This window comes from Drosophila teissieri, unplaced genomic scaffold, assembly GCF_016746235.2.
Source record: "Drosophila teissieri strain GT53w unplaced genomic scaffold, Prin_Dtei_1.1 Segkk18_quiver_pilon_scaf, whole genome shotgun sequence".
NCBI lineage: Eukaryota > Metazoa > Arthropoda > Insecta > Diptera > Drosophilidae > Drosophila > Drosophila teissieri.
In genome coordinates this window covers 299320-371408 of record NW_025224996.1, presented here as the reverse complement: position 1 = coordinate 371408, position 72089 = coordinate 299320, and the positions used below count along the sequence as shown (strand labels likewise).

Below are 72089 nucleotides of genomic sequence, written 5' to 3'. Positions count from 1 at the left end.
ACCCATCAGCGGTACATACACATACAAACTACACATTTTGTGCATTTCGGTGGTTCTTCGGCACAGTTAACCCTATTGGGTTATCCCAATAAAATTTATTGTTGAATTTGGAAATCAAGTTTTTTAAATTTGGGCATCGATTAAAAATTGGTTTACGTGTGTGATTTAACCCTTGTTTCGGAAATTTACTAGTATTTGGACTATTTTTATTTATTCCAATTCATTTCAAAAATGGAAAAAGAAAAGAAAGTATCGGCAAAGCTTAATTCTAAATTAATAGTGGCTATGCAAAAAGACGATAGGGTTATGAGCTATATTGGACGTATGGAAACTGCATTTGAGGAAAAAACTATTTCGTTCGATAGTTTTCAACTGGAATACCGAATGCAACTTATCAAATTATATTGTAAAAAATTAATGGATATTCAGTCAGACATTGATGTGCTAAACCCAGGAAATGATTTAAGAGCGTCTGTCGAGGATATGTGCATAATCACAAAGGCTTTATATCGGTCCGCAATGAGTCGAGTCGAGGCTCCGAGACTTAGTCACGGGGATAACAGTGGGTTTCGTCATTCGTCCTATTTACCAAAAATGAATTTGCCAAATTCAGTGGAAAACATTCCGACTTTAAAAATTTTATAAGTCTTTTCGAGAGCTTAGTGCATAATGACCCGTCTCTTACAAAAATCGAAAAATTCAACCATTTGCTGACATGTCTAACAGACGATGCATTAGGAACATTATATACATTAGGAAATTATGAGAAGGCATTGGCTAGTCTGAAAAACGTTTACGACAATAAATGCTTGATTTTTTTTGACACCATTTCTCAATTGTTTGACCTACTTCAAGTATCGAAACCATCTGCATCAGGCTTGAGGTTCGTTATTGATTGGTTCGTTGGGAAGTGAAAAGGACATAAATAACGCAATTTGTATTCACATTGCAATGTCCAAGGTAGATCACACTACAAAATCCCGATTTGAAGAACAGCTTGATTATAACACGCTACCGACATGGTCCGATTGTGCGATTCAATTGAATGGAAGATATCAACATCTAGCTGCTGAGGAGTCAACCAAAAGTAAAGGGAAGCCTAGCCAAGCTTCCAATAAGGGATATTCAAAATCCTCCTTCTCATGCACACAGACAGACCGCAGACCGGATTCAAAGTGTCGAATTGCTCAGCCACAAACACAGTTTAGCCAGTTGTCAACCTTTCATGGCTTTATCGGTGATTCAGCGGTTCGATTTTACAAAACACAATCGGTTGTGCATAAATTGTTTAAATCCAGGTCATCCAGTGAAGAAGTGCAAAGCAACAAAGTGTCGTGTTTGCTCTAAGCCTCACAACACACTTCTTCACAGATACGGGGTAGAGCAGCAACCATTATCGTCGGGATCAGTTCCTCAAGTGCATGTCCAGGCACCTTCAGTAGCAGTTGATCATAATAATCAAGCCCATTCTTGTCATGTTGCTAGTACTGACCAAGTTATTCTTGCTACTGCTGGCGTTAAAGTACGGGATAGATTTGGACAGTTTCAATTCGCACGAGCGCTGTTAGATTCAGGATCTCAAATCAATTTTATGGCAGAGGACTTAGCACAGCGTTTGCGGTTACACAGGCAAGAATCATATCTAAATATCACTACTGTAGGGAAAAACGACTCGGTAGTACGGCGCAAAGTCCACACGTCAATTCATTCTCGCGTCAATGCTCATAATTTCGCTACCAATGTTTGGGTGTTAAGATCAATTTCATCTTATCAACACGATCACGAAGTCAATTGTGCCCAATGGAAAATTCCGGCATTGAACTGGCAGACCCTCGTTTTCACAAGCCCGCAAAAGTGGACTTACTGATTGGCGCAGAATCCTTTTTCGATCTTCTGAGCGTAGGCCGAATGAAATTGGGTTCTAAACATCATTCACTTCAGAAATCTTTACTAGGATGGATTGTTTCGGGAAAGTTCACTCAATGCGCATCGAAGAACGCTCAGGTATGCAGCGTCTTTGGCAATGAAAATGTAAGTTCTCTCGACTCTTTGGTGGACCGATTTTGGGAATTGGAACACGTTCCTGAGAGATCGAAGGCTGTTTATACAGCTGAACAACTTGCTTGCGAGCAGCACTTTGGGCAAAGGCTTTCGTCTGGTCGTTTTGTGGTGAAGTTGCCATTTAAGAAAGATCCGAGTGTCTTAGGCTTATCCTTTGAATCGAAGGAGCGCAGATTTCTTGCATTGGAACGCAAGCTTGCAATAATCGCGAGTTACATGACATGTATCAGGAGTTTATGAGAGAGTATCTTAACCTTGGGCATATGTCACTGCTTCCAACACCTCCTCCAGAGAAACACTATTACATTCCACATCAATGTGTCTTGAGACCTGATAGTAGCACCACAAAGTTGCGAGTTGTTTTTGACGCTTCAATTAATCTCATTAAATGAGACTCTAATGGTGGGTGCAACTATTCAGAGGGAGCTTTACGCCATTCTGGCAAGATTTCGTTTGCACAAATATGCCTTGACGGCAAGTTAACATTGCAAATTAAGATAGAGATTTCCAACTTATCGTGTGGAGGGAAAAATCAACGCAAGCTTTCCAAACCTATCGCCTCAACACTGTCACTTATGGGACAGCCTCTGCTCCGTTTCTGGCCATCCGCTGCCTCTTTGAGCTATCAAAAATGTACGCTGAGTCACATCAAGCGACTTCTATGTCGACGATATGCTCACAGGAGCGAACAGTATTGAAGAGTTGGAGGTAATTCGCAAAGAAGTGACGAAGGTTAGGGGGTTTTCATCTAGCCAAATGGGCAACAAATCACCCAAGTTTGATGGCCAACCAGGGATCAGAAAAATCTCTTATATTTATCACTTCTGAATCTGTTAAAACGCTTGGGATGAGATGGAACCCTCAAAATGATGCGTTTCATTATTGCTTGGAGCATTTGTTTCAGTCCTTACCACCAACTAAACGCAACATTTTGTCCGTCTCAGCTCGTTTGTTTGACCCTTTGGGATTATAATGTCCATTGATTACAGGAGCAAAAATCTTGCTTCAGGAACTGTGGCGACAGAAATTAGATTGGGACGAATCGGTTCCCATGAACTTGCATACCAGTTGGAACGAATTTAAGCAGAATTTACTAGCAATTGACAAGATCTCCATTCCTCGATATATCTGTCTGTCTGGCTATGACACTGTTCAAATCCACGGATTTGCTGATGCATCGAGCCACGCCTACGGCTGTTGCATTTATATTCGTACCGTGGCTGGGACAAATAGGTTATCAAGACTTCTAACCGCAAAGTCTAGAGTGTCCCCACTAAAAACAAAATCAATTACAAGGCTCGAGCTGGGTGCAGCGCATCTGCTGGCCAAATGATGGTCTCAAGTATCTCCTTTGCTTAACAAATTGGAGCTTGAAAGCATTGACTTCTGGTCGGACTCACAAGTCACATTATACTGGTTAAAGAGGGATCCATCCACTCTAGCAACATTTGTCGCAAATAGAGTATCTCAAATTCAAGAACTCACAGAGAATGTAGTTTGGCGTCATGTGCCCACGGAAGAAAATCCGGATGATTTAGTCTCACGTGGAGCAGACTTAGAAGGTTTGAGGTATACTCTATGGGAAAATGGACCGGAGTTCCTACTCCGAAATCCAAGCGAGTGGCCTCGGTCCCATCAGATTGAAGTTTAAACAGAGTTACAGTTTTCTGAGAACAAAAAAAGCGTGGCAGTATGTTCCGTCACAAAAAACAAACCGAATGTCTGTTATGAGCTTGTTGGAAGATGTTCAGCATTTAGTAAACTCTTACGGATCATGGCCTACGTAAATCGATTTATTCAAGGGAAAAAGCGTCAACGCGAGGTCGTCATTTCGGCTAACGAATTGAAGTTGTCGTTTCTTAGGATGGTCCAAATATTTCAAAAGGCGGAGTTTTGTTCAGAATACGTCAAGTTGGAGAAGTCTGAATGTTTAAGCCCACATCTACAACGCTTAAATCCTTTTGTACATACCAGCGATTTAGAGGGTGTGACGTTCAACTTAATCCGAGTTGGGGGGAGATTGCTAAATGCATGATGCCAAGTTTCCACTATTACTGTCCTCAAAGTCAGAATTTGTTTCGCTATTTCTTCGCAACCTGCATCGGACTCATTACCATGTCGGTGTCAAGGTGATGGTTTCACTTTTGAGGCAACAGATATGGCTGATCAATGCGCGAGAAGCATGTACGAAAATTGTCCGCAGCTGCGTTCACTGTTTCCGGTATAAAGCAGTGCTGATGAGCCAGATAATGGGCAATTTGCCAGCCGATAGGGTCCGAATGGAGCACCCCTTTCTAGTTTGCGGAGTAGATTTTTGTGGTCCATTTTATGTGTCCTTAAAGGTACGCGGTAGACCTGCTATCAAAACTTATGTGGCCGTTTTTGTGTACTTTTCGTCAAAGGCTGTTCACCTTGAACTTGTTGTCGACCACTGACAGCTTCTTATCCGTATTTAAAAGGTTCGTCGGGAGGGGAGGGCTGCCGGAGAAGGTGTACAGCAACAACGCCACGAACTTCGTAGGAGCGTGCAACGTGGTGAAGGAGCTGAGCGAAGCGTTTCACCGCAGTCGGGACGAGCTGAGCGGATACGCGGCTCAGAGAGGCGTCGAGCGGTGTTTCATACCGCCGAGGTCACCACACTTCGGAGGACTTTGGGAAGCAGCCGTCAAGTCCGCCAAAACCCGGTTGCTGCGAGGAGTCGGCAACGCCAAGCTCACGAGGACAACGTGCCCCCGCAGCGTTGGCTAACAGGCCGCGTGGTGGCAACAACAGCAGGCGAGGACGGTAGAGTGCGTGTGGCGGAAGTTCGGACGTCAGGAGGCGTCATCAAGTGCGCCATCCACAAGCTGGCATTGCTGCCAGTGCATACTGCTCCTGTTGAGGAGATCAAAGAGCCGGAGGCCTTTAACGGGGCCGGAATGTTGGAGCAGTAGTTTAAGTTTTCATTGTTAAATATAAGTTATACTTTCCTGGTAACACAGCAAAATGCTTATTAAATTCATGCAATAATTCTAATGATCGAAAACATTTTAAAAGCCAATATAAGTCTGACTTACTACAAATTTCAAGAATAGAGGGTAATTTTATAACCTGTGGTGATTTTAATTCTCGTCATAGGGCCTGGAACTGCACTCGAGCTAACTGTTGGGTTAACATTCTTAATGACATTTCAGACCAAGGAAAATTAAATATATTATTCCCAAACCAAGCCACATATCTTCCGTTTTGCCACAAAGCAGAAGCCTCTACGATAGACATTTGTCTCACAAAATCTCCCCAACGGATTACTAACCCAATAGTTTCTATCAATCTCTCCTCCGATCACTTACCAATTGTGTTAAAATATTCCATTAATTTCTTGTTTACTGAGAAATCTACACCAATTATCAGCAAAGCAAATTTGAGAATGTTTAAAGAAACTGTTAGTGACACATTACTGGAAATAGATTTTTTTAGCTATAATTCTGAAGTTTCAACAACTGAAATTGACCTCATGGCCAAATCATTCACTGCAGCAGTGAATAACGCATTCCTCAAATCCGTTTCACATAAAAAAATTAAAAATGAAAATGACAAGATTCCCCAACACATTTCAGAGCTGTTTAAAATTAGAAATTTAATCCTGAGGAAATGGACTAGAACAAGGTTGCCATGACTTAAAGCCAAATGTAATCACCTTAACTATATTATCAGACAGAAGATTTTTCCACATTATAATGATCAATGGAATAATAAACTTCAAAAACTAATCAAATGTAGTAAGCCTTTTTGGAACACAACAAAAACACTAAAAAGGTGAAAGCAATTTTTACCCTGCCTTGACTTTGCAGACAAAAGTTTTGTGACAGGAGAAGAATAAGCTAAAATTCTGGCTGACACCTTTGAAGTGAAGCTTAAGCTAACTTACACTTACTCTAATACAGAAACGATCAACCTTGTTATCTCGGCTTTACAGGCCATTGAAAATAATAACATTCTCATACCACATAGCTCAATTGTTAATAACGCTGAAGTTGTTACCATTATTAAAGGACTAGTGACTAGGAAAACCCCCGGTTATGAAGGCATACGAAATATATGTCTTAAAAATCTCCCAGTTCTTGCAATTAGTTTCCTGACCAAACTATTTAATCTCTGTTTTCGCACTGGCCATTTTCCTGATGAATGGAAAGTCGCCAGAGTAGTACCTATTGCCAAACCAGGAAAACCTGCTAGTAGACCTGATAGTTACAGACCGATTAGCTTGCTATGTGGCTTGTCAAAAATACTCGAAAAACTAATAAAACTACGATTGGTTGACTATTTGGACTCACACAGTGTGTTACCCTCTGTACAATATGGATTTAGATCTGGACTTAACTGCACAATTCCTTGTTCAAAACTCAAGAATTTCATAAAAGATAACTTAGAAAACAAACAATCAGTGGGGTTGGTTACCCTTGACATTGAAGCTGCATTTGACACTGTGTAACGAACTGATTTTGTTGGTCTGCTCGCTACGAAATACGTGCGGCTAGCTCAGTAGAGTTTGTGTGTTCGTCCCACCAAATTTATAGAATAACGTGATCACCCGGTTACCAGTAATAACACTCGCAGTTTCGTTCTCGGGTCTTTATTCGATCTCAGTTTACAATGTATTTCAATTGTCCGGACGCCTCTGCTCTCGCTCGTCGTGGCCTCGGATCTTCGCCTGGTATTGCCGCTGACGAAGAAAGGTCGAGGGCTTAGGGAAGCGTCACCGTTCTCAGACTAGGGTGAACAATTGGTGGGCTCTCAAAGGCATACGCCTAGCTAGCCACAACCTCTTGTCCCTTGCTCTGTCCCGGCCGGTCCCGCCAGACGCTTGTCCAGTTCCTTCCGACGCACCGCGCTATCGCCCGGATACGCCGCAGTCCCTGTAGCAAGACGCCCAGTGAAAGACGAACGTTCCACCCTACCTTTTCTCTTCTGCCGGTGCGGTCGGACCTGGGTGTCCTGCTCGGCGGCCTGGTTCCACTGTCTTACCGCCTTCGTCGTCCTGGGTGGCGCGGACCTTTGTTGTTGGGCGCTCGTCGCGTGGGCTGGGAATTATTGTCGTACGCAGACTCACGGAAGCTCACGGCTGTGATCCCCAAGGCAAACGCCTGTGGAACAGCAACGCGTCAACCCCACGTCTGGTTCGGACTGGTGGCGCCGGTACCACGCCTGCTTGGATTGCACGGACACACCAGGCTATCGCCTGGTTCGAGCACGCGATCTCCTACACAGTCAACCGGGTCTACACCACAATCCCTGCCGCTTTCTCGGGTGCCCGCTTAGGTCTGGCCTCTCCTGTTGTTTGCCTCCTGGCTACTCGTGCTTCGTCGTTGGACCTCAGCTACCTGCGTCTCAGTTCGGAGACCTTCTCGTCCCGAACGTCTTGACGTAGCGATCTTGCTCCTTGGTGACTATCACGATCGTAGCTCCTCTGCTGCTGTCGTTGTAACGCTGTTGACTCGTACACTTGCTTTCCTTGACTGTCGGTCCTGCTTCCAGCGCTCGGCCTGTTTATATAGGCCTCCTCTAACGGTTTATCCCTTTGGTCTCCAGTCTCCGGATCCAAAGTCCATGATTTAACCGTTGGCCCGGTCCAAAGTTCGATTTGTCCCGTTAATTGCCTTTAAACCTGCTGACTCTCCAAACTCTCTTATCAGCAAGTCCGGAGTCTCCATCCTCTCTCTCTCCACTTCCCGAGTCTCCAAACTCTCTTTCTCTAGAGTCTCCAAACTCTCTTTCTCCAGCCCAGAGTCTCCAAACTCTCTTTCTCCGTGCTTCGCACTACCGTTACTACGCTTTGCCTTGTTGCGTAACTGGCAACGGCAGGCCCTTCTTATGCGATCACTATTCGCATTTGTGCGGAGTTTTAACTCCTCACATCTCCCCCTTTCTTCGGGAAAATTTAAAATCCGGCCTCGCGGTTACCTGCGGAACACTCTTGGGATTCCGTCGACGCTCGCAGCTCCATCTCGAGTTCCACAGCGCCGATCTCCTTTGAATATATTCCTCGTTCTTAATTTCAAACTTTGCCGCTCATTTGTTCATTCGTGATGCTTCTTCGTTCTACGCTCTTCTTCCCGCATTCCACTTTTCCGTCTTCTCGTCATCTGGTCACACCATTTGCCGTTGATCGATTGTTACCGATAGATCCCGATAACTCCCGTTGGGGCGGCGTTGCCACTTGGTGACCCTGGAATTTCCATAGTGTGACCCGTCATGTGCTGCTTTTTCCGATGTTTTTGCCCATCGATTGACACTATCGAGTGCCGATCGACCGCCTTGTGATCGAGGCGCCCCCTTCCCCAAGCTTTGATGACTATAAACAAATTTTTGCCGGTAAGTTGGAATATAAACAAAACGTATCATCCTTGTAATCCTCGACTTTTTTTCCCTGCAGAATTATTTGGCATGCCTTGCGGTACTGTTGTACCGCCCCTCCCCTTTCCTCGGGAGTATGTGGGATCCTTGGTCCGGTGGTTGTTGAGGCAGGATTCTGGTTCGTTCGTGGTCCGTTTCCGTTGACTCTCGCCTTGGCCTGACGCTAGAACGGCTGCTAGATACGTAATCTGCACCCGTTGACTCTCGCCCTGGCCTGACGCTAGAACGGTTGCCGAGCCTAGTCCGTTCTCAGGTGCTGTCCCTCTCAACTTCCCGTCGTTTGTGCCTTACTCTTCCCTGATGGTGGTTGTCGCGGCAATACTCGCCTTGGCCTGACGCTGTAATGGTTGTCGGACTCGCAGTCTGCATCCGTTGACTCTCGCCTCGGCCTGACGCTAGAACGGCTGCCGAACCCAGTCCGTTCTCAGGTGCCTAGTCCGTTCTCAGGTGCTGTCCCTCTCAACTTCCCGTCGTTTGTGCCTTACTCTTCCCTGATGGTGGTTGTCGCGGCAATACTCGCCTTGGCCTGACGCTGTAATGGTTGTCGGACTCGCAGTCTGCATCCGTTGACTCTCGCCTCGGCCTGACGCTAGAACGGCTGCCGAACCCAGTCCGTTCTCAGGTGTTGTCGTTCTCCTGCATGCCTTCCGATGGATCCGACTCCACGTTCTTGTCACCATTCTCCTCCTGATCCTGCTGTTTTAGGTCGCTGACATGTACCGTGCGTTCCTTTTTGTTCGTCCGGTGGCGAATCTTACATATCACTGGCGATATGAAATCCACAATTTGGTACGGTCCATCGAACCTCGGAGCTAGTTTGGCCGCAAACCCTTCAGCCGCTTTAGACAAATGGTGCTCCTTGGCCCACACCACTTCACCAACGCTTGGCTTCCACTGCCTTCTCCGCAAGTTGTAATGCCTTGCTTGGTCCTGGGACACCCTCTCTAGGTTCCTGCGCACAATCTCGAAGACCTCTCTCATCTTCTCAGCGTTTCCTTCCGGTGACTCTGGTTGCCTTCCCGTACCTAGAGTTTCTCTGTCATAGAGTGCGTTCGGTAGTCTTGGCTCGCGGCCCTGTGTCAAAAATGCCGGTGAGTAGCCTGTGGAATCTGAAACACTGGAATTCACAGCCAGCATGATTTCGGGCCACCTTTCATCCCAATTCCTCTGGTTCTGCCCGGCAAACTGCGCTATCATTGTCTTTACAGCGCGGTTTGCTCTCTCTGTCGGATTCTCCTGTGGGGTATACGGTGCCGTAAACTGCTGCTTTATCCCCATGTCGTTGAGGAACTTCTTAAAAGCCCGGCTCGTGAACTGCACGCCGTTGTCCGTGATCACCACCTTCGGTACTCCAAATCGTGAGACTATGCGTTCCCTGAACGCTTTCTGCAACGTTTCCGCCGTGGCTGTTCGCAAAGGCACCAACTCCGTCCACTTCGAAAACCTGTCGATCAGTACCAACAACATACTGTTTCCGTGCTTCGATCTTGGTAGTGGTCCGACGAAATCGGCGCACACTGTCGCCCAGGGTTCCTCTGGGATCTGTGTCAACATCTTTCCCGCCGCCTGCCGCTGATTTGGTTTGAACCTGGCGCAGTCCTCGCACTTCCGAACGTAGGCCCTTGCGTCTCTCTGCATTCCTGGCCAGTAGTACCGGGCTGCAAGCCGTGCAATCGTCTTCCGACTGCCTACATGACCGGCTGCTGGGGAATCGTGGTTCTCACGCAAGACAGTTTCTCTCAGCTGCCGCGGAACACATAGCTTCCAGGTCACTACATCTTCGTTCCCTGCTCTATGCGGAATCTGCCTGTAAAGGGTGCTACCCTCCCACACGTAGTCTGGGAACTTTTGAGGCTGTGCTTTTAGTTTTTCTCGCATTTCCTTGATCCAGCTGCACTCTGATTCGGCCCCCTTGTCCTGCGTTCTTCTCAGCATATCGGGTACTGCTGAGTCCGACTCTGGCAGTGGCTGCCTCGACAATGCGTCTGCTACCACGTTCAACTGGCCTTTCCTGTATGCTACCTCGAAGTCGTACTGCTGCAGCTCCAACGCCCATCTGGCAATCCTTCCCGAAGGGCTTTCTATGCTGTTCAGCCACTTCAGCGCCATATGATCCGTCACCACCTTAAAGTGGTATCCCTCAAGGTACGGCCTTAACTTCCGAATCGCCCACACAATTGCCAAGCACTCCTTCTCTGTTGTCGAGTAGTTCTTCTCGGCTCCGTTTAGGGTCCGGCTGGAGTATGAAATGACCCTTTCGCCATCTTCTGTGTCCTGCGTGAGGATAGCCCCAATCCCGTAGTCACTGGCGTCCGTTTGCAGGATGAACGGTCTCCCGAAGTCGGGACACGCCAAGACTGGGTCGGTAACCAATCTGGCTTTTACCTCCTCGAAGGCCTGCTGGTGGTCCTGTGACCATGTCCACTTGGTACCCTTGCGGAGGAGGTCGTTGAGTGGCCTTACAATGCGCGCGAAGTCAGGCACGAAACGTCGGTACCACGATGCGACTCCAAGGTATTGCCTCAGTTCTCGGACCGATGACGGTGGTTCTAGCTGGGCTATCGCTGCTACCTTCTCTGGGTCCGTGCCTATCCCTTGGCTTGTGACGCGGTGCCCTAGGTACAGGAGTTCTTGTTTGAAGAACTGGCATTTCTCCGGGTTTATTTTCAGGTTCGCCTTCTTCAAGCGACTGAATACCTTCCTGAGGTTTCTCTTGTGTTCCTCTAGGGTGCGGCCAATCACGATGATGTCGTCTTGATACGCAAATGCATGCGGCGACATTTCTGGTCCAATCACCTGATCCAGGGCCCGTTGAAATGTGGCCGACGCGGAGTGTAACCCAAATGGCATCACCTTCCATTGGAACAGCCCTTTCCCTGGGACCGTGAAGGCCGTGAAGCCACGGCTTGATTCTTCCAGTGGTATTTGCCAATACCCATCCTTTAGGTCCAGGCTGCTTATAAATCGCGCCTCCCTTAGTTGGTCGAGGATGTAGTTTATCCGTGGCATCGGGTAGGCATCCTTTATGGATTTCGCGTTTATCTGCCTGAAGTCCACGCATAGTCTCCATTTCCCCGTTTTCTTCTTCACCATGACTATGGGTGAGCTGTATGGGCTCCTTGAATGCTCTATCATCCCCATCTCCAGCAGTTCGTCCACCTTCGCGTTGATCTCGCCTTGAATCTTTGGATTCTTGGGGTAGTATCTCTGCTTAATCGGTTTATCGTCCTTCATGGTTATCGTGTGCTCGGCTATACTTGATGTTCCGGTCATGGCTTGAAACTTTGCGAGCTCTGTTTCCAGGAATTTGTTCACGTCGTCCTCTTCGCCGTCCTTTTGGACTAATGCGACCGACAACTTCTCCTCGAGCCACCCGTTGTGTCTGCCTCTGGCCGGTATTCGGATTTCATGACCGGCGCACTTGATCTCGGCCCCGACTTGCGTGAGGAAATTCCACCCCAGCACCAACGCATCCACTATCCCTGGTAATATTAGCAGGTCCATGACGAGTCGCCTGTTGCCGAACTCCACTCCTATTTCGAGCTTCGCGTTGATTTCGCCGCACCTTCCATCTGCCAACCTAACCTGCCGTCGTATCCCTGTAATCGCTCCACGGGCAGCCAGCTTGTCCGCCAGCTCTTCACTTATGAAGCTTGCTGTTGCCCCGGTGTCGATCGTGGCCTTGTACGTGTCCCCACCGATCGTTACCGCTGCGGACAACTGCTGCTCCTCCTCGATTAATTTTCCAGTTAGTTTGGAGAGGCGGCACCCTGCGACCCCTGCTCGCCTCTCTGCGGCTGAGATCGCTGCCCATTTCCCGCTCTCTGGCAGCATTCCGTACTTCGGACTCCTATTCTTCCGCACATCCAGCAGAACAGCAGCCTCTGTTGCCGGCAGCCTCTTGCCCAGTGGTCGTGTCCACCGCACCTGCGACAAGCTTCTTGTGGATTGGCCACATGGGTTGGGTGTTGACCCGAGTTGCCCGTACGAGTCGTTCCAGTGTGGGTCTGGGTGGTGACTGGCGGCCTCCATAAGGTTGTGTTATGACGCCCAGACTGACCCGGGGTATATCGTGCCCACTGTCCCTGGGCCTGCGTGCCTAGCTCTCCTGAGTCCTCACACCTTCTGCACGTGACGTGTGTTGCGGCCGGGGCTTTGTTGCGGCTGTATTTGTGCTCTTCCGCAAATGCCTCCCGTTCCCTGTGCAGTTCCTCGTATTCATCTGCCAGGATCATGAGAGCCTCTAGGTCGTCCACGTGGTAGGATCTCAACGCTATTCGGAGGTCTGGCGTGCAGTTCTCCTTGATGAGCTCCAGCGTTTCTTTCTTCCCATACCCCAAGGGTCTTATCAGGGTCTGCATCTCGACCATGTAGTCTTTGAAAGCCTCCCTGAACCCTTGTTTCCTTTGTCTCGCCTTGTCCGCGAGCTTCGTAAAATATCCCCTGGGCAGGAAATACGTCTGGAAACTGTCAATGAACTCGGCCCAAGTCCTCCAGTGCTTGTTGTTGGCTATGTACCACTTCAGAGCCTTCCCCTGCATTAATTCCGGCATGGCTCGGGGAATCATGTTAAGGTCCAAGCCGTATGTGTTCGCGGACCATTCCACCTGCTCCAGGAATTCGAGGGGTTTTTCTTCCCCGTCGAAGCGAAACGACCACTCTCTAACTTGCTTTGCTACTTTCGCGTAGTCTGGCGGACTGGATCTGGGTCTTTCTGGGCTTGGCCTCCTTTCCCTGCTTGTCTCTCTCCGTTGCCCTTCTCGGAACATCTCCTCCATGTTTTGACTTGCGATTAAGTCTTCGCCCTCGGGGTTCGTAAGCTTTATGCTTGGACCTGGTCTGTCTGGGTATGCTGCCTCCAATTCTGTCCAGACTGCTGCGAGTTTTGGGTCGTTTTCCGTCTCTGCGTAGTACTCCGCTAGAGCCTTTCGCATGTCCTCTGTCCTTCCCGACAGCGATATGCGCAACCTCTGTGCGACATATGCGAAGTCTTCCTTTTTAAGACGGTAGATCCAACTTCTACCCATACTGCTTAATTTGTGTCTACTGCCGGGATAATCACGTTATTTGGGCGCCAGATGTAACGAACTGATTTTGTTGGTCTGCTCGCTACGAAATACGTGCGGCTAGCTCAGTAGAGTTTGTGTGTTCGTCCCACCAAATTTATAGAATAACGTGATCACCCGGTTACCAGTAATAACACTCGCAGTTTCGTTCTCGCGTCTTTATTCGATCTCAGTTTACAATGTATTTCAATTGTCCGGACGCCTCTGCTCTCGCTCGTCGTGGCCTCGGATCTTCGCCTGGTATTGCCGCTGACGAAGAAAGGTCGAGGGCTTAGGGAAGCGTCACCGTTCTCAGACTAGGGTGAACAATTGGTGGGCTCTCAAAGGCATACGCCTAGCTAGCCACAACCTCTTGTCCCTTGCTCTGTCCCGGCCGGTCCCGCCAGACGCTTGTCCAGTTCCTTCCGACGCACCGCGCTATCGCCCGGATACGCCGCAGTCCCTGTAGCAAGACGCCCAGTGAAAGACGAACGTTCCACCCTACCTTTTCTCTTCTGCCGGTGCGGTCGGACCTGGGTGTCCTGCTCGGCGGCCTGGTTCCACTGTCTTACCGCCTTCGTCGTCCTGGGTGGCGCGGACCTTTGTTGTTGGGCGCTCGTCGCGTGGGCTGGGAATTGTTGTCGTACGCAGACTCACGGAAGCTCACGGCTGTGATCCCCAAGGCAAACGCCTGTGGAACAGCAACGCGTCAACCCCACGTCTGGTTCGGACTGGTGGCGCCGGTACCACGCCTGCTTGGATTGCACGGACACACCAGGCTATCGCCTGGTTCGAGCACGCGATCTCCTACACAGTCCACCGGGTCTACACCACAATCCCTGCCGCTTTCTCGGGTGCCCGCTTAGGTCTGGCCTCTCCTGTTGTTTGCCTCCTGGCTACTCGTGCTTCGTCGTTGGACCTCAGCTACCTGCGTCTCAGTTCGGAGACCTTCTCGTCCCGAACGTCTTGACGTAGCGATCTTGCTCCTTGGTGACTATCACGATCGTAGCTCCTCTGCTGCTGTCGTTGTAACGCTGTTGACTCGTACACTTGCTTTCCTTGACTGTCGGTCCTGCTTCCAGCGCTCGGCCTGTTTATATAGGCCTCCTCTAACGGTTTATCCCTTTGGTCTCCAGTCTCCGGATCCAAAGTCCATGATTTAACCGTTGGCCCGGTCCAAAGTTCGTTTTGTCCCGTTAATTGCCTTTAAACCTGCTGACTCTCCAAACTCTCTTATCAGCAAGTCCGGAGTCTCCATCCTCTCTCTCTCCACTTCCCGAGTCTCCAAACTCTCTTTCTCTAGAGTCTCCAAACTCTCTTTCTCCAGCCCAGAGTCTCCAAACTCTCTTTCTCCGGGCTTCGCACTACCGTTACTACGCTTTGCCTTGTTGCGTAACTGGCAACGGCAGGCCCTTCTTATGCGATCACTATGCGCATTTGTGCGGAGTTTTAACTCCTCACAACTGTTTGGCACGAGGGATTAGTGTACAAACTAATAACTATTGATGCGCCTTTATATCTTATACATATAATAAAAAACCTTCTCAAGCAACGTTCATTTTATATTGATATTAATAGTGCCCATTCCACTCAACGACATATTTTGGCTGGAGTTCCGCAGGATTCAGTCTTAGGGCCAATATTATTCAACATATATACGCATGATATACCTCAAGTATCTGATTATAAGCTTTCCTTATTTGCTGACGATGCAGCCATTTACACCACCGGCCTTCTATAAAATAGTATTAATAATTCAATGCAAAATTATTTATATACACTCGAAAAGTATTATCATAAATGGAAAATTAAAATTAACCCTAATAAAACCAGCGCCACCTCTTTCACCAAACGAAGAAAATCCTATTATATAGGTATATAGTTGTTTTCATATACATATGTAATACTCCCATTGAATGGGCAAATAATATTAGATATTTAGGGATACACTTTGATAAAAGGATCACTTTTCAATTTCATGTTGGTCATGCAATTAATAAAATAAATAAAACAATTCGCTTATTGTACCCTATTATAAATCGAAAATCAAAATTATCCAATTCTAATAAACTTATAATTTTTAAGACAATATTTAGGCCGTCTCTCATGTATGGAAGTTCCATCTGGGGTAAATCTGCTCCGGCACACATAAAGAAAATTCAAATATGTCAAAACAAATTACTTAAATTACTATTGAATTTGCCATATTATACAGGCACCTTATATCTACACAGTATAGCTAATGTTCCAACTGTAAAACAATATTTAAATTTATACTCAAATTAGTTTTTAAGTTTTAGTTTTAAGAAAATTCAAATCAAGGTTTTTTTCCCCACTTTTCCTTGAAAAATTAAAATGTAAAAAATTCCAGCACAATAAATTGTTAAAAAAAAAAATTCAGTTGAAAAGCGCATAAATGCTAGACTCTGAAAAATTATAATATTATATCATAAGCTTTAGTGACTAAAATAAATTTTAAGGGAATATAAAGCACAATAAATTGTGACGTGGCCTCGCACAATAATATATAATACATAATACATAAATAATCGTACAACCATCATAAAGAAGTTCAAATTCAAACAAGGCGCGCACGCGCGCCCAAATAACCAGAGGGGCACACTAACCCCGAAACCCGGCCACACTAAGTCGGGCAAATCGGCAACCAACGGGCACACTAAGCCAAGCGCTATATAAAGCGGGCGGCTGGTCTCAGAATGGACAGTCGGTGGTCGGAGTCGACCGAGGTGGAAGTCACCAGCGAGCGGCAAAGCAGCAAGATCAGGACCGGGATCAACAAGTGGTAACTATTGGAGAGTAAGCTCAACACCTACGTATATACCCCGCCCTAGCTGACTTCAGGGTCCTGCTTACGTCTATACGTTGACTTCAGGGTCCTACTTACGTATCTACGCTGACTTCAGGGTCCTGCTTACGTCTCTACGCTGACTTCAGGGTCCCACATAATTCTCTACGCTGACTTCAGGGTCCCGTATAATTCTCTACGCTAACTTCAGGGTCCCGTATAATTCTCTACGCTGACTTCAGGGTCCCGTATAATTCCCTACGCTGACTTCAGGGTCCCGTATAATTCTCTACGCTGACTTCAGGGTCTTGTATAATTCTCTACGCTGACTTCAGGGTCCCGTATAATTCCCTACGCTGACTTCAGGGTCCCGTATAATTCTCTACGCTGACTTCAGGGTCCCATATAATTCTCTACGCTGACTTCAGGGTCCCGTATAATTCTCTACGTTGACTTCAGGGTCCCATATAATTCTCTACGCTGACTTCAGGGTCCCGTATAATTCTTTACGTTGACTTCAGGGTCCCACATAATTCTCTACGCCGACTTCAGGGTCCAACAACATCTGCTTACGCTGATTCCAGGGTACTCGACGAAATTCGGAGCGGCCGCATACGGAAGACCGCGTCCCCGGACGAAGACGCGAGGTACGAAGAGCCCCGCTGTGGAACCCGGAAACTAGGCCGAGGGAGCCCCGTACAGTTATACGTACATAATTGTTGTAACCAAGAAAAGGAATGAATAAACTCTGCGTCTATATTTAAGCCTAGTTAAGGTTAACTCTGCGCGTTATCACTGGGACTCGGGTCGGGGATTCCTCTCTAGCACCACTGTCCTGAAACAAAGAAATTTCCTGGACGACCCTGGCCATCCCTGACTACCCGAGGCACGGCTGAACGTCACAAAATAAATAAATAAAAATATAAGTAATATGTAAGCCTAGTTATTGTTAAATATGAATTCGAAATGAAATGTAAATGTATACAAATGAATTGTAAAAAGCTTATCAGGTTGATCTAAACCACTCGACTATGCGCTAGCTTGAGCGCACTGATAAGCTTTCGCCCTTTGTCGGATCAGAATGTTCGGATGCTGCTCGCGACAAGGGAGTCGAAACTGCTGGCTGCGCCCGCGCAATAAACATATTTGGACCGAACCTCTCGTCTTTTTCTTTCGGTGGAAATTTCCCAGCTAGGCTGCTAGCCGCCAGTCCCAATTTCTTAACAAATTTTCTTCTGGAAAATTCTCCCGATTTTTCAATTATTAAGATTATATACATATAATCTATTTCCTTGTCTAATAAAATCATGAAATCCTAATTCCCTGTGTTTTTACCGACTCGAATGATGAGTTCACGATCGTAAAGATCAAAAAGGATCACCGGAGCTATGTTCTGCGGCGGGTGATCGTAGGTAGGGTGGTCATTATGCGAGCACAACAACAGCTGTATCTCCGCAAAAAATAGTACCTTCTACAAACCTCCGCTTTTCCTTCTATCTTTTCTCCTTCAGTGAATTTTTTTTATCTTATCTTCTAATTTTGTCGCAGCACGCTCAATTTCTTGACTTATTTTTAATAATGTGTAGTCCGTGTCCGTGGTCTGGGTAAGCAAGACCACCAACCCCAACGTCGACAAGCTAGAGCCGGAAACATACAGTGTGCCCCAGCAGCTCAGGTCTTTCCAATGCTGGCGAACGTACGCGTTACACACTACACCACCTGCACTAGAATCAACAACCAACACATCCCCACAATCGATGAGATCGCACCCAGAGTTATTCTACTCAACAAATTCAGCGGCAAAATCTCAGTCAATCATCCTAAACAACTATTTAGTGTTTTTATTTTTTCTATGGGATTTATTTATTTAATCGCATCATTAAAAGAAAAAGGTTTCTATTGCTAAAAGGAGAAAACATGTAGGTGCAAATCATGTCAATATTAATTTCTTTCAGTGTAGTCGTCGATGTTTACGTTACATTATAGTGCTTTAAATAACCATGTTAGAATTTGGATAAGAATCGAAAGAGTAATTGACAAAATAGACAAATCAATCGTCGCAAGCGGTTGATAAGCCTTAACTCAGGAAGCCAGGCTCTACACTGAACTACATAATGGCAATTTAGTAACTTTAAGTTTTAGTTTTGCTTTGGTTATATATATATGTATATTTTTTTTTAATTTCACTCACCCATTGTTGGTTCTCGAAGAAGGCCTTCTTGTCGATGCGGTGTTGGGGGTTATTAGTAAGAAAACTTTAAACTATAAATGCACTATTTAGTTTTTTTCATAAGTGATAATTAAAATATAGGATTATTTATTTAATTTTTTTTTTTTTGCATTTTTTTCATTTAATTTTTTTTTATATTGTCATGATTAATTATTTTTATACCCGTTACTAGTACTCCAATATCTGAGTAACGGGTATCAAAATTTCGGGGAACTCGACTATAGCGTTCTCTCTTGTTATACCCGTAACTCGTAAGGTAAAAGGGTATACTAGATTCGTTGAAAAGTATGTAACAGGCAGAAGGAAGCGTTTCCGACCATATAAAGTATATATATTCTTGATCAGGATCAGTAGCCGAGTCGATCTGGCCATGTCCGTCCGTCCGTCCGTCTGTCCGTATGAACGTCGAGATCTCAGGAACTACGAAAGCTAGAAAGTTGAGATTAAACATACGGACTCCAGGGACATAGACGCAGCGCAAGTTTGTCGATTCATGTTGCCACGCCCACTCTAACGCCCACAAACCGCCCAAAACTGCCACGTCCACACTTTTGAAAATTGTTTTGATATTTTTTCATTTTTTATACCCGTTACTCGTAGAGTAAAAGGGTATACTAGATTCGTTGAAAAGTATGTAACAGGCAGAAGGAAGCGTTTCCGACCATATAAAGTATATATATTCTTGATCAGGATCAGTAGCCGAGTCGATCTGGCCATGTCCGTCTGTCCGTCCGTCTGTCCGTCCGTCTGTCCGTCTGTCCGTCCGTCTGTCCGTCTGTCCGTCTGTCCGTATGAACGTCGAGATCTCAGGAACTACGAAAGCTAGAAAGTTGAGATTAAACATACGGACTCCAGGGACATAGACGCAGCGCAAGTTTGTCGATTCATGTTGCCACGCCCACTCTAACGCCCACAAACCGCCCAAAACTGCCACGTCCACACTTTTGAAAATTGTTTTGATATTTTTTCATTTTTGTATTAGTGTTGCAAATTTCTAACGATTTGCCAAAAAACTTTTTGCCACGCCCACTCTAACGCCCACAAACCGCCCAAAGCTGCCATGCCCACACTTTTGAAAAATGTTTCGATATTTTTTCATTTTTGTATTAGTGTTGTAAATTTCTAACGATTTGCCAAAAAACTTTTTGCCACGCCCACTCTAATGCCCACAAACCGCCCAAAGCTGCCATGCCCACACTTTTGAAAAATGTTTCGATATTTTTTCATTTTTGTATTAGTCTTGTAAATTTCTAACGATTTGCCAAAAAACTTTTTGCCACGCCCACTGTAACGCCCACAAACCGACAAAAACTGTCAGTGTTGAAGATTCTCCTTCGCACTTCCACTAGCTGAGTAACGGGTATCAGATAGTCGGGGAACTCGACTATTGCGTTCTCTCTTGTTTTTGTATTAGTGTTGTAAATTGCTAACGATATGCCAAAAAACTTTTTGCCACGCCCACTCTAACGCCCACAAACCGACCAAAGCTGCCACGCCCACACTTTTGAAAAATGTTTCGATATTTCTTCATTTTTGTATTAGTCTTGTAAATTTCTAACGATTTGCCAAAAAACTTTTTGCCACGCCCACTGTAACGCCCACAAACCGCCCAAAGCTGCCACGCCCACACTTTTGAAAAATGTTTTGATATTTTTTCATTTTTGTATTAGTCTTGTAATATTCTATCGATTTGCCAAAAAACTTTTTGCCACGCCCACTCTAACGCCCTCAAACCGACAAAAACTGTCAGTGTTGAAGATTCTCCTTCGCACTTTCACCATCTGAGTAACGGGTATCAGATAGTCGGGGAACTCGACTATAGCGTTCTCTCTTGTTATTTTTATACCCGTTACTCGTAGAGTAAAAGGGTATACTAGATTCGTTGAAAAGTATGTAACAGGCAGAAGGAAGCGTTTCCGACCATATAAAGTATATATATTCTTGATCAGGATCAATAGCCGAGTCGATCTGGCCATGTCCGTCTGTCCGTCCGTCTGTCCGTCCGTCTGTCCGTCTGTCCGTCTGTCTGTCCGTATGAACGTCGAGATCTCAGGAACTACAAAAGGTAGAAAGTTGAGATTAAGCATACTGACTCCTGAGACATAGACGCAGCGCAAGTTTGTCGATTCATGTTGCCACGCCCACCCTAACGCCCACAAACCGCCCAAAACGGCCACGCCCACACTATTGAATAATGTTTTGATATTTTTTCATTTTTGTATTAGTCTTATAAATTTCTATCGATTTGCCAAAAAACCTTTTTGCCACGCCCACTCTAACGCCCACAAACCGCCGAAAGCTGCTACGCACACACTATTGAAAAATGTTTTGATATTTTTTCATTTTTGTATTAGTCTTATAAATTTCTATCGATTTGCCAAAAAACTTTTTGCCACGCCCACTCTAGCGCCCACAAACCGCCAAAAACTGTCAGTGCTGAAGACTCCTTCGCCCTTTCACTAGCTGAGTAACGGGTATCAGATAGTCGGGGAACTCGACTATAGCGTTTTCTCTTGTTTGATTTGAAGTATTTTATTTTTGCATTGGTAACGAAACTTTTTTTTCTTTGAAATTTTCATTGAAATATTTACCTTGCCGACACGGCAATCCACGGTCATTTATTAATTGCCTTTTCTTTGTGGCCTTTTAATCTTGATGCCGAAATAAAAGCTGGATTAAAGTTGGGAGCACATGTGATTGTACTCTCCAGTTCTTTTTTCTTGATTTGCCTTTTTGCTAGGTCTTATCTCTGCTGGGACTGAAATTATCAGCTTGACGATCGTCGTAAGAAAAGATCGAAGCTAGATGCTGGGGACCCGAAGAACCCTTATCCGAATCAATATTCACCAGCTGGTCAATTGCCATTTAGATAACGTTGCCAGATAAGGTTTCGATAATTATTATCGCTACTAACTAGGGCGCGAATTTCGGTGATTTAAAAAAAAATCTTGATATATGGGGACATTACACCACCAGACATCTAACGAGAGGGTCGGACGAGGCACGATGAGCTGGAATTAGCTTCGTAAGTCCTTAGCGTGGTATGTACCGATTTCTTTGCCTTGTAAATTTTCTAATACATAATAGGCTGTTTCTATTTTTTTCTTCACTCGACACTGAGGCCCTAATTTCTTATTAAAATTCTTCGAGAAATCACTTAGGTAAAAGTTTCTCTTAAACACTTCTTGGCCTTCTTTGTACGAGACCGGCTTGGACCGCAAATTGTATTGCGTCGCTATACGTTCATAAGCCGTACGGCTATTTTGTTGTATATTTTCTCTTAACCAATATAGTTTCTCCTGGCAATTTAACCGCGTAGAGTCTTCTAAGAGGGATAGCTTTCTTAACAATTTATAATCGCTGGCATGATTAATCATATTGAATCCGAAGAATGCCTTATAAGGTGAGCATCCAAGAGCTTGATGCAGAGAGGATCGTAATGATGATTAAATGCTAGTTAAATTGTTATCCCATTCAGTCTGATCCGCTCTCAGGTAGGATCTTATCGCAGCCAATAAAGAGCGATTAACCCGTTCCGCAGCGTTGCTCTGAGGGGAGTTTAACGCTGTGAAAGTGTGCTTGATTCCAAACTTGGTTAGAAAGGCTTAAAACTCATGAGACTTGAACTGAGATCCATTGTCGCTTACGATGGTCTCGGGTGTTCCAAATTCAGCAAAAATTTTATTCCCAAGAAAATCGATAACCGCGGAGGTAGTAAACTTTTTTAGTGGACATAACCAATGGTAACGACTGAAATGATCAAGGACAATAAGTAATCCTATGTGACCTTTCTTGCTTCTTGGGTAGGGACCTAAAATGTCAATGTAAAGTTTCTGAAAGGGTCTGTCCGGAACACTTTGTTGACCCATGGGTGGCCGTAATGTTGTGTTCGCGGCTTTAGTCTCTTTACAAACATCGCAGGCTCGAACGTATTCTCTAACTTGTTTGGACAACCCTGGCCAAAAAAAGTGTCTTCGCAGCCGTTCGATTGTTTTCTGCATTCCACCATGCGCAGATACAAAACAGTCATGTGCTTGGCGGATCGCTGCTATTCGTAACGCCTCCGGCACCCAGAGTTTCCAACAATCCGAGTCCTGGATGGTATTTCCCGAAGGGTGTTCGGTGCGTATGTTCACAAATTGGTCTGCCGTTCGCAGATCGCTATTTTCTTCTATTGTTTTCTTAAGTTGAAGATAATCAGGATCTTTGAAAGATGACGATTCTAAGTCAATTTCTGTACCTATCCCTTCAATACTATCAATTTCAGGGTCACAAATTCGGGACAACACATCTGGAACAATGTGATCTTTCCCTTTTCGGTGCGAAATGGTGAACTTGAAAGCTTGCAATCTAAAAATTCATCGGGCCAGTCTTCCAGATACATTTTGCTGTCGCATAAGCCAGAGAAGGCTTGAAAGATCTGTCACTACTTCAAAATGCTGTAATTCCAAATAACACCGGAATTTTTCGATCGCTAATATCACCGCCAGACATTCGCGTTCGGTTACGCTATAGTTCCTTTGCGACTTTGATAGTTTTTTGGACATAAATGCCAATGGTCTTTCCTCTCCGGTATCAGAGACTTGTACCAGCACAGCACCAATGCCATAATCACTAGCATCACAGTGTACAATAAATTTACGGGAAAAATCCGCATTTTGTAACACCGGCGCAGACGTTAGTAACTGTTTTAATTTCTGCATGGCGTCCTGGGCTTTAGGAGACCATTTAAAACATTTTTTTGTTTTTAAGACTTCTGTAATGGGAAAGGTTATATCTGCAAAGTCTTTTATAAATCGCCTGTACCAATGACATACACCTAGGAAACCTCGGACTTGTTTCATATTTTTGGGTGTGGGCCAGTTCATTACACATGATATTTTTTCTGAATCAGTGGCTATTCCACCACTTCCTATCACAGAACCTAGATAGTTAACCTTAGTAACGCAGAAGTGACTTTTTTTTATGTTCAGGGTAAGGTTTGCTTTCTTGAATTGATCAGCAATGCGAGCTAAGACAGTTAAATGTGACGCAAAATCTTCTGAGACAATGCATAGATCGTCGAGATATCCGAAAACGCAATGACGTAAATCCGGCGGAATTAAGTCATCCATTAGACGAGACATCATCGAGGGAGCATTACAAAAAGCCAAAAGGCATGACAGTAAACTGATATAATGCTCGACCTGGGACTGTAAAAGCGGTCAATGGTTTCGCTTCCTCTGTCAACTCAATTTGCCAGTAAGCATCTTTGAGATCTAATTTCGAAATTATATTTGCCTTTGTCAGACGAGCAAAAATGCCTTCGATGCTTTGCAGAGGATAGGCATCTTTTTTTGTAGCTTCGTTTAGTTTGCGTGCGTCAAGACATAAACGAACTTTGTTTGTCTTTACCACCAGGCGCATTGGAGAACTCCACGCACGTTGCGAAGGTTCGATGACTCCGAGGCTAAGCATTCGGTCAATTTCCGCGTACATTAGTTTTTCCATTGCAGGACTCACCGGATAATAACGCTGTTTGACCGGCTTGCTTTCACCTATCTCAATACTATGCTTGATTATGGCCGTGCGACCTAATCCTTGTTTTTCAAAATTTGGAAATAACTTCTTAACAATCTCAAGTTGCTGGCTTTCATTTTCTGTTAATGGGTATTTTTCCTCACCTTCCCCTACTTCTATGTCCTCATTCAGAATAGAGCTAATGATCCCTGGAGCTAATTCAAAAGCGCGCCAGATTTCTATACCTAATATCAACCTCTGTGCTATAGAAGGAATAATAAATAATTCTAAATCTTTCTCCTTATCTTGATATTTCATTTTTACGCTTAGACTTCCAAGAACTTTGTGAGACTTGGCGTCCGCGGTTGGAACTTTCCACAATATGGGCTTAAAATTTGTATATTTCGAAAGTCCAAAAGCGCTAGTGATGACCCGATACAACTTATGTTTGCAGCAGTGTCGAGTAAACCTAGTTCAGAAAACTCCATAAATTTTACACTAGCATAACTACGACGATCAATGTTGTCTTGAAAAACAGTTGACACAATCCTAGCTCTCTTCTTTTTTAACGAACGATAGTATTCTGCGGGTATTTCGTTTACTTTCTTTTCCGAGCCCGAAAATTCGTTCTCGTACTAAATAATAGTTTCTTACCCTCTCATGATACGGCTTAAAAGGTATGTTAACTTCATTATTCGACTCTTGAGCAAACTTACTTTGTAGAATTGTATCTCTTTCAAAATCTGTTCTAGAGCTATCTTCTACTTTTGGGACGTCCCCCCTTTCCGGTTTTTCGTCTTTCGCTTGCAGTTTTGAAAATTGGGTTTATATATTTGCAGGTCTCCGCAACCATAACAAAAAATACGTTTCTCGGCCAAGCAATTTTTTCCCATATGTGGACAGGAGCCTCACAATTCCAGCACAACAAAGGAGTTGTACGTTGAATTGCTGCAATTTCATTTTCCTCATCACATTCTTGAGTCTCTTGTAGTTGGTCGTCATCCATCGCGTATACGCGATATGCTTAGTTTGGGGTGGCCTGTTTCCTTAAGGAAATTTATCTCGCTTATGAACCAACCTACGCAACTCTGAGATAGATGAAATATTTTCAAATAATAGCCTCTCTTTCATGTCGATTAGTAAATTTCCTTGGATCATTTCTACTAACTCATCTTCTGCAAAACTCACTGATAGTTTATCCATGAGTTTACACACACTCTCATAAAACGTATCGAACGACTCTCCTGGCTTTTGCTTCCGCGAGCGAATTTGTTTACGTAACTCAGTTGCCGTTCTACTCTCACGATAATGTTCTCAAAAAGCTACGCAAAACTCTCTCCAATTAAAAGTTTGAACTCTTTTATGGTATCTCAAGAACCAACTGCTGGCTTTGCCAATTAAAAGATTATGAATATTTCTGCTGATAATTTCAAGATCACCGTCAAAATGTTCAACTGTCAATGTCTTCACGCGATATAGAAATTCTTCTATTGATAAACCTTCAACTGTGCCATCAAACCTTACTCCTTATTTCTGTAAGACGTCGGCTATTTTATGTGGACCAAGAGGATGTATACCGTGGGCTGACCTATAACTACGTTGAGTACCTGGACTCCCATGTCCAGCTATTTGGTCGGGTGGTGGTGCAAGGCTACCACTTCCGGAAATTTATGACAGAACACGAGTTACTGTCTCTTGAACGATGGATTCGATCTCCGCTCTCGGTACGCTATTGGCTACTGGCGGATTATTCTGTCTTCTTCGCCTTGGTGGCCGACCTCGTCTACCTGGTGCATTGGCGGCTTGATTCGCTCGTGGCCTGACTCCTTGATTCGTAGGAGTACTACCGGGTGGATGTTGATTTTCTGTAATTGGTGAATTAGACTGATCATGGACTCTGATCAGGACCTCGGCTTCTGTTGGTGCCGGTTAGGTAAGTGATTCTAGTTGATGTGCTAAAGAACGAGTACACGGACGGGAACCTGTTGCAACGGGTCTCTTTGGAGGATAGGTGACCGTACTCCTTGCCTTCGGCGAATGGTTACCTACAACTACTTTCCAATCCTTGGGCTGTACTGTCTTTAAGCAGCAAGGACACTCCTTATGTACTTGTATATGTGATTCTAAACAACTCTTACGAAAAACGTGATTGCATTGCGTTATAACACAAGGTTGTGTGTTTAACATAATTTCTTCGCAAATAATACAACAATTTGCTGCAGCATCTGCTTGGTGCTGAGGTTGGGTTGACTCAAAGCTATGTTCTAGTGGTATACTAAATAAAAATTTGTTATATTTTACTTCGATGGCATTCTCAGGAAGACATAATACGGATGCATATTTCTAGGCTTTCTACCAATTCTGTGCCTAGCGAATTTACTTAAATTGGGCTATGGCAATTAATAAGTGTTACTTCTTTGTATGAACATCCATTATCTACTGTACTGTGCAGACTTCTACGGACAAATAAACACAAATGCATTTATATTGTATTCCAGTAGCTTACCTCTAGTCAGTTTTCAAACACTGATCACACCAAAGAACACATCGGACTAAGAATTTCTCTTACTTTACTCCAGTCGTTAATAATTCTGAATAACAAGCTACCTATAATTTGGTCGAAAGTTTTCGAATTCTCAAAAACTCGAATTCCAAAGATGTATATCAATATCAAACAGCTTTCTTGACTACTTTCATAATGATAACAAAAATCTCAATCGAAGACAAAGAGCTTTCAGATTAATGTCTGTTGTAACAACCCGGTACTTTTCCCACCAATTACAAAGACTAAAGCGAAGCAAATCGTCATTTCACTCCATAACTCGAAGGATTCCAATTCCAAAGAATTATATTTTCATGGAATTAATTTTTCTACGGACGAAACCTATCAGCACTTACTAATAATGGCTCGCTTTCCAATAGTCAAATTAGATTCTTTTCTAGCTTTACATACAACTTTCAAAAATCAGGGGTTAGTACTAAATACCAAACAAATACTTAAGCACCTGCCTTTCAGCATCGGCGGCTGCACCAAAAATCTGTGTGACTGCCTGCTAAACCAAAATATATGTAAGGAATAAGCACTTGTCCCACGTTGGGCGCCAAAAATCTATGTGGCGTAAGAGCGCCGTTGAAGAAGAGAAACATTTACTGGGTGGTCCTTGTTGGCGATTCGATTCCAAAATGTTCACCCTTTTCAGGCTTGTCGACCATTAACCATCAGCTGAGCGGGACCCATTGATTCCTAGCTCTAGCAGGAGATGTGGGGGGGTTTTTTGCTGTGGACAATGATTGCTACACCCAAAAGTTTTATTATAGAGTCCCTCCTGAATTTACACAATGAGACGATCCTCATATGAACGAAACAGCGGCAAAAAAAACAAACAACTCCACTGTCTCAGTTTCTTCTTCTAGAAAATTAACAGCAAGCGAAACTTAATTAAACTATAATGTGAGAGAAGGAAGCACGAATTTGGATGTAAACCTGGCGGGGTGGTTTTAGATGTTAATATCCACTCCCACTATCATTACCCTCCCAGCCATAGTCTTCAGTGTAACCATTTTCAGAAGACCCCAAATGTAATTAAATATGCATCATTTAATTATGCTCCCCTGCCATGAATAAGAACTTAGAGTTTCATCTTTACAACAATTTTAATTTTCAATAAACAATTTATTCTTTCTTTTTGAGTGCATTTCTTACAGTGTACATATTTCTAACTAATTAGCCTTACTAGCTTTAATTTCATAATTCCATACTCTTAATTCCTTAAGTCTGATTCCGTATTTTTCTAAGTTTTGCTCCTTATTTTAAATTATTTATCTTTATTTATTTTTCGCAAAAATCTCTATTCATTTTTATTTTGTATTGATTTTTTTTTTTGTTTTTTAGTGCCAAGCTTTTCTTTTTCTTGTTTGTTACCAACAAAAGAACATTGAAGTGGTGTGGGTTTTTTTTTATTTTATGTTGTAGTTGTTAAGTAATTATTAATCCTAAACAACTATTTAGTGTTTTTCTTTTTTCTATGGGATTTATTTATTTAATCGCATCATTAAAAGAAAAAGGTTTCTATTGCTAAAAGGAGAAAACATGTAGGTGCAAATCATGTCAATATTAATTTCTTTCAGTGTAGTCGTCGATGTTTACGTTACATTATAGTGCTTTAAATAACCATGTTAGAATTTGGATAAGAATCGAAAGAGTAATTGACAAAATAGAAAAATCAATCGTCGCAAGCGGTTGATAAGCCTTAACTCAGGAAGCCAGGCTCTACACTGAACTACATAATGGCAATTTAGTAACTTTAAGTTTTAGTTTTGCTTTGGTTATATATATATTTTTTTTTAATTTCACTCACCCACTGTTGGTTCTCGAAGAAGGCCTTCTTGTCGATGCGGTGTTGGGGGTTATTAGTAAGAAAACTTCAAACTATAAATGCACTATTTAGTTTTTTTCATAAGTGATAATTAAAATATAGGATTATTTATTTAATTTTTTTTTTTTGCATTTTTTTCATTTAATTTTTTCTTTATTGTCATGATTAATTATTTTTATTTTTTGATTTGATGTATTTTATTTTTTGCATTGGCAACGAAACACTTTCAATGTACGATTTTACATTGGGTTGGCCAGCTTGTATTTTTATACCCGTTGCTCGTAGAGTAAAAGGGTATACTAGATTCGTTGAAAAGTATGTAACAGGCAGAAGGAAGCGTTTCCGACCATATAAAGTATATATATTCTTGATCAGGATCAGTAGCCGAGTCGATCTGGCCATGTCCGTCCGTCTGTCTGTCCGTCTGTCCGTATGAACGTCGAGATCTCAGGAACTACAAAAGGTATAAAGTTGAGACTAAGAATACAGACTCCAGGGACAAAGACGCAGCGCAAGTTTGTCGATTCATGTTGCCACGCCCACTCTAACGCCCACAAACCGCCCAATGCTGCCACGCCCACACTTTTGAAAAATGTTTTGATATTTTTTCATTTTTGTATTAGACTTGTAAATTTCTATCGATTTGCCAAAATACCTTTTGCAACGCCCACTCTAACGCCCACAAACCGCCAAAAATTGTCAGTGTTGAAGACCGTCCTTCGCACTTCCACTAGCTAAGTAACGGGAACTCTGGACGCAGCTGGTGGACTGAGGCGTTGGCTCGAGGGACTTCACGTTGCCCACGGTGTATGTTGGACGAACCTATCCCCGACAAAAAAAAACCCTACCTAAGTTTGACGAAAAACCAATACCGGCGCTACAAGATTCGCTTACCCTGCAGTTCTGTAAATGAATACTTTTTATTTAACTATTCACTTTGCCACTGCCCAAACGGGGTATATAACGTGGACCAATTCAAATACTTTTACGAAGCCAATCGCGCACAACTGCTCTTGACCAAAGTCGGGAGGTGAAAGAAAATCTTAAACGCCACCAATCTGGCGCCAACTTATTGCCCCTAGGAAAAAGAAAGATGTGCCCTAGAGAAAGTTGACATTTGGGCCTGTTGCTCTCCTCTGCCTTTCTTTTGAGCCACTTCTTTGGTTCGAACACCCACATCTAGATGGCGCCTATGAATATGTGGTTTTATCGAGGTTGGTTTCGCCATTTACTTCGTTTGCGTACATATATCTTTTATTACAAAGCTTTATTATAATAAGGCACACACAATGCGCGCGTATCAAGTCGTATCGAGAGAATGACGCTTAAATCTATAGGGTTACCGTATCTCTTAAATCTAGTATTATTGTAGGTGACGCTACCAATATATCAGTGTCGCCACAGTACTCCCCTTCCAGTGAATCCGTCACGATACTTGGCTCGCAAATGTTACCTTACGCCGTTTTTCGTAAGTCCTTTGAGGAGTGGGGTTGGATTCCTTCGAGTCGAACTGCTTGTCGTCCTTGACTAGGAAAACAGGCTTGAGGCGGTCGACTGATGGGTGCATTTTTCAATTCCCTTCAGTAGGAACATTTTCTGCATGTGCTCTCGAAAACTGCTCAGGAATGTCGTAGGATCCACAGTTTCATCCATGTTGGCGAAGAATTCGTTTGGCAGTCGAATTGGTACTCCGTATAACATTTCAGCTGCAGATGATTTATCATTTACCATTTAGATGACGTTGCCAGATAAGGTTCCGATAATTATTATCGCTACTAACTAAGGCGCGAATTTCGGTGATTAAAAAAAAATCTTGATATATGGGGACATTACAAAGTTCAAATATGCGTGAAGGGACAAGCCAAAAAATAGGGGCACGGGATAACACAAGTATTAGTCTAAATACACGGAAAAATGATACACGGAAAGGATTGATAAGAGAAGAAAAATGTTGCACTATATCATCACGAACACCTACTTATCTCAGATGGAATTGAGATACTTTTCGCCCTCCCTACCATGGCAGTTCTATTACCATATTTATATTCTTAGATTGAACGGAACCTTCGGTGTTCAGGGGTCTCAAGGGGTTAAGGTTATGCCGAGTCCACAATTACTGTTTTTCTAAAACATTATAAAAGTTTATTTAAAAGCTAAAAGGAGACGATATATCTGGGTACATGCTAAATTGAATATAAATAATTGGTATAAATATAAATAATAAATAAATAAAGGAGTGACTATAAAGGTGGGTTAAAAGTATACAAAACGATCGATTGTAATTATGATTATTTAGTAAATAAGGCAAAAATTAAGCAATAGTTACATTTGATGGGCTTCTCATCATTGTTTACAATATTTTATATTCGGCTATAACTTCAAAGCACGAAGCCGGTTCAGATAAATAGTATTCAGATCAAAATTGAGTGGGCTTTGATTGCAGCGAACGCTCTGAGCGCATTTGTTAATTTTTATTTTTTTCTCTGCCTACATAACTCTCTCTATAGTTTTTATACCCGTTACTCGTAGAGTGAAAGGGTATACTAGATTCGCTGAAAAGTATGTAACAGGCAGAAGGAAGCGTTTCCGACCATATAAAGTATGTATATTCTTGATCAGGATCAATAGCCGAGTCGATGTGGCCATGTCCGTCTGTCCGTCTGTCCGTCTGTCCGTCCGTCTGTTCGTCCGTATGAACGTCGAGATCTCAGGAACTACAAAAGCTAGAAAGTTGAGATTAAACACACAGACTCCAGAGACATAGACCCAGCGCAAGTTTGTTGATTCATGTTGCCACGCCCATTCAAACGCCCACAAACCGCATAAAACTGCCACGCCCACTTTTTTTGAAAAATGTTGTAATATTTTTTCATTATTGTATTAGTCTTGTAAATTTCTATCGATTTGCCAAAAAACTTTTTGCCACGCCCACTCTAACGCCCACAAACCGCCCAATGCTGCCACGCCCACACTTTTGAGAAATGTTTTGATATTTTTTTATTTTTGTATTAGACTTGTAAATTTCTATCGATTTGCCAAAAAACCTGTTGCAACGCCCACTCTAACGCCCACAAACCGCCCAAAATTGTCAGTGTTGAAGACTCTCCTTCGCACTTCCACTAGCTGACTAACGGGTATCAGATAGTCGGGGAACTCGAATTTAGCGTTCTCTCTTGTTTTGTTTAAAGTTTAATTTACTTTTACTTTTTGGATTTGCCGAGTCATTTTTGATTTGGGGATGAAATGGAGGGAAATAGAATTTTTATATAACTTAACTTTTTAGATATTTTCGCTCACGAATTCTCGCCGACAAGTCCCTCGTTGAAAGCGCTTTCAAGGGCCTGTAAACGCTGCAGAAAATAAATATTCACTTCTTTTTTCCTAAAATTACATCATTGTTTCATATTAAATATTCATATTTCATTTTTTAAACGATTAACATATGGGTTTTTATACCGAGCAGAGGCGAACAGAAAATCACTCAAAAACCAAAATTCACAGAACAAACAAGAACCACTCAATTTTTCTTCGGCCAAGCCTTTTCCGTTCCCTAGGATCTTGCCGTTTTTCTTTCTTGCCGGATGTTTTACAAATTTCGCCGGCTGAACACCAAAAAAAAGAAACAAACTAATTCTACTTATCCTACACTTAACTAAAATCAGGCAATTTTTGGCCTATGACTTTCTTTATAGTTTTATCCTTTCACATTCGGCCACCAATTTTCTCTTCCCTTCTTAGATCTTTTTTTGGCCTTTTCTCGGGCCTTAAATTACATCGCTTAGAAATGATTTTGAACTAGCAAAAAAAATGATTTTCGCCTCTGCTTTTTCGTTTCGCGGCGGCGACACCGGTGCGTTTAAAAGTGCCGGGCGGGACGGCTGCATGATCACTGAAGCGAAATTTGTTTCCGACTCCAGCTCCCGCATGGGGTCTCCAAATCTTAAACGCCACCAATCTGGCGCCAATTATTGCCCCTAGGAAAAAGAAAGATGTGCCCCAGAGAAAGTTGACATTTGGGCCTGTTGCTCTCCTCTGCCTTTCTTTAGAGCCACTTCTTTAGTTCGAACACCCACATCTAGATGGCGCCTATGAATATGCGGTTGTGGCGACACTGATATATTGGTAGCGTCACCTACAAAATACTAGATTTAAGCGATACGGTAACCCTGTACATTTAAGCGTAATTCTCTCGATACGACTTGATACGCGCGCATTGTGTGTGCCTTATTATAATAAAGCATTGTAATAAAAGATATATGTACGCAAACCCAGATTTCTCCGCTCAAATTCGAGAACTCCAACAACAGCTCGAGGCACTTCGGACAAACGTTCCTGCGAACAGAGATGAGACGCCGCGCACGCACACACGTGTTACCGTGCATTTGCCAAAATTCACACACAACGACCCGCACCTGTGGTTTGCTCAAGTGGAGCGATCATTCCGTTTGCACCACATTGTCGACGACACTGACAAGTTCGACTTGGTGACACTGCATTTGGAAGAAGATGTGGTTTTGGCTGTGGAGGATTTGGTCACTCGTCCACCGGCAGACAACAAGTACGCAGCAATCAAAACTCGCTTGCTGCAGAAGTTCGCTGAATCGCCCGAGTCAAAACTGCGACGACTACTTCAAGGAGGAGGTGCCACCGGATTAAAGCCTTCGGAAATCTTGGCAAATATGCGACGCTTGGCCCCGGATCCTGGCAGCGAAAACATCATTCACACCCTATTCCTGGCTGAGATGCCAGCCTCCATTCGTCCGCTGCTCACCGTATGGGATGAGTCGGACTTGGACAAGCTTGCGAAGATTGCAGACAAAATGCTCGAAGCCGTTAGCACGAACGCCTCGTTTGCCATCGGCACATCTTCAACTGCTGTTCCTCCAGCAAATCCGGCTATCTGCGCAGTTGCCCCTGCAGATCCATTGAAAGAACTTTCTGACAATTTACGTTCGCTCATGCAAGATGTCACGGCATTAAAAAAGGATGTCAAGCGCATCCAATCACGCAACCGATCACGCAGTTCATCTCGTGGCGCCAGACCAGCGGACAATTCCGGTCAACAGACTTCAGGAGCACAGGAAAATCTTTGTTTTTACCACAAGCGTTTTGGTGACAACGCAAATAAATGCCGACCACCCTGCGCACGCTCCACGTCGTTAAACTAGAGGAGCTGCCGCCTGACGCGCTGGTCAGGGGCAGCCAGGACAGCAGCAGCGATCCACCAGTTCAGTCAGCTGTTCCACGGGAGCAACGTTTGCACGTCACCGATCGTACCTCCAACATCAGATACCTCATCGATTCTGGATCTGTGGTTTCAGTTGTACCTCGCACGCTGGTTAAACAGAAAACCACCCAAGCCGATCTGACGCTATACGCAGCAAACCAGACCATCATTCACACCTATGGTAGATACAATACTAATCTGGACTTGGATCTCAGGCGCAATTTCACCTGGCCATTCATCATTGCGGACGTACACATACCTATAATTGGAGCAGACTTTTTAGCCGAATTCCAGCTTCTTATTGACCTCAAAAACAGATGCCATATTGACTCGGTCACAGGACTGTCAACAACCGCGTGCCTAGCACAGGCGAATCAAACATCCGTTTCCACTGTGCACAGAATTTCTAAATTTCGAGAGCTTCTGCAAGAGTTTGTGGAAGTCACTAAACCGTCATCGAAGCATACAAAGCAACATGATGTACAACTCCATATCGAAACATATGGGACCACCGTTTCTGACCGACTACGACGCTTATCTGGAGATAAACTTGCAACTGCGAAAAAGGAAATCAACTTTCTGATCGAGCAAGGCATATGTCGTCCCTCCAAAAGTCCTTGGTCCAGCCCACTCCACATGGTCACCAAAAAAGACGGTGGCTGGAGGGCATGCGGCGATTATCGTAAGCTCAACTCGATTACGATACCAGATCGCTATCCGATTGCACACATTCACGACTTCACCGAACAGCTACATGGTGGGAAAGTCTTCTCAACGCTTGTTTGGTAAAGGCGTACTACCAAATTCCCATGGCGGAAGAAGACATCCAGAAGACGGCCGTATGCACACCTTTTGGACTCATAGAATTCCAGTACATGCCTTTCGGGTTAAAAAATGCGACAAAGACGTTCCAGCGTTTTATGGACAATATTTTTCGCGGCATGGACTTCGTATATTGCTACATAGACGATATACTTATAACTTCGAAATCGATCGCCGAACACGAAGAACATCTTCGAGCAGTGTTATCAGTCCTGCAGAAACACGGGCTAAGCATCAATCTTAGCAAATGTCAACTAGCGCAAACGCAAGTTAATTTTCTCAGCTACACAATTAACGAACACGGCATCAAACCACCGTCCAGTCGCATCGATGCCATCCTCAATTATGCTCGTCCTGAAACTATCAGCCAACTAGGCCGTTTCTTAGGCGTTATAAACTACTATCGCAGATGCCTACCTCGATCTTCGCACACTCAGGCACCGCTGTCCGCGCTGCTAAGAAATGTAAAGAAGAACGACCAACGACAAATCATCTGCACTACAGAACTCATGTCAGCCTTCGAGAGTTGCAAGCAGAGCATAGCAGACGCAGCGCTCTTATCATTTCCTGCACCGAAATCTGAACTACAGCTGGTTTGTGACGCATCGGACCTCGCAATCGGAGCAGTTCTGGAACAACGCACTAGTCATGACTGGCAACCTCTAGGATTTTTCTCCAAGAAGCTCACCGACACTGAGAGAAATTATTCCACGTACGACCGAGAGCTACTTGCCATATACGAGGCAATCAAATATTTCAGACACCTCGTCGATGCACGCATTTTTGTGATAAAGACTGATCACAAGCCATTAGTTTACGCATTCAAACAGCGCCCTGAAAAAGCATCACCTCGACAGCTGCGGCATTTAAATTATATTTCGCAATTCTCGACGACCATCCTTCACATAAAAGGAACAGAAAATATAGTCGCAGACGCTTTTTCGAGGCTTTGCACTATCACGATGCCCACAGCGATCACCGCGGCGCAACTCGAGGAGGAGCAAGCCTCGGATTTTGAGTTGACACGCATCTTGCAAGGAACTACTTCCTTAAAGCTCAAGAAAGTTTGTTTCGGTGGAGCGCTGGCATGGGAGACAAAATCTACACCATTTGAGGACATCTTTGTTCATCAAAGGCCAGACAAACTTCTGTCTGATTTGACGGGCAGTTGCTTGTCCGCTGGGATGCGAAAGATTGTGGATATATGAGAAAGCCTGTTTGCGCAGTGATTGCGGTACAAAAGGGCGGAGATTTGGTGTGGATACGTCACAGTATATTGAACTTTCTCCACCGAAACAAACTTTCTTGAGCTTTAAGGAAGTAGTTCCTTGCAAGATGCGTGTCAACTCAAAATCCGAGGCTTGCTCCTCCTCGAGTTGCGCCGCGGTGATCGCTGTGGGCATCGTGATAGTGCAAAGCCTCGAACATGCGTCTGCGACTATATTTTCTGTTCCTTTTATGTGAAGGATGGTCGTCGAGAATTGCGAAATATAATTTAAATGCCGCAGCTGTCGAGGTGATGCTTTTTCAGGGCGCTGTTTGAATGCGTAAACCAATGGCTTGTGATCAGTCTTTATCACAAAAATGCGTGCATCGACGAGGTGTCTGAAATATTTGATTGACTCGTATATGGCAAGTAGCTCTCGGTCGTACGTGGAGTAATTTCTCTCAGTGTTGCTGAGCTTCTTGGAGAAAAATCCTAGAGGTTGCCAGTCATGACTAGTGCGTTGTTCCAGAACTGCTCCGATTGCGAGGTCCGATGCGTCATAAACCAGTTGTAGGTCAGATTTCGGTGCAGGAAATGATAAAAGCGCTGCGTCTGCTATGCTCTGCTTGCAACTCTCGAAGGCTGATATGAGTTCTGTAGTCCAGAGGATCTGTCGTTGGTCGTTCTTCTTTACATTTCTGAGCAGCTCGGACAGCGGTGCCTGAGTGTGCGACGATCGGGGTAGGCATCTGCGATAGTAGTTTATAACGCCCAAAAAACGGCCTAGTTGGCTGATAGTTTCCGGACGAGCATAATTGAGGATGGCATCGATGCGACTGGACGGTGGTTTGATGCCGTGTTCGTTAATCGTGTAGCTGAGAAAATTAACTTGCGTTTGCGCTAGTTGACATTTGCTGAGATTGATGCTTAGCCCGTGTTTCTGCAGGACTGATAACACTGCTCGAAGATGTTCTTCGTGTTCGGCGATCGATTTCGGAGTTATCAGTATATCGTCTATGTAGCAATATACGAAGTCCATGCCGCGAAACATATTGTCGATAAACGCTGAAACGTCTCAGTCGCATTCTTTAATCCGAAAGGCATGTACTGGAATTCTATGAGTCCAAAAGGGGTGCATACGGCCGTCTTCTGGATGTCTTCTTCCGCCATGGGAATTTGGTAGTACGCCTTTACCAAACAAGCGTTGAGAAGACTTTCCCACCATGTAGCTGTTCGGTGAAGTCGTGAATGTGTGCAATCGGATAGCGATCTGGTATCGTAATCGAGTTGAGCTTACGATAATCGCCGCATGCCCTCCAGCCACCGTCTTTTTTGGAGACCATGTGGAGTGGTCTGGACCAAGGACTTTTGGAGGGACTACATATGCCTTGCTCGATCAGAAAGTAGATTTCCTTTTTCGCAGTTGCAAGTTTATCTCCAGATAAGCGTCGTGGTCGGTCAGAAACGGTGGTCCCATATGTTTCGATATGGAGTTGTACATCATGTTGCTTTGTATGCTTCGATGACGGTTTAGTGACTTCCACAAACTCTTGCAGAAGCTCTCGAAATTTAGAAATTCTCTGCACAGTGGAAACGGATGTTTGATTCGCCTGTGCTAGGCACGCGGTTGTTGACAGTCCTGTGACCGATTTAATATGGTTTCATCTGTTTTTGAGGTCAATAAGAAGCTGGAATTCGGCTAAAAAGTCTGCTCCAATTATAGGTGTGTGTACGTCCGCAATGATGAATGGCCAGGTGAAATTGCGTCTGAGATCCAAGTCCAGATTAGTTATGTATCTACCATAGGTGTGAATGATGGTCTGGTTTGCTGCAGATCCAGAATCAATGAGGTATTTGATGTTGGAGGTACGATCGGTGACGTGCAAACGCTGTTCCCGTGGAACAACTGACTGAACTGATGGATCGCTGCTGCTGTCCTGGCTGCCGCTGACCAGCGCGTCAGGCGGCAGCTCCTCTAGTTTAACGACGTGGAGCGTGCGCAGGGTGGTCGGCATTTATTTGCGTTGTCACCAAAGCGCTTGTTGTAAAAACAAAGATTTTCCTGTGCTCCTGAAGTCTGTTGACCGGAATTGTCCGCTGGTCTGGCGCCACGAGATGAACTGCGTGATCGGTTGCTTGATTGGATGCGCTTGATATCCTTTTTCAATGCCGTGACATCTTGCATAAGCGAACGTAAATTGTCAGGAAGTTCTTTCAAAGGATCTGCAGGGGAAACTGCGCAGATAGCCGGATTTACTGGAGGAACAGCAGTTGAAGATGTGCCGATGGCAAACGAGGCGTTCGTGCTTTAAGCATTTTGTCTGCAATCTTTCGCCGTTTTTCGAAAGTCCTTTGAGGAGTGGGGTTGGATTCCTTCGAGTCGAACTGCTTGTCGTCCTTGACTAGGAAAACAGGCTTGAGGCGGTCGACTGAAACTGCTGAGTCCTTCCCGTCGATTCGTATGGTGAAAACTCGGTCGTTGTCGCGTTTGATGAATATGCGGTTATAGCGATGTTGATTTCGCCATTTACTTTGTTTGCGTATATCTTTTATTACAATGCTTTATTATTGTTTGGGAACGAGACACCCTGTATGCGCGAACAAGTCACCCTTTATCTTTGTTTACATTATCATTTGTCTGCAGCTTCAGCGGAGCTTATCAGCGGAATCAATGTAAGCATCGCACCGCTGTAATTGTCCGCGAGCTTGCCCAGTACTTTTCCCAACTTCTAACTCCCTTCTAACTGTAACTTGTTTACGTCTTATGCTAGTTTAATCGTATGGCGTGAGTACAGCCAAAGCTTAAGTCAGTCACATTTTTGATCTGCAAGCAAACGTACGCATCGGTGTCGAACTAATTAATATTAAGTGTCTGAAATTAACCAATAAATCAATCTAAACAGTAACACTGGCGGGTTTATTTATGAACATAATAAATTGGTCCTTCGAGCCGGATTACCGGAACTGCGTTTCTTTCAGGCATTTGATTTTGATTGTTGGCCATTTGGCAAACGGTGATCTATAGATTCCTACATCGTATAGAATCGTTCCCTTCTTTCGACCACCATGCGGAGTGTGATTCAACAACAGGGCTTCTGCAAAAGCCAAATTACTCGTGCGCATAATAATGCCTTAAAATTTGTTGATCATTCAGTGCAAACAATAGTTGTCCGCCTGGCGCAACTACAGGAAAATTATTTGCGGTTCGTACGGCTCTCGGAAGAGCTGTATGCATTTAAATCGGAAGCCGATTGGGAGAACCCTGACGAGGATTTTGACGCATATGAGGACAAACATTATGCTACACACGCTATTCTCAGCAATACTTTGGAGGAGTTGAGACGGGATGTCACCTCAAACAGTATTGATGCCACAGTTCAAGCCGCAGACACATCCCAGAGAAGTCATGTCGATTTTCAGTTCGAGCGAATTAAACTTCCGACTTTTTCTGGAAATTATGAGGACTGGAAACATTTTTCGGACATGTTTATTGGATCGATTGCTTCCAATTCGAGCCTGACGGATTGCCAACGATTTCAGTATTTAAAATCGTACCTTGCCGGAGACGCGCTTGCATTAGTTAAACATATTCCAGTTACTAATGACAACTATCGGGAAGCATGGGATCGGCTGGAACAGCGATATAACAAACAATCGCTAATTATTCGATCGTTCTTAAACAGTTTCATGAGCCTTCCGAGTGCTATAAATTCAAATATCGGCACAGTGCGGAAAATTGCCGATGGTGCAGACGAAGTTATTCGTGGTCTACGAGCTCTTAATTGCGAAGAGAGGGATCCCTGGCAAAATTTTCATTTTACTTTCAAAATTAGATAGAGAAACCTGCCAAGCCTGGGCTCAGTGCGCAGAATCCGAGGAAAAAGGTGTGACCATCAACCGATTCCTGAAATTTCTCACATCACGCTGCGATACGTTGGAGGCTTTTAACTTAACTCGATCAACCCAAGCTCGACGCGCAGCTACAACGCACCACGCAGACACGCATCCAAGACGGGAAGAGCCGAAGTGCACATCGTGCCAGCAGAATCACCAACTGTTTAAGTGTCCTCAATTCATCGCACTCGACATTGCATCTCGCCGAGACTTCCTCAAATCAAGAAAGCTCTGTTTCAATTGCCTCAGCCCGGTTCATATGGTGGGGCATACTTGTCGGATCTGCCGCCGCAAGCATCATACTTTGGTTCATGGCTCGTCGCAGCCAATTCAAAATGGCAACAACATTGACACAGCAAGTGTTGACAGCCGCGATCGACCAGCAGTCTCACATGCGGGATCTACAATTGGCCACAATCAACCGCTAGTTCGAGAAGGTCATCGCTTGGGAAGCGAGACTCCCGCGGAAAACAACTTTACGCATCATACTCTGGAGAATATTCCGGCGGCTGGTTCTCAGACTCTGTTGCCAACCATCCTTGCTGACGTCATCGACGCCTGGGAAAACACTACAACCTGCAGGCTGCTCCTGGACACTGGATCTACAATAACCTTGGCATCAGAATCATTTGTTCAGCGAATAGGCGTGCGTCGAACGCACGCACGGATTTCTATTCTCGGTCTCGCCGCCAACAGCGCGGGCGTTACCCGAGGACGCGCACATATCAAGCTGCGCTCTCGTCATTCGGGCCAAACTGTCGAATTGGTCTCGTTCATTCTCAACTCGCTGACGTCATCACTTCCTGCCCAAGTTATTGACACCTCATCCTCTACGTGGAGGCAAATCTGCGAGCTTCCTTTGGCAGACCCAACGTTCTGCACACCTGGAGCAATCGATGTCATTGTTGGATCGGATCAACTTTGGTCTCTATACACAGGAGTTCGGAAACACTTTGGTAACGACTTTCCTATCGCTCTCAATACTGTATTTGGTTGGATTCTTGCAGGCTCTTACTCTGCATTCGATGATCAACCTACTTCTGTGATTTCTCATCACGCGGACCTAGACACGATGGTTCGTTCATTCATGGAGATGGACAGCATTCAGCCTAACCAGGCTCTCCTGGACGCCAGCGATCCCACAGAGCGTCATTTTGCTGCCACACACAAGCGCTCGACGGACGGGGTGTACGTCGTCGAGTATCCCTTCAAGGAAAAGGCACCGCCTATTGATTCGACCTTGCCACAGGCCATCAATCGCTTCTTCTCGCTGGAACGCAAATTTCGTCGGTATCCAGAATTGAAGCAGCAGTACGAAGCTTTCCTGGACGACTACTTGCAACGTGGACATATGGAACAACTGACCTCGGCTCAGGTTGAGGAGTCCCCAGACACCTGCTATAATTTGCCGCACCACGCTGTCATCAAGCTGGACAGTCTGACTACCAAATGTCGTGTAGTTTTTGATAGATCAGGAAAGGACAGCTCTGGAGTATCGCTCAATGACAGACCACATATTGGTCCACCGATTTAACGCGATCTTCTTGGCGTTTGTCTACGCTTCCGGCAGCACCAATATGTTTTATGCGCAGATGTCGAAAAGATGTTTCGAGGCATTAAAATCTTTAAGCCACACACCAATTTTCAGCGCATTGTTTGGCGCAAGACTGAGAATGAACCTCTGCTTCATTTTCGCCTGCTGATGGTTACCTACGGATTGGCACCGTCACCATTTCTGGCTGTTCGTGTTCTAAAGCAAATTGCCGACGATCATGGCCATGAATACCCTGCAGCAGCTCACGCTCTTCTGCACGATGCCTATGTGGACGATATCCCTACAGGCGCCAACACATTCGAGGAGCTTATGGTTCTCAAGGACGAGCTTATAGCCCTCTTAGATAAGGGAAAATTCAAGCTACGCAAATGGAGTTCTAATAGTTGGCGTCTTCTGAAATCAATACCAGAGGAAGATAGATGTTTTGAACCTATCCAGCTCCTCAACAAATCAGCTGCGGATTCACCTGTCAAAGTTCTTGGTATCCAATGGAACCCTGGGAAGGACGTTCTGTATCTCAACCTAAAGAGATGCGATGCGACCATTTCTCCGACGAAAAGATAACTCTTGTCTCAGCTATCAAGAATCTATGATCCGCTTGGACTGGTAGCGCCGGTCACAGTTCTACTCAAGCTAATCTTCCAAGAAAGCTGGACAAGTGTCCTGCAGTGGGACGACCCCATTCCTGAAAGTCTATCTACGCGCTGGAGAGCCTTAGTAGAGGATTTGCCAGCACTTACGCAATGCCAAGTACCACGGTATATTGCGTCACCATTTCGAGATGTTCAACTACACGGATTCGCCGACGCATCCTCGCACGCCTACGGTGCGGTAGTTTACGCTCGAGTTGCAGTTGGATGCAGCTTTCAAGTAACTCTGGTTGCCGCCAAAACACGGGTGGCCCCGATCAAGCCCGTATCAATTCCATGTTTGGAGCTAAACGCTGCGTTACTTCTATCTCGATTGCTTTCTATTGTCAAAACATCACTAACAATTCCTCTTTTCAGCACGAGCTGCTGGACGGATTCAAAAATTGTGCTACACTGGCTTTCAGCTCCCCCTCGACGGTGGAACACCTACGTCTGCAACCGAACTTCTGAGATATTGAGCGACTTTCCCCGTAGCTGCTGGAACCATGTTCGCACAGAAGACAATCCTGCTGATTGTGCTTCCCGAGGACTTCATCCGTCAAAGCTTCTGGAGCATCGACTGTGGTGGAAAGGTCCGTCCTGGCTGGCCACACCCACCTCTGAGTGGCCACCTTCTACAAGCAAGTTCAGCGTATCTTCAAGTTTCGATGTCAACACCGAAGAACGAGCCATAAAGCCCACGACTCTACATAACTTTCCTGATGAAAGTATACACGAGTTACTCATCCACAAATTCTCAACCTGGACGCGTCTTATAAGGGTATCTAGCTACTGTCATCGCTTTATTCACACTCTTCGATCTCATCATAAGGAATTCCTTACGTCTGAAGAGTTGCTGGAAGAAGAGAATATGCGCAGCTAGAGAATCGACGCCAGCTTAACGCTAAATCGCATCTTATCCGGTTTTCTCCGTTTCTGGATGATTATGGAGTAATGCGAGTCGGTGGGAGAATCAAGCAATCTACACTCAACTACAACGCCAAGCACCCGATTCTGATACCTAAAGATACACCACTAGCTGGACTGCTGGTTCGACATTTTCATGTCTCCTATCTGCACACTGGAGTTGATGCAACGTTCACCAATCTTCGTCAGCCTTACTGGATTCTGGGAGCCCGCAATCTCGTCAGAAAGGCAGTCTTCCAATGCAAATCCTGTTTTCTTCAACGAAAGGGCACAAGCAACCAGATCATGGGAGAGCTGCCAATTCCACGAGTTCAAGCTAGCCGCTGCTTTCAACACACAGGGCTGGACTACGCTGAACCGATCGCAATCAAGGAATCAAAAGGAAGAACTCCACGCATCGGAAAGGCATGGTTTTCTATTTTCGTGTGCCTCACTACAAAGGCACTTCACATCGAGGTTGTTAGTGAGCTAACTACACAGGCTTTCATCGCAGCCTTTCAACGATTCATTGCCCGCCGAGCGAAGCCTACTGACCTGTATTCGGACAACGGAACTACATTTCATGGAGGCAAGCGAACTTTGGATGACATGAGACGTCTGGCCATTCAACAAGCCAAAGATGAGGAACTAGCAGGATTCTTTGCCAATGAAGGGATTTCTTGGCACTTTATACCCCCGTCTGCTCCCCATTTTGGAGGGATGTGGGAAGCTGGAGTTCGCTCAATTAAACTCCATATGAAACGGATACTTGGATCAAAGGCTTTAACGTTTGAGGAGCTCTCTACTGTCCTGACCCAAATTGAAGCTATCCTGAATTCACGCCCGCTGTGCCCAACTGGGGATAATTCTTTGGATCCACTGACGCCTGCTCATTTTTTGACTGGATCTCCGTATACTGCATTGCCTGAACCCTGTCGTCTGGATATGCAAGTCAATCGATTGGAGAGGTGGAATCAGCTGCAAGCCATGGTTCAAGGCTTTTGGAAAAGGTGGCATATGGAATACCTGACATCTCTTCATGAGCGGACAAAGTGGCATCTGGAAACCGAGAATCTGAAGATCGACACACTGGTAGTACTCAAGGAGCCCAATCTACCGCCCTCTAAATGGATTCTTGGCCGCATCACCGCAGTGCACGCAGGAATCGACGACAAGGTCCGAGTCGTTACAGTGAAGACTGCTCACGGATTATACAAACGCCCAATTGCCAAAATCGCTGTACTGCCTCTCTGCTGAACAACCGTTCAGGGGGGCCGGTATGTTTGGGAACGAGACACCCTGTATGTGCGAACAAGTCACCCTTTAGAGCCTTAGTAGAGGATTTGCCAGCACTTACGCAATGCCAAGTACCACGGTATATTGCGTCACCATTTCGAGATGTTCAACTACACGGATTCGCCGACGCATCCTCGCACGCCTACGGTGCGGTAGTTTACGCTCGAGTTGCAGTTGGATGCAGCTTTCAAGTAACTCTGGTTGCCGCCAAAACACGGGTGGCCCCGATCAAGCCCGTATCAATTCCATGTTTGGAGCTAAACGCTGCGTTACTTCTATCTCGATTGCTTTCTATTGTCAAAACATCACTAACAATTCCTCTTTTCAGCACGAGCTGCTGGACGGATTCAAAAATTGTGCTACACTGGCTTTCAGCTCCCCCTCGACGGTGGAACACCTACGTCTGCAACCGAACTTCTGAGATATTGAGCGACTTTCCCCGTAGCTGCTGGAACCATGTTCGCACAGAAGACAATCCTGCTGATTGTGCTTCCCGAGGACTTCATCCGTCAAAGCTTCTGGAGCATCGACTGTGGTGGAAAGGTCCGTCCTGGCTGGCCACACCCACCTCTGAGTGGCCACCTTCTACAAGCAAGTTCAGCGTATCTTCAAGTTTCGATGTCAACACCGAAGATCGAGCCATAAAGCCCACGACTCTACATAACTTTCCTGATGAAAGTATACACGAGTTACTCATCCACAAATTCTCAACCTGGACGCGTCTTATAAGGGTATCTAGCTACTGTCATCGCTTTATTCACACTCTTCGATCTCATCATAAGGAATTCCTTACGTCTGAAGAGTTGCTGGAAGAAGAGAATATGCGCAGCTAGAGAATCGACGCCAGCTTAACGCTAAATCGCATCTTATCCGGTTTTCTCCGTTTCTGGATGATTATGGAGTAATGCGAGTCGGTGGGAGAATCAAGCAATCTACACTCAACTACAACGCCAAGCACCCGATTCTGATACCTAAAGATACACCACTAGCTGGACTGCTGGTTCGACATTTTCATGTCTCCTATCTGCACACTGGAGTTGATGCAACGTTCACCAATCTTCGTCAGCCTTACTGGATTCTGGGAGCCCGCAATCTCGTCAGAAAGGCAGTCTTCCAATGCAAATCCTGTTTTCTTCAACGAAAGGGCACAAGCAACCAGATCATGGGAGAGCTGCCAATTCCACGAGTTCAAGCTAGCCGCTGCTTTCAACACACAGGGCTGGACTACGCTGAACCGATCGCAATCAAGGAATCAAAAGGAAGAACTCCACGCATCGGAAAGGCATGGTTTTCTATTTTCGTGTGCCTCACTACAAAGGCACTTCACATCGAGGTTGTTAGTGAGCTAACTACACAGGCTTTCATCGCAGCCTTTCAACGATTCATTGCCCGCCGAGCGAAGCCTACTGACCTGTATTCGGACAACGGAACTACATTTCATGGAGGCAAGCGAACTTTGGATGACATGAGACGTCTGGCCATTCAACAAGCCAAAGATGAGGAACTAGCAGGATTCTTTGCCAATGAAGGGATTTCTTGGCACTTTATACCCCCGTCTGCTCCCCATTTTGGAGGGATGTGGGAAGCTGGAGTTCGCTCAATTAAACTCCATATGAAACGGATACTTGGATCAAAGGCTTTAACGTTTGAGGAGCTCTCTACTGTCCTGACCCAAATTGAAGCTATCCTGAATTCACGCCCGCTGTGCCCAACTGGGGATAATTCTTTGGATCCACTGACGCCTGCTCATTTTTTGACTGGATCTCCGTATACTGCATTGCCTGAACCCTGTCGTCTGGATATGCAAGTCAATCGATTGGAGAGGTGGAATCAGCTGCAAGCCATGGTTCAAGGCTTTTGGAAAAGGTGGCATATGGAATACCTGACATCTCTTCATGAGCGGACAAAGTGGCATCTGGAAACCGAGAATCTGAAGATCGACACACTGGTAGTACTCAAGGAGCCCAATCTACCGCCCTCTAAATGGATTCTTGGCCGCATCACCGCAGTGCACGCAGGAATCGACGACAAGGTCCGAGTCGTTACAGTGAAGACTGCTCACGGATTATACAAACGCCCAATTGCCAAAATCGCTGTACTGCCTCTCTGCTGAACAACCGTTCAGGGGGGCCGGTATGTTTGGGAACGAGACACCCTGTATGTGCGAACAAGTCACCCTTTATCTTTGTTTACATTATCATTTGTCTGCAGCTTCAGCGGAGCTTATCAGCGGAATCAATGTAAGCATCGCACCGCTGTAATTGTCCGCGAGCTTGCCCAGTACTTTTCCAAACTTCTAACTCCCTTCTAACTGTAACTTGTTTACGTCTTATGCTAGTTTAATCGTATGGCGTGAGTACAGCCAAAGCTTAAGTCAGTCACATTTTTGATCTGCAAGCAAACGTACGCATCGGTGTCGAACTAATTAATATTAAGTGTCTGAAATTAACCAATAAATCAAACTAAACAGTAACACTGGCGGGTTTATTTATGAACAATTATAATAAGGCACACACAATGCGCGCGTGTCAAGTCGTATCGAGAGAATGACGCTTAAATGTATAGGAATACCGTATCTCTTAAATCTAGTATTCTTGTAGGTAACGCTACCAATAAATCAGTGTCGCCACAGTACTCCCCTTCCAGTGAATCCGTCACGATCCTTGGCTCGCAAATGTTACCTTACGCCGTTTTTCGTAAGTCCTTTGAGGAGTGGGGTTGGATTCCTTCGAGTCAAACTGCTTGTCGTCCTTGACTAGGAAAACAGGCTTGAGGCGGTCGACTGATACTGCTGAGTCCTTCCCGTCGATTCGTATGGTGAAAACTCGGTCGTTGTCGCGTTTGATGATTTCGTACAGTCCGGTGTAAGGAGGCTCCAGAGGTTGCTTTACAGCGTCTATGCGGAGAAATACATGGGTGCATTTGTCAATTCCCTTCAGTAGGAACATTTTTTCTTTAATATGGTGCGATGTGGGAGTTGGTCGAATTTTCTTTTTCTATGTTGGCGAAGAATTCGTTTGGCAGTCGAATTTGTACTCCGTATAACATTTCAGCTGCAGATGATTTTATGTCTTCTTTGAAGCAGGTACGAAGGCCAAGTAGCACAGTTGGTAATAGTTGAGGCCACGGCGTGCCACTGCTGCACATCAAGGACGATTTGAAGGATCTGTGCCACCTCTCTATAAGTCCGTTTGATTGCTGATGGTAGGCCGTAGTGTGAATATGCTTGCTTCCGATCAGGTTGGCTAGTTGTTTGAAAACTGCAGATTCAAACTGCGCGCCTTGATCAGTAGTGATTGTTTTGGGAGATCCAAAACGGGATATCCAGTGTGTCCAGAACGCCATGGCTATCGTGTCGGCCGTGATATTAGTGAGTGGTAGTGAGCTTTTGGCCATCGTGAGAAACGGTCAATCATGGTGAGGCAATAGCGGTAATTTTGTTGTAAAGGCATAACAACTATATCCAGGTGGACGTGGTCGAATCTTCCATTTGGCACAGCGATCTCCGGCTGAAGGTGATTGTGCTTGTGAATTTTGGAGCGCTGGCATGGGAGACAAAATCTACACCATTTGAGGACATCTTTGTTCATCGAAGGCCAGACAAACTTCTGTCTGATTTGACGGGCAGTTGCTTGTCCGCTGGGATGCGAAAGATTGTGGATATATGAGAAAGCCTGTTTGCGAAGTGATTGCGGTACAAAAGGACGGAGATTTGGTGTGGATACGTCACAGTATATTGAACTTTCTCCAGCGAAACAAACTTTCTTGAGCTTTAAGGAAGTAGTTCCTTGCAAGATGCGTGTCAACTCAAAATCCGAGGCTTGCTCCTCCCCGAAAAGCGTCAAAGCCTCGAAAAAGCGTCTGCGACTATATTGTCTGTTCCTTTTATGTGAAGGATGGTCGTCGAGAATTGCGAAATATAATTTAAATGCCGCAGCTGTCGAGGTGATGCTTTTTCAGGGCGCTGTTGGAATGCGTAAATCAATGGCTTGTGATCAGTCTTTATCACAAAAATGCGTGCATCGACGAGGTGTCTGAAATATTTGGCAAGTAGCTCTCGGTCGTACGTGGAGTAATTTCTCTCAGTGTTGCTGAGCTTCTTGGAGAAAAATCCTAGAGGTTGCCAGTCATGACTAGTGCGTTGTTCCAGAACTGCTCCGATTGCGAGGTCCGATGCGTCACAAACCAGTAGTAGGTCAGATTTCGGTGCAGGAAATGATAAAAGCGCTGCGTCTGCTATGCTCTGCTTGCAACTCTCGAAGGCTGATATGAGTTCTGTAGTCCAGATGATTTGTCGTTGGTCGTTCTTCTTTACATTTCTGAGCAGCTCGGACAGCGGTGCCTGAGTGTGCGACGATCGGGGTAGGCATCTGCGATAGTAGTTTATAACGCCCAAGAAACGGCCTAGTTGGCTGATAGTTTCAGGACGAGCATAATTGAGGATGGCATCGATGCGACTGGACGGTGGTTTGATGCCGTGTTCGTTAATCGTGTAGCTGAGAAAATTAACTTGCGTTTGCGCTAGTTGACATTTGCTCAGATTGATGCTTAGCCGTGTTTCTGCAGGACTGATAACACTGCTCGAAGATGTTCTTCGTGTTCGGCGATCGATTTCGAAGTTATCAGTATATCGTCTATGTAGCAATATACTGTAGTAGGATAGATACCCTTTAGGCCCCGCTCTTACTTATAAGCTAGCTTTAAGAGATAACAATGTACATACACCTAGCTCTCACGCATACAGACACGCATGAGAGAGCACACGTAAAACGAAGAAGCAAAGCGCGGCATTCAGTCGCTGGTTCTTGGAGAGTAAAGTCGATAATAAAGAAAAACTTAATTAAGCAAAGCGTCGCACCGGAGTTGGTTCAAGCGTTTACAACATCAGAAGTGGTCATTACTCACTATGCCTGACACCATATTAAATCAATTCTCGGTGCAACAACTAAAAAAATGGTTGGGAGCCCTTGGATGCCAAACTTCCGGCACTAAAGCGGAGTTGATAGGGCGTCTCCAAGCCATTTCTCCGGAAATACGTGGTGATCCACCGTCAAACAACGGATCAGCAACGGAAGCAACGGATGGAGCTGCATCGCAGCTAGCACAACGAGAGCTGCAAGAGGGAGACACACCAGCGACCCCGTTAAAAAGTCTGGATTTGGAGCAGTTATCGCTAGTGGATGCCGAAAAAGCCACCCTGCAGAAAATTCGTGACGAAATAAATGCAAACATGGCCGTGTTGCAGAGCATTTACACAGAAATCGACGAGGCGGGCAAGAACAAGTCCGTTCGTGCTGGCCAAGCCCATGACGTCATCGAAAATAACATTGAAAATGATGGCAATGTTAACATGTGCGCTAACAGCACCAAAGTGACCATCACTGCCGATAACATTATCGAGGGAGATACCAGTGTTGGAAAGGAGACCGCTAGCAGTGATAATCAACGCCAGAGTACAAATGTAAACAAACTCTTGGAATCGCCAGCAGCAGCGCTTGCCTTGGCAAAAGAGGTCACCATGGAGTACGACGGCAGCGTGTGTGTGCGTAATTGGGTCACACAGTTCCAGAACATCGGCAAGATCTACAATTTAGACGACGGCTGCTTGCATATGCTTCTAATTGCCAAGCTGAAAGGGAGTGCACAACGTTGGCTGCACGCAAACACCACGCGAATTCTGGAGTCAACCGATCAGCTGTGTAAGCAGTTAATTATGTCATTTGGGGTCAAAATGTCCAAAGGAGAATTGAGGAGCGCATTCCAAAAGCGGGAATGGCGTTCAGAGGAGAAATTTGCGGCTTATTTCGAGGACAAGATGATGCTGGCCAACGGCATCAACATCGATCTGGAGGAACTCCTGGAAAACATTATCGAGGGAATTCCGGCACCAGCGCTACGCAATCAGGCTCGCATACAGTGCTTTTCCGAACCGATGCAGGTTTTGAGAGCCTTCTCGGAAGTACGTCTGCCAAAGCACAAGCCTGATAATAGTTCGCCAAAACGCCTCTTTGAAGGAGGTCCAACTAAGAAGGATGTGCGTTGCGCCAACTGCAACTCAAAAGGACACTTCGCCAAGGAGTGCCTGAAGCCAAAGAGAGAGCCCGGATCCTGCTACGCTTGTGGAGCGTTCGGACACTTCGTCGGACAATGCCCGGAGCGCAAGAGCGCCAATATCAACAATTATGTAAGGCATGTTAAGATTTTTTTTCACATTAGCTATAAAACCCCACTAATTACAGAATGCCTCATAGACACCGGGAGTCCAATATCATTTGCAAAACTAAGCAGTATATCCAGTGAAGTCAATTTAGAGTCTGCTGCTGAAAACTATTTCGGGCTAAATAAAAGCCAACTAATAATACTCGGAAAAACCTTATGTTACATTACAAAAGAAAGAATAAAATGTTATTTTGATTTATACGTAGTTCCAGACGGGTCTATGAGTCATAATGTAATCCTTGGACGAAATTTTATGGAAGCTTGCCAGCTTAAACTGGATCCAGATACTTTGGGAAGGATTACGGTTAACCCATTAAATGAGGAAACAGTTAGTACCTTAGACAATGAGACAGTTAGCGAGACAGTTAGTAATACAGTTAGTGATACAGTTAGTAATACAGTTAGTGATACAGTTAGTAAAACAGTTAGTGAAACAGGTTATGGAACAGTTAGTATAGCAGATATCGAAACGAGTAGTAAAACAGTTAATCCTGTAGTTAGTAAAACACTGAACGAAACAGTTATTCCTTTAGGCAGCGTTACAACGGATTCCGCACTTAGTCAGAAATTTTATAATACAGTTATGCCCAGTTATGAAAAAGCAGTTAGAGAAATCTTTAGCATTGATTACGAAGAGGATGAGCAAATGAATTACATATGCGGCGCAGAAAATGACCGAGCCTTAAACTGTCAATTAAAAGAGATTATCAAAAGCATTAAAAGAGATTATCAAAAGCAACTACTTAGATGTTAGAAAGCCTACCGAACCTCTAGTCAGATGTGAAAAAAACTATGTTTAGAAACGTCAAAACCATTTAGCTGCGCACCAAGAAGACTTGCCTACTCAGAAAAGGAGAAATTACAAAAATTGTTAGATGAATATATGAAAAAAGGGATTATACGACCTAGTGAATCCGAATATGCTTCGCCAATAGTTTTAGTTAAAAAGAAAACGGGAGACATACGACTATGCATAGACTTTAGAAAACTAAACAAGATATTAATCAAGGACAATTATCCGATACCGCTTATCGATGACCTCTTAGACAAACTAGTTAAAAAGAAAATTTTTTCGAAACTTGATTTAAAAAACGGTTATTTTCATGTATTTGTTAATAAGGATTCGGTTAGGTCAATTCGAGTTTCTCAGAATGCCAATGGGGCTAAAAACTGCATCGGCAGTGTTTCAAAGATTTGTAAACAAAATTTTCGAGGATCTCATTGAGGACAACAAAGTAATTGTATACATGGACGACATCATGATCGCCAGCAAGGACACGGAGGAACACTTAAGAACCTTAAAGGAAGTGTTTCTCAGATTAGCTCAAAATAAATTAGAATTAAGAATGGATAAATGTGAGTTTCTTCAAACAAATATTAAGTATTTAGGATTCATTATAAACGGCGAAGGCATTAGGGCAGATGATAAAGGTATAGATGCCATACAACATTTTCCAATTCCAGACAAGATACAATCCGTTCAAAGTTTCCTAGGTTTATGTTCATACTTTCGTAGATTCATACAAGATTTTTCAACATTAACGAAACCGAAACACACCAGCGACCCCGTTAAAAAGTCTGGATTTGGAGCAGTTATCGCTAGTGGATGCCGAAAAAGCCACCCTGCAGAAAATTCGTGACGAAATAAATGCAAACATGGCCGTGTTGCAGAGCATTTACACAGAAATCGACGAGGCGGGCAAGAACAAGTCCGTTCGTGCTGGCCAAGCCCATGACGTCATCGAAAATAACATTGAAAATGATGGCAATGTTAACATGTGCGCTAACAGCACCAAAGTGACCATCACTGCCGATAACATTATCGAGGGAGATACCAGTGTTGGAAAGGAGACCGCTAGCAGTGATAATCAACGCCAGAGTACAAATGTAAACAAACTCTTGGAATCGCCAGCAGCAGCGCTTGCCTTGGCAAAAGAGGTCACCATGGAGTACGACGGCAGCGTGTGTGTGCGTAATTGGGTCACACAGTTCCAGAACATCGGCAAGATCTACAATTTAGACGACGGCTGCTTGCATATGCTTCTAATTGCCAAGCTGAAAGGGAGTGCACAACGTTGGCTGCACGCAAACACCACGCGAATTCTGGAGTCAACCGATCAGCTGTGTAAGCAGTTAATTATGTCATTTGGGGTCAAAATGTCCAAAGGAGAATTGAGGAGCGCATTCCAAAAGCGGGAATGGCGTTCAGAGGAGAAATTTGCGGCTTATTTCGAGGACAAGATGATGCTGGCCAACGGCATCAACATCGATCTGGAGGAACTCCTGGAAAACATTATCGAGGGAATTCCGGCACCAGCGCTACGCAATCAGGCTCGCATACAGTGCTTTTCCGAACCGATGCAGGTTTTGAGAGCCTTCTCGGAAGTACGTCTGCCAAAGCACAAGCCTGATAATAGTTCGCCAAAACGCCTCTTTGAAGGAGGTCCAACTAAGAAGGATGTGCGTTGCGCCAACTGCAACTCAAAAGGACACTTCGCCAAGGAGTGCCTGAAGCCAAAGAGAGAGCCCGGATCCTGCTACGCTTGTGGAGCGTTCGGACACTTCGTCGGACAATGCCCGGAGCGCAAGAGCGCCAATATCAACAATTATGTAAGGCATGTTAAGATTTTTTTTCACATTAGCTATAAAACCCCACTAATTACAGAATGCCTCATAGACACCGGGAGTCCAATATCATTTGCAAAACTAAGCAGTATATCCAGTGAAGTCAATTTAGAGTCTGCTGCTGAAAACTATTTCGGGCTAAATAAAAGCCAACTAATAATACTCGGAAAAACCTTATGTTACATTACAAAAGAAAGAATAAAATGTTATTTTGATTTATACGTAGTTCCAGACGGGTCTATGAGTCATAATGTAATCCTTGGACGAAATTTTATGGAAGCTTGCCAGCTTAAACTGGATCCAGATACTTTGGGAAGGATTACGGTTAACCCATTAAATGAGGAAACAGTTAGTACCTTAGACAATGAGACAGTTAGCGAGACAGTTAGTAATACAGTTAGTGATACAGTTAGTAATACAGTTAGTGATACAGTTAGTAAAACAGTTAGTGAAACAGGTTATGGAACAGTTAGTATAGCAGATATCGAAACGAGTAGTAAAACAGTTAATCCTGTAGTTAGTAAAACACTGAACGAAACAGTTATTCCTTTAGGCAGCGTTACAACGGATTCCGCACTTAGTCAGAAATTTTATAATACAGTTATGCCCAGTTATGAAAAAGCAGTTAGAGAAATCTTTAGCATTGATTACGAAGAGGATGAGCAAATGAATTACATATGCGGCGCAGAAAATGACCGAGCCTTAAACTGTCAATTAAAAGAGATTATCAAAAGCATTAAAAGAGATTATCAAAAGCAACTACTTAGATGTTAGAAAGCCTACCGAACCTCTAGTCAGATGTGAAAAAAACTATGTTTAGAAACGTCAAAACCATTTAGCTGCGCACCAAGAAGACTTGCCTACTCAGAAAAGGAGAAATTACAAAAATTGTTAGATGAATATATGAAAAAAGGGATTATACGACCTAGTGAATCCGAATATGCTTCGCCAATAGTTTTAGTTAAAAAGAAAACGGGAGACATACGACTATGCATAGACTTTAGAAAACTAAACAAGATATTAATCAAGGACAATTATCCGATACCGCTTATCGATGACCTCTTAGACAAACTAGTTAAAAAGAAAATTTTTTCGAAACTTGATTTAAAAAACGGTTATTTTCATGTATTTGTTAATAAGGATTCGGTTAGGTCAATTCGAGTTTCTCAGAATGCCAATGGGGCTAAAAACTGCATCGGCAGTGTTTCAAAGATTTGTAAACAAAATTTTCGAGGATCTCATTGAGGACAACAAAGTAATTGTATACATGGACGACATCATGATCGCCAGCAAGGACACGGAGGAACACTTAAGAACCTTAAAGGAAGTGTTTCTCAGATTAGCTCAAAATAAATTAGAATTAAGAATGGATAAATGTGAGTTTCTTCAAACAAATATTAAGTATTTAGGATTCATTATAAACGGCGAAGGCATTAGGGCAGATGATAAAGGTATAGATGCCATACAACATTTTCCAATTCCAGACAAGATACAATCCGTTCAAAGTTTCCTAGGTTTATGTTCATACTTTCGTAGATTCATACAAGATTTTTCAACATTAACGAAACCGTTATACGACCTCTTGAGAAAAGACGAGAAATTTAAATTTGGAGAAAAAGAAATGAGCTGTTTTTCTACGCTCAAGGAAAAGTTAGTGCAGGCGCCGGTTTTAGCCATTTATAATTTCAAAGACGAGATAGAGCTGCACTGTGATGCAAGCGTTCTTGGCTTCGGTGCCGTATTATGTCAAAAGAAAGAGGATGGAAAATTGCACCCCATATTTTATTTTTCAAAACGTACAACAGTCGCTGAGGCAAAATATCACAGTTTCGAACTGGAGACGATGGCAATTATTCACGCACTGAGACGATTTAGAATATACTTGTATGGAAAACGCTTTAAAATTATTACTGATTGTAATTCACTTACTTTAACACTGAATAAGATTGAACTTAATCCACGAATAGCTAGATGGGCGTTAGAGCTCCAGAACTACGACTATGAACTTATACATAGAGAAGGTAAAAGGATGCAGCATGTAGATGCTCTTAGTAGATGTACGAATATCATGATAGTAGAATCGAATACGTTTGAAGACAATTTAGTAATTTGCCAAGCCAAAGATCAAAAAATTCAAGAAATTAGAAAACTGTTAGAGGAAAATGAACATAAGTTATACGAAATGAGAAACGGAAAATTTTTTAGAGAAAATGTAACGACGGCAGACTATTATTTTATGTTCCCACAGACATGGAAGATCATATTCTATATAAATATCACAATGAGATCGGACACATAGATAGAGACAAAATGTTAGATATAATTTTGAAATCTTATTGGTTTCCCAATGCCAAAGACAAATGTTTAGGCCATATAGAAAATTGTTTAAAATGTGTTGCGTTCTCCCCTAAGACGGGTAAGGAGTGATTTCTGCACTGCATTCCAAAAGGTAGTCAACCGTCTGAACTAATACATATCGATCATTACGGGCCAGTCGACTCGGGTAGATCCAAAAAACATATTTTTGTTGTCATCGACGGTTTTACTAAGTTCGTACGTTTATACACTACAAAGACCACCATTACAAGAGAAGTCATAACAGCTTTAAAAGACTATTTTAGAGCATACAGCAAGCCTAGATGCATTATTTCAGACAGGGGAAGTTGTTTTACATCCAAGCAGTTTGATGATTTTATGTTAGAGTTTGATGTTAAGCATAGAAGATTGCGACTGGATCACCACAGGCGAACGGACAGGTTGAAAGAGTCAACAGAAGTTTAGGTCCAATGATAGGGAAACTGGTAGAACCAGAGAAAGGTATATATTGGGATACAGTAATAGATAAAGTGGAGAAGACTTTCCCACCATGTAGCTGTTCGGTGAAGTCGTGAATGTGTGCAATCGGATAGCGATCTGGTATCGTAATCGAGTTGAGCTTACGATAATCGCCGCATGCCCTCCAGCCACCGTCTCTTTTGGTGTCCATGTGGAGTGGTCTGGACCAAGGACTTTTGGAGGGACGACATATGCCTTGCTCGATCAGAAAGTTGATTTCCTTTTTCGCAGTTGCAAGTTTATCTCCAGATAAGCGTCGTAGTCGGTCAGAAACGGTGGTCCCATATGTTTCGATATGGAGTTGTACATCATGTTGCTTTGTATGCTTCGATGACGGTTTAGTGACTTCCACAAACTCTTGCAGAAGCTCTCGAAATTTAGAAATTCTCTGCACAGTGGAAACGGATGTTTGATTCGCCTGTGCTAGGCACGCGGTTGTTGACAGTCCTGTGACCGATTTAATATGGTTTCATCTGTTTTTGAGGTCAATAAGAAGCTGGAATTCGGCTAAAAAGTCTGCTCCAATTATAGGTGTGTGTACGTCCGCAATGATGAATGGCCAGGTGAAATTGCGTCTGAGATCCAAGTCCAGATTAGTTATGTATCTACCATAGGTGTGAATGATGGTCTGGTTTGCTGCAGATCCAGAATCAATGAGGTATTTGATGTTGGAGGTACGATCGGTGACGTGCAAACGCTGTTCCCGTGGAACAACTGACTGAACTGATGGATCGCTGCTGCTGTCCTGGCTGCCGCTGACCAGCGCGTCAGGCGGCAGCTCCTCTAGTTTAACGACGTGGAGCGTGCGCAGGGTGGTCGGCATTTATTTGCGTTGTCACCAAAGCGCTTGTGGTAAAAACAAAGATTTTCCTGTGCTCCTGAAGTCTGTTGACCGGAATTGTCCGCTGGTCTGGCGCCACGAGATGAACTGCGTGATCGGTTGCTTGATTGGATGCGCTTGATATCCTTTTTCAATGCCGTGACATCTTGCATAAGCGAACGTAAATTGTCAGGAAGTTCTTTCAAAGGATCTGCAGGGGAAACTGTGCAGATAGCCGGATTTACTGGAGGAGCATTTGCTTTAAGCATTTTGTCTGCAATCTTTCGCCGTTTTTCGAAAGTCCTTTGAGGAGTGGGGTTGGATTCCTTCGAGTCGAACTGCTTGTCGTCCTTGACTAGGAAAACAGGCTTGAGGCGGTCGACTGATACTGCTGAGTCCTTCCCGTCGATTCGTATGGTGAAAACTCGGTCGTTGTCGCGTTTGATGAATATGCGGTTATAGCGATGTTGATTTCGCCATTTACTTTGTTTGCGTATATCTTTTATTACAATGCTTTATTATAATAAGGCACACACAATGCGCGCGTGTCAAGTCGTATCGAGAGAATGACGCTTAAATGTATAGGGTTACCGTATCTCTTAAATCTAGTATTATTGTAGGTGACGCTACCAATAAATCAGTGTCGCCACAGAATTCCCCTTCCAGTGAATCCGTCACGATCCTTGGCTCGCAAATGTTACCTTACGCCGTTTTTCGTAAGTCCTTTGAAGAGTGGGGTTGGATTCCTTCGAGTCAAACTGCTTGTCGTCCTTGACTAGGCGGTCGACTGATACTGCTGAGTCCTTCCCGTCGATTCGTATGGTGAAAACTCGGTCGTTGTCGCGTTTGATGATTTCGTACGGTCCGGTGTAAGGAGGCTCCAGAGGTTGCTTTACAGCGTCTATGCGGAGAAATACATGGGTGCATTTGTCAATTCCCTTCAGTAGGAACATTTTTTCTTTAATATGGTGCGATGTGGGAGTTGGTCGAATTTTCTGCATGTGCTCTCGAAAACTGCTCAGGAATGTCGTAGGATCCACAGTTTCGTCCATGTTGGCGAAGAATTCGTTTGGCAGTCGAATTTGTACTCCGTATAACATTTCAGCTGCAGATGATTTTATGTCTTCTTTGAAGCAGGTACGAAGGCCAAGTAGCACAGTTGGTAATAGGTGAGGCCACGGCGTGCCACTGCTACACATCAAGGACGATTTGAAGGATCTGTGCCACCTCTCTATAAGTCCGTTTGATTGCGGATGGTAGGCCGTAGTGTGACTATGCTTGCTTCCGATCAGGTTGGCTAGTTGTTTGAAAACTGCAGATTCAAACTGCGCGCCTTGATCAGTAGTGATTGTTTTGGGTGATCCAAAACGGGATATCCAGTGTGTCCAGAACGCCATGGCTATCGTGTCGGCCGTGATATTAGTGAGTGGTACTGCTTCTGGCCATCGTGAGAAACGGTCAATCATGGTGAGACAAAAGCGGTAATTTTGTTGTAAAGGCATAACAACTATATCTCCGGCTGAAGGTGATTGTGCTTGTGAATTTTGGAGCGCTGGCATGGGAGACAAAATCTACACCATTTGAGGACATCTTTGTTCATCGAAGGCCAGACAAACTTCTGTCTGATTTGACGGGCAGTTGCTTGTCCGCTGGGATGCGAAAGATTGTGGATATATGAGAAAGCCTGTTTGCGAAGTGATTGCGGTACAAAAGGACGGAGATTATTGAACTTTCTCCACCGAAACAAACTTTCTTGAGCTTTAAGGAAGTAGTTCCTTGCAAGATGCGTGTCAACTCAAAATCCGAGGCTTGCTCCTCCTCGAGTTGCGCCGCGGTGATCGCTGTGGGCATCGTGATAGTGCAAAGCCTCGAAAAAGCGTCTGCGACTATATTTTCTGTTCCTTTTATGTGAAGGATGGTCGTCGAGAATTGCGAAATATAATTTAAATGCCGCAGCTGTCGAGGTGATGCTTTTTCAGGGCGCTGTTTGAATGCGTAAACCAATGGCTTGTGATCAGTCTTTATCACAAAAATGCGTGCATCGACGAGGTGTCTGAAATATTTGATTGACTCGTATATGGCAAGTAGCTCTCGGTCGTACGTGGAGTAATTTCTCTCAGTGTTGCTGAGCTTCTTGGAGAAAAATCCTAGAGGTTGCCAGTCATGACTAGTGCGTTGTTCCAGAACAGCTCCGATTGCGAGGTCCGATGCGTCATAAACCAGTTGTAGGTCAGATTTCGGTGTAGGAAATGATAAAAGCGCTGCGTCTGCTATGCTCTGCTTGCAACTCTCGAAGGCTGATATGAGTTCTGTAGTCCAGAGGATTTGTCGTTGGTCGTTCTTCTTTACATTTCTGAGCAGCTCGGACAGCGGTGCCTGAGTGTGCGACGATCGGGGTAGGCATCTGCGATAGTAGTTTATAACGCCCAAGAAACGGCCTAGTTGGCTGATAGTTTCAGGACGAGCATAATTGAGGATGGCATCGATGCGACTGGACGGTGGTTTGATGCCGTGTTCGTTAATCGTGTAGCTGAGAAAATTAACTTGCGTTTGCGCTAGTTGACATTTGCTCAGATTGATGCTTAGCCCGTGTTTCTGCAGGACTGATAACACTGCTCGAAGATGTTCTTCGTGTTCGGCGATCGATTTCGAAGTTATCAGTATATCGTCTATGTAGCAATATACGAAGTCCATGCCGCGAAAAATATTGTCCATAAAACGCTGGAACGTCTGAGTCGCATTCTTTAACCCTGGAATTCTATGAGTCCAAAAGGGGTGCATACGGCCGTCTTTTGGAGGTCTTCTTCCGCCATGGGAATTTGGTAGTACGCCTTTACCAAATCAAGCGTTGAGAAGACTTTCCCACCATGTAGCTGTTCGGTGAAGTCGTGAATGTGTGCAATCGGATAGCGATCTGGTATCGTAATCGAGTTGAGCTTACGATAATCGCCGCATGCCCTCCAGCCACCGTCTTTTTTGGTGACCATGTGGAGTGGGCTGGACCAAGGACTTTTGGAGGGACGACATATGCCTTGCTCGATCAGAAAGTTGATTTCCTTTTTCGCAGTTGCAAGTTTATCTCCAGATAAGCGTCGTAGTCGGTCAGAAACGGTGGTCCCATATGTTTCGATATGGAGTTGTACATCATGTTGCTTTGTATGCTTCGATGACGGTTTAGTGACTATTTAGGTACGATCGGTGACGTGCAAACGCTGCTCCCGTGGAACAGCTGACTGAACTGATGGATCGCTGCTGCTGTCCTGGCTGCCGCTGACCAGCGCGTCAGGCGGCAGCTCCTCTAGTTTAACGACGTGGAGCGTGCGCAGGGTGGTCGGCATTTATTTGCGTTGTCACCAAAGCGCTTGTGGTAAAAACAAAGATTTTCCTGTGCTCCTGAAGTCTGTTGACCGGAATTGTCCGCTGGTCTGGCGCCACGAGATGAACTGCGTGATCGGTTGCTTGATTGGATGCGCTTGATATCCTTTTTCAATGCCGTGACATCTTGCATAAGCGAACGTAAATTGTCAGGAAGTTCTTTCAAAGGATCTGCAGGGGAAACTGCGCTGCCAGGATCCGGGGCCAAGCGTCGCATATTTGCCAAGATTTCCGAAGGCTTTAATCCGGTGGCACCTCCTCCTTGAACGTTTGTCCGAAGTGCCGCGGTGGACAGATTCTCTTGATCGCTTTCGTCGTCGAAATTTAGGCGTCTTGGTTGTAAATTTCGCAAATTATAACGGTTGTTGCGCATTGACTTGGGTCAACGTATGTGTGTGAGTGTGCGTGCACTTGAATTTCACAATAGTACGAAAAATTGTTTTCAGATTCTCGCACAATTTGCGCTAGTCGGGGTCACCACTATAGCGATGTTGATTTCGCCATTTACCAATACCGGCGCTACAAGATTCGCTTACCCTGCAGTTCTGTAAATTAATACTTTTTATTTAACTATTCACTTTGCCACTGCCCAAACGGGGTATATAACGTGGACCAATTCAAATACTTTTACGAAGCCAATCGCGCACAACTGCTCTTGACCAAAGTCGGGAGGTGAAAGAAAATCTTAAACGCCACCAATCTGGCGCCAACTTATTGCCCCTAGGAAAAAGAAAGATGTGCCCTAGAGAAAGTTGACACTTGGGCCTGTTGCTCTCCTCTGCCTTTCTTTTGAGCCACTTCTTTGGTTCGAACACCCACATCTAGATGGCGCCTATGAATATGTGGTTTTATCGAGGTTGGTTTCGCCATTTACTTCGTTTGCGTACATATATCTTTTATTACAATGCTTTATTATAATAAGGCACACACAATGCGCGCGTGTCAAGTCGTATCGAGAGAATGACGCTTAAATGTATAGGGTTACCGTATCTCTTAAATCTAGTATTATTGTAGGTGACGTTACCACTATATCAGTGTCGCCACACGGTCGTCGATCTTATACTACAAGCGCTACAAACGCTCAACGTGTAAACTGGGCAACACAACTTTAAACTTGCGCACGGTCTCGGTGCAACTTTCGCGAGCGTAATAAGTTTTTTGCGATGACAACTGTAGATGGAGTTTGGCTGCACAGATTTGGCCACTTAAATTTCTCCAACATAAAAGAGATGATATCCTAAAGGTATGGTTCGCGGAGTACCGCATATTTCCGAACAAAAAAATATTAACTGCAGGACGTGTATGCGAAATCCATGCTCGGCTTTTCCCAACTGTAACAAATAAAGAGCTAAAGACTTATTAGAAATAATTCTTGCAGACGTGAGCAGACCTTTTCCGACGCGATCTGTGGAAGGTTTCAAGTATTTTCTGACCTTTATCAACGAAAAATGCAGGAGAGTTTTTGTATATTTTCTGCGAGGAAAAAACGAGGTGCTGTTGAAGTTCTTCGAATTTAAGAGGTAGGTTGAAGGGCAAAAAACTCAAATATCTGCGGGTTGATAATGTCGGAACCCAATACTCGCGGTAGCTTGACCTATACGTTCGGAATCCACAACAGTTTTCTTATATCTGGGCTCATGCTTTTTATACCCGTTACTCGTAGAGTTAAAGGGTATACTAGATTCGTTGAAAAGTATGTAACAGGCAGAAGGAAGCTTTTCCGACCATATAAAGTATATATATTCTTGATCAGGATCAGTAGCCGAGTCGATTTGGCCATGTCCGTCTGTCCGTCTGTCCGTCCGTATGAACGTCGAGAACTCAGGAACTACAAAAGCTAGAAAGTTGAGATTAAGCATACAGACTCCAGGGACATAGACGCAGCGCAAGTTTGTCGATTCATGTTGCCACGCCCACTCTAACACCCACAAACCGCCCAAAACTGCCACGTCCACACTTTTGAAAAATGTTTCGATATTTTTTCATTTTTGTATTAGTCTTGTAAATTTCTAACGATTTGCCAAAAAAAAACAACTTTTTGCCACGCCCTCTCTAACGCCCACAAACCGCCCAAAGCTGCCACGCCCACACTTTTGAAAAATGTTTTGATATTTTTTCATTTTTTTATTAGTCTTGTAAATTTCTATCGATTTGCCAAAGAACTTTTTGCCACGCCCACTCTAACGCCCACAAAACAGCCAAAAACTGTATGTGCTGAAGACTCTCCTTCGCACTTCGAATATCTGAGTAACGGGTATCAGATAGTCGGGGAACTCGACTATAGCGTTCTTTCTTGTTTTGGACTTGAACCTCTCAAACGTCCTGGTCTTGGTCAGACAGTGAGTGTCGAAGCGGACACAAAAGGACGATCACTACAAGTGGAGATCCGAGCCGGGCAATCACACAAATCATAAATGTGGTGGGCTGAGCTAGCCGTTGCAATTCGTAGCGAGCGTAAAGAAGAAAAGCAGTTTGCATTGAGTGTCAAAGAGAGCAAGACGACCGTGCTCTCGATGTCAATAGCTCGGTTCTGTTAAATCAGCAATTAATGCAAAAACACGACAAACTGGTTTGGATAGCCAAATCCAATCAAACAGAAAATTGATCCAACAACATTTTGCGGTAGGAAACCAAACAAAGATCAGCGAAAACAATCCAAGAGTATATCAACAGATTTGGAATATTGCCCGATAAGTATAAGTATATATCTTCCAGCACTGACAAAAAGAAGACGAAGCTCCCACATACATATTCGAGAGAAAAGTTCTAATATTCTTGTAAAAAAAAACAGTACCCCAAAAAAATGGCGTCATTCTGTTACGTACGTCCTTGTTATAAGATCGTATGACTTTTAAGTCTCTGGAAACTTCATGCCTAATTTTAACGCTTCAGCTTTTATAGTTCCTGAGATCTTCACTCTCATACGGAGGGACACACGCACAGACAGATGGATGGTCAGACGTACGGACGGCCGGACAGACGGACATGGCCAGATCGACTCCACTATTGATCCTGAGTAGGAATATAACTACTTTATATATATGGAAACGCATCCTCTGCCTGTTACATACTTTTCAACGAGTCTAGTATACCCTTTTACTCTACGAGTAACGTGTATAATAAGAAAATAAATTAAAATATATATGATTCAAGAAAATATAAATAAAATATTCGTATATTAATAATTAATATAATAGAGAAAACCCAATAATATAATTATAACAAATAAAACAAGAGAGAACGCTATAGTCGAGTTCCCCGACTATTAGATACCCGTTACTCAGCAGCTAAATTTAAAAAACAATAAATATGCCTTCATATATGTACGTAATTTTTCGCCGCTCGAATTAGCTTCCGATTAAAATTTTTAAATCGGTACTCAAGGAACACCACGTGGAGGCCGTTGAGTTACAACGGGGTCTTTCAAACCAAAATCAGTTTTGGAGACCTACGAGTCGACTTGAGTTTTAAAACTTTGAAAAATTTATAAAACTCCATGTTCCCCAAAAATTTTGTTTGTCCGTAGCATACGGGGCCATAGATATTGTTATTATTAAATAAAATAATTAAAAAATTAATTATTAAATTAAATTAAATTAATTAAAATTAAACTTATTTAAAAATATGAATTATTTTTTTAAGTTTTTTTTTGTTTATACTTAATTTTTTTTTAAATTAAATTAAATTATCAGACTTATTTAAAAATATTAATTATTCTTTTTAGGATTTTTTTATGTTTTTTTTTAAATTTAATAATAAATACACCTAATAACTAAAAAAAACATTTTGTTTTTTTGGGTTTTTCTTGTTTTTTTTTTAATTAAATTAAATTATCAGACTTATTTAATAATATTAATTTTTTTTTTTTGATTTTTTTTTGTTTTTTTTTTGGGTTTTTTTTTAATTTAATAATGAATAATTATAATGAAAATAAATACTTATTTAGTTTATATTTCATTAAATAACTACAATACCTAATCTGCCTCCCTAACGCTAACTAATATACCACTGTGGTAACTATATGTGGTCTCAAATGTGCGCGCAGTGGCCCAATTATCAAAAATATTTGAAAACGCCCAATCAATATGCGTATTGCAATTGGTTGTAGACGAATCCAAATCTAGCAATGAACTAAAACCCTTTACATCTACTAAAAAATCGAAAATTTGCTTGCAGCAGCCAGAGATGGAGTTGAGGCACAAGTTAAAATCTCCTAACCCAAAACAATTACTATTTAAAAATGTGTGGTGCTGAAATAACTTCTTAAATTCAGTTTCAAACTTTTTTAAGGGATAGGTCGGACTTTTATATAAATCAAGAATCCCTAAAGATCGGTACTTAATTGCTATACTCAAACACTGGAGAGGCTAAATTTGAAGGATTTAAAAAAAATCGCCCACTTGAGCAAAGACTAACATTCTCAAATAGTTCGTTTCGAATAAAAACGAGAATGCCTCTTTTTGGTCGGGCTCCGTTAGCTACTGACTGGCAATCTAATCTAACTGCTGTGGTAAGGCCAGGAATTTCGTATACTTCATGTGAGTATGTTGATGCTTCAACGAAGCACAAAAGAGAAGACCTAAGCATTAGACGATCGGAACAAACATCGCTAATGTGGCAGTGTAAACTTTCCGTATTATGGAAAAAATATGAAAAATCGGACTATTGATTAAACAATCGAAATGGGTATTCAGTAGCTTAGTGGAACGCAATTCTCGGAGCTCTGCTTCTGAAGCTGAATCCTGAGCGGATCTTGGGGGGGACAAAAGGTCCAATAATAAAAAGACCTACCACAGATGTGGCTCTACTACAGGCTACATACAGCGAAGCTCTCTGCAAGCTGGAGTTAGTGTGAACTACCACTTTACTGTACGTAGCGCCTTGACTTTTATGAATAGTTATTGCTTCTGCAGGAACCACTCGAAACTGCTTTCAGTCAATTGTAGTTGACTCAAGTCAATTGTATCCTGATTAGAATTAATTTGAAAACTTTTTATAATTTTCGAAATCGGCGTCCATAAAGCCTCCTCACAATGTCTGCGCTTGGAACGCGCATTTACTCCTATGCTTTCATCTAAAAATTGTATCCAAAGAAGATCTGGAGTGTTGGACGTACTGAAGCCTATCTCTCCAAGAACACCAGTCTCGTTTACGAGACCATCTGATGTATCTACATTGACCGTCATCATATATTTGGCAGTGGTTTTTAAAGTGAGCGAGGTACACAATCCTTGTGTCTCAGATGTTTTTAGGGACCTAGCTTGTTCCAGACATCTGTTCCGATCTGTGTCCTGATTACTTGTAAAAAGGTGAATTGAGTCATTTGGGATTTGACTTTCATCGGAAATTCTAGATCTAAGCAAGCTAACATCATCAGACGTCATTTAGCCGTATGCCATGTTATTAAGTGCAATTGCAAATGGTTGGTCATCTCGCAGTCGCATTATCTCTGTGAGTTCAAAAAACCTAAAAGGACTCCACAGTAAACATCTGCATGATTCCACTCATAACATACGTCACATAGAATACATTCGAATGGAATTGAATTAAATGAGTGAAACGCACGAAATGAAACGATATTGTATGAGTGAGAGGTTCTCATTGCACTCATAACTTACTACCTGCAACGAAATGAGCGTAAATGAATGAAGCGTAAAATGAAATGAAACATTTGGAAATGCCTAGAACATTCGAATGATTCCAGTTGTTGCGTGCGAATTCGGTCCATTCCTTTGCTTATTCTTGACAGCTGTACTTCAAAGACGCAATAATGGACGCATTATTTTCAAAAGAAGCCGACAAATCTGTATGTATTTGTGTAACGTTTTGTTTTAATTTACTATTGTTGTTTTAATGTATATATATTTATAACAATTCGCTTATTTGTTTTGATCGTGCTTAGATTAATACCTGTGTATTTGTGACCTGTCCATAAGTGTTTATTGTGTAATTTTTTTCAGACTTAATTCAGTTTGTTTGCAATATATAGGTTGTAAAAGGCACAGTGGACATTAAAGAGAAGCTGACTAGTGGCATGTACAGCCTTATTGAAAAGAGAGGCCGAAGCGAAGTTTGGCAATTTTTCTCCAAAATTAAAAACGATGATGGAGAAGAACTCGTCAACCTTGTAGCTTGTAAGACGTGCTATACCGTTTTAAAATTTACAGGCAGCACATCAAACCTGGTCAAGCAAAAAATGTTATTTAAATAATGCAAGCAAATTTCGTCAAGGTGCTCCAATAGAAGTTAATCAGGAAACAAGAGGAGGGCATATCTGTGGTAACAGAATGGGTTGTCAAGAATTGCCGTCCCCTTAAAATTATTGATGACTCGGGCATCAAAAAGTTTGCTTCATTTTTAATTAATGTTGGAGCTACATATGGTGGAAATGTCGACGTCAATAAGCTGTTACCACATCCGACAACCTTATCCCGAAATATTTCAACAATATATTCGTCCCACTTTGGCCCCATAAAATCAGAAATACAAACATACAAAGCCTTTGGATATGCCATTACAAGTGACATATGGACAGATGACTATTTGAAGGAATCTTATTTGTCATGTACCGTCCATTACATTAAAGAGGGAGTTCTGGTCGATCGCCTTATGGCCATGAAGTCAATGAAGGGCTTGCCCAGCACAGGTTTGTTAACTCCATCTTTGTGTGTATAAGTATAATTCATTATTTTTCTTATCAAGGTCTCAATATCCGAACAAAAATTGAGGCTATTTTGAAGGATTTTGGATGTGACCTCGAAATTAATAAACCTGTCATTGTGACTGATCGTGGGTCCAATATGATAAAAGCCTTTTCGGACGCTGAGAATATTTATTGCGTCAACCATTTGTTAAATAACGCTGTTGAAAAGGCCATTCATGCTATTCCTGAAATGCAAAGCCTTGTTTCAAATTGCAGCAAGTTGGTAAAATACTTCAAAAAAAGCGGAATGAATTCAACACTTGGAGTATCCTTGAAGAGCTTTTGTCCGGCTCGGTGGAATACCGTGTTTTACCTACTTGAGTCAGTTTTTTCTTGAAGGAAAAAAATCAGACATCTAGAGTGGAAGAAATCAATATAAACCATTTAGGTACTATTGTTCGATTGTTGGAAACGTTTGAAAATGTGTCCAAAAAACTGGAAGCATCTAAGCGCCCAACAATCCATCTTATTTTACCAAATTTAAATAAGCTGATAAAGACCTGCCAATTTGATTGCAACGATACAAATATTATTAGAGACTTAAAATTCCAATTAAATAGCCAGTTATCATCTACAGTTAATCCAAATTTGAAAAAATATCACAAAATAGCCTTGTTCCTTTTTCCCCCAACAAATAAACTAATTCAATTTTCACCTACTGAGAAAGAGACGGTCATTAACGATTGCAAAATTTTAATGAACCACTTCCTTCAAGACAGCTGCATCTCAAACAACGTTGAAACTGAGTTAGCTGAAGATGAATTTGCCGAATATTTAGATGTCCCCAAAGTTGAGACAATTCAAACCAAGGTGGAAGCAGAAATTGCTGGATATTCTAACATAAATGTTGCATACACCCCTGATTTTAATGTTTTAGCTTGGTGGAATTTGAATAAACAATTTTTTCCACTTTTGCATAAAGTAAGTTGCAAAATATTTTGCATTCCAGCAAGCAGTGCGGCTTCGGAACGCGCATTTTCTAGCGCAAAAATTGAATTACAGAAAAGCGTTGTTTAATAGCCACCAATCCAGAAAATACAAACAAAATAATGTTTTTGCATTCGAATTTAAGTTAATTATATTGTTATTTTAGTAATAAGTTTAATATATAACCAAATTACATATATGCATACACAACTATAAAAACAAATTTCATTTCTTATTCATTGTTTTCAGTTGTCACTCGAATCATTCGAATGAAGCGTCTCAATTTACTGTGTTCTCATTCCATTCAATTCATTTCCATCTGTTTCGTTGTTGTGCGACTGAGTCGTACGTAAATTCACTCACTCACTCATACCAGTTTGACTTTGCTCATTCTCATTCCATTCATTTTCGGCATTATGCATTTGAATGTGCCTTTTTCGCCACTCATGCAGATGTTTACTCCACAGATACGATCCAAATATAGCACTGTATGGATAATGCGACGGGGCCTGAAAAATCCAGCGATCACATACGGGCCGCAACTGTCTAAGATCGCCGAACACGATAACCGAAATACCTCCGAAAGGAGTTTCAACATTAGAAAATATTTGCTTTAGGCGAGAGTCTAAATGAGAAAACATTGTTGCACCGACCATAGAAATTTCGTGTATTATAAGAATTTTAAGATCAATAAATCTTGAACGAAGGGTATTCAACAAATCAGGACTTAAACTTTGAAATGCGGACCCAGCCTGATTTACAGGGAGAGAGAACATGGAATGAACAGTGGATCCTCCGATTCCGAAATCAGCTTTTCCTGTGGGAGCACACAGTAAAATGTTTACCGAAGTTGGGTCGCATCCTACTCTACCATTATACTCCTTGGATAGGGACTGAAATAAGGTTCCATTCATGCTATTCCTGAAATGCAAAGCCTTGTTTCAAATTGCAGCAAGTTGGTAAAATACTTCAAAAAAAGCGGAATGAATTCAACACTTGGAGTATCCTTGAAGAGCTTTTGTCCGACTCGGTGGAATACCGTGTTTTACCTACTTGAGTCAGTTGAAACCAACTGGATTGAGTTGACAGCTGTCTTGAAGGAAAAAAATCAGACATCTAGAGTGGAAGAAATCAATATAAACCATTTAGGTACTATTGTTCGATTGTTGGAAACGTTTGAAAATGTGTCCAAAAAACTGGAAGCATCTAAGCGCCCAACAATCCATCTTATTTTACCAAATTTAAATAAGCTGATAAAGACCTGCCAATTTGATTGCAACGATACAAATATTATTAGAGACTTAAAATTCCAATTAAATAGCCAGTTATCATCTACAGTTAATCCAAATTTGAAAAAATATCACAAAATAGCCTTGTTCCTTTTTCCCCCAACAAATAAACTAATTCAATTTTCACCTACTGAGAAAGAGACGGTCATTAACGATTGCAAAATTTTAATGAACCACTTCCTTCAAGACAGCTGCATCTCAAACAACGTTGAAACTGAGTTAGCTGAAGATGAATTTGCCGAATATTTAGATGTCCCCAAAGTTGAGACAATTCAAACCAAGGTGGAAGCAGAAATTGCTGGATATTCTAACATAAATGTTGCATACACCCCTGATTTTAATGTTTTAGCTTGGTGGAATTTGAATAAACAATTTTTTCCACTTTTGCATAAAGTAAGTTGCAAAATATTTTGCATTCCAGCAAGCAGTGCGGCTTCGGAACGCGCATTTTCTAGCGCAAAAATTGAATTACAGAAAAGCGTTGTTTAATAGCCACCAATCCAGAAAATACAAACAAAATAATGTTTTTGCATTCGAATTTAAGTTAATTATATTGTTATTTTAGTAATAAGTTTAATATATAACCAAATTACATATATGCATACACAACTATAAAAACAAATTTCATTTCTTATTCATTGTTTTCAGTTGTCACTCGAATCATTCGAATGAAGCGTCTCAATTTACTGTGTTCTCATTCCATTCAATTCATTTCCATCTGTTTCGTTGTTGTGCGACTGAGTCGTACGTAAATTCACTCACTCACTCATACCAGTTTGACTTTGCTCATTCTCATTCCATTCATTTTCGGCATTATGCATTTGAATGTGCCTTTTTCGCCACTCATGCAGATGTTTACTCCACAGATACGATCCAAATATAGCACTGTATGGATAATGCGACGGGGCCTGAAAAATCCAGCGATCACATACGGGCCGCAACTGTCTAAGATCGCCGAACACGATAACCGAAATACCTCCGAAAGGAGTTTCAACATTAGAAAATATTTGCTTTAGGCGAGAGTCTAAATGAGAAAACATTGTTGCACCGACCATAGAAATTTCGTGTATTATAAGAATTTTAAGATCAATAAATCTTGAACGAAGGGTATTCAACAAATCAGGACTTAAACTTCTAAATGCAGACCCAGCCTGATTTACAGGGAGAGAGAACATGGAATGAACAGTGGATCCTCCGATTCCGAAATCAGCTTTTCCTGTGGGAGCACACAGTAAAATGTTTACCGAAGTTGGGTCGCATCCTACTCTACCATTATACTCCTTGGATAGGGACTGAAATAAGGTTCCATTCATGCTATTCCTGAAATGCAAAGCCTTGTTTCAAATTGCAGCAAGTTGGTAAAATACTTCAAAAAAAGCGGAATGAATTCAACACTTGGAGTATCCTTGAAGAGCTTTTGTCCGACTCGGTGGAATACCGTGTTTTACCTACTTGAGTCAGTTGAAACCAACTGGATTGAGTTGACAGCTGTCTTGAAGGAAAAAAATCAGACATCTAGAGTGGAAGAAATCAATATAAACCATTTAGGTACTATTGTTCGATTGTTGGAAACGTTTGAAAATGTGTCCAAAAAACTGGAAGCATCTAAGCGCCCAACAATCCATCTTATTTTACCAAATTTAAATAAGCTGATAAAGACCTGCCAATTTGATTGCAACGATACAAATATTATTAGAGACTTAAAATTCCAATTAAATAGCCAGTTATCATCTACAGTTAATCCAAATTTGAAAAAATATCACAAAATAGCCTTGTTCCTTTTTCCCCCAACAAATAAACTAATTCAATTTTCACCTACTGAGAAAGAGACGGTCATTAACGATTGCAAAATTTTAATGAACCACTTCCTTCAAGACAGCTGCATCTCAAACAACGTTGAAACTGAGTTAGCTGAAGATGAATTTGCCGAATATTTAGATGTCCCCAAAGTTGAGACAATTCAAACCAAGGTGGAAGCAGAAATTGCTGGATATTCTAACATAAATGTTGCATACACCCCTGATTTTAATGTTTTAGCTTGGTGGAATTTGAATAAACAATTTTTTCCACTTTTGCATAAAGTAAGTTGCAAAATATTTTGCATTCCAGCAAGCAGTGCGGCTTCGGAACGCGCATTTTCTAGCGCAAACATTGAATTACAGAAAAGCGTTGTTTAATAGCCACCAATCCAGAAAATATAAACAAAATAATGTTTTTGCATTCGAATTTAAGTTAATTATATTGTTATTTTAGTAATAAGTTTAATATATAACCAAATTACATATATGCATATACAACTATAAAAACAAATTTCATTTCTTATTCATTGTTTTCAGTTGTCACTCGAATCATTCGAATGAAGCGTCTCAATTTACTGTGTTCTCATTCCATTCAATTCATTTCCATCTGTTTCGTTGTTGTGCGACTGAGTCGTACGTAAATTCACTCACTCACTCATACCAGTTTGACTTTGCTCATTCTCATTCCATTCATTTTCGGCATTATGCATTTGAATGTGCCTTTTTCGCCACTCATGCAGATGTTTACTCCACAGATACGATCCAAATATAGCACTGTATGGATAATGCGACGGGGCCTGAAAAATCCAGCGATCACATACGGGCCGCAACTGTCTAAGATCGCCGAACACGATAACCGAAATACCTCCGAAAGGAGTTTCAACATTAGAAAATATTTGCTTTAGGCGAGAGTCTAAATGAGAAAACATTGTTGCACCGACCATAGAAATTTCGTGTATTATAAGAATTTTAAGATCAATAAATCTTGAACGAAGGGTATTCAACAAATCAGGACTTAAACTTCTAAATGCGGACCCAGCCTGATTTACAGGGAGAGAGAACATGGAATGAACAGTGGATCCTCCGATTCCGAAATCAGCTTTTCCTGTGGGAGCACACAGTAAAATGTTTACCGAAGTTGGGTCGCATCCTACTCTACCATTATACTCCTTGGATAGGGACTGAAATAAGGTTCCATTCATGCTATTCCTGAAATGCAAAGCCTTGTTTCAAATTGCAGCAAGTTGGTAAAATACTTCAAAAAAAGCGGAATGAATTCAACACTTGGAGTATCCTTGAAGAGCTTTTGTCCGACTCGGTGGAATACCGTGTTTTACCTACTTGAGTCAGTTGAAACCAACTGGATTGAGTTGACAGCTGTCTTGAAGGAAAAAAATCAGACATCTAGAGTGGAAGAAATCAATATAAACCATTTAGGTACTATTGTTCGATTGTTGGAAACGTTTGAAAATGTGTCCAAAAAACTGGAAGCATCTAAGCGCCCAACAATCCATCTTATTTTACCAAATTTAAATAAGCTGATAAAGACCT

The 72089-nt window shown here is 43.2% G+C and overlaps 4 protein-coding genes across 4 annotated transcripts; all 4 read left to right on the top strand.

Moving 5' to 3' along the window:
• The first annotated feature begins 32666 nt into the window (after nt 1–32666).
• On the top strand, nt 32667–33578 carry LOC122625624. Its single transcript, XM_043805715.1, has one exon. The coding sequence runs from the start codon at nt 32667–32669 to the stop codon at nt 33576–33578; it is 912 nt and encodes a 303-aa protein (XP_043661650.1).
• A 6241-nt stretch (nt 33579–39819) lies between these two features.
• Nucleotides 39820–41094, top strand: LOC122625623. Its single transcript, XM_043805714.1, has 2 exons — nt 39820–40516; nt 40568–41094. The coding sequence occupies exons 1-2, from the start codon at nt 39820–39822 to the stop codon at nt 41092–41094; spliced, it is 1224 nt and encodes a 407-aa protein (XP_043661649.1).
• Nucleotides 41095–42698: 1604 nt separating this feature from the next.
• LOC122625622 lies at nt 42699–44367 on the top strand. Its single transcript, XM_043805713.1, has 2 exons — nt 42699–43826; nt 44275–44367. Exons 1-2 carry the CDS (start codon nt 42699–42701, stop codon nt 44365–44367), a joined length of 1221 nt encoding a protein of 406 aa, XP_043661648.1.
• A 483-nt stretch (nt 44368–44850) lies between these two features.
• LOC122625621 lies at nt 44851–46059 on the top strand. Its single transcript, XM_043805712.1, has one exon. The coding sequence runs from the start codon at nt 44851–44853 to the stop codon at nt 46057–46059; it is 1209 nt and encodes a 402-aa protein (XP_043661647.1).
• Nucleotides 46060–72089: the final 26030 nt, after the last annotated feature.

What these genes read in the sequence shown, in the direction of transcription:
- LOC122625624 (XM_043805715.1), top strand. Translation starts at nt 32,667, where the DNA reads ATGTACGCAAACCCAGATTTCTCCGCTCAAATTCGAGAACTCCAACAA.
- LOC122625623 (XM_043805714.1), top strand. Translation starts at nt 39,820, where the DNA reads ATGGTGGGGCATACTTGTCGGATCTGCCGCCGCAAGCATCATACTTTG. An exon ending in AGGAGTTCGGAAACACTTTG is followed by an intron (nt 40,517 to 40,567) that starts GTAACGACTTTC and finishes GGATTCTTGCAG; the next exon opens with GCTCTTACTCTGCATTCGAT.
- LOC122625622 (XM_043805713.1), top strand. Translation starts at nt 42,699, where the DNA reads ATGCGAGTCGGTGGGAGAATCAAGCAATCTACACTCAACTACAACGCC. An exon ending in ACGCAGGAATCGACGACAAG is followed by an intron (nt 43,827 to 44,274) that starts GTCCGAGTCGTT and finishes TCCTCTTTTCAG; the next exon opens with CACGAGCTGCTGGACGGATT.
- LOC122625621 (XM_043805712.1), top strand. Translation starts at nt 44,851, where the DNA reads ATGCGAGTCGGTGGGAGAATCAAGCAATCTACACTCAACTACAACGCC.